This window comes from Sesamum indicum, linkage group LG5, assembly GCF_026168435.1.
Source record: "Sesamum indicum cultivar Baizhima isolate 11 linkage group LG5, ASM2616843v1, whole genome shotgun sequence".
In the NCBI taxonomy this organism is placed as follows: domain Eukaryota; kingdom Viridiplantae; phylum Streptophyta; class Magnoliopsida; order Lamiales; family Pedaliaceae; genus Sesamum; species Sesamum indicum.
The window spans coordinates 12,143,249-12,202,404 of NC_142661.1; the positions used below are offsets into that span (position 1 = coordinate 12,143,249).

Sequence of the window (59,156 nt, forward strand, 5' to 3'; positions counted from 1 at the left end):
TCAATGTAAATGATCTAAAAAAGATCTGTAAAAGATCCACTATGAACCTGTAAAAGGTCAATCCATTTATTGTATCTGTGAAAGATCAAGAATAATTGAGAATTTGTGAAATATTTTATCTTGTCGCGAATGATCTGTGAAAGATTTATTTGATCGCTTTGTATTTGTGAAAGATCGAGAATAATTGAGAATCTGTGAAAGATTTTATCTTGTTGCGAATGATCTGTGAAAGATTTATTTGATGGCATGCAGTTAAATCGGATCTGAGAAAGACCATCAAAGTCGCAGATCTAAAAAAGACATCACGATCAACAATTTTAGAAAGTCGCACATCTAATCCGCATACTATCAATCAAGATCACGGATTAAATCAGGCAAACTTAGACAAAATCGTCTATGAAGCAAAAAGTTGATGTTTATAAAGAAGTTCGATCTATCCATCAAAAGAAAAACAAGAAGCATCATTTGTCTTCTATTTCATCGAGAAGTGTTGCGAACTCATCTTTGACGGCTGCAGGAGCTTCTTCATCAGCAAACCGCTGAAGATTGGCATCAAGGCCAGGATCTAGCCATGATATATCGAAATCGGGTGCGAACCCGTTCAAAGTTGTCACCTAGGCCTTTCATCTGTCAAAACCCTGCATCAAGAAGTCCGCGGCTTTGATCTCTAAGGCCGATTCGAATGCGAGCGCTTTTAGGAAGTCGCGAGCACCTTGAAGACGGGTCTCTTGAATACGGGTCGCAATTTCTTCAAAGTTAAGAAACTCTTCTCGACCCTCAATGGCACCTGCGATCTTCCCTGCAGCGTGCCCCGCCTCGAACCTGATCTCTTTACCTGCGGCCATGGCCTTAGCCACTTTAGAAGCCATCTTTTCCTCTAACTCTTTGTTGCGGGCTTCCAGAGCTGCTTGCTGCTTTTCCAAATCTTCCTCCCGAGCAGAAATTTCTATAATCTTGCCTCGCAGATCACGATTTCTATGTTCAACCACAATTTGATTGCTTCGGAAGCCTGAATACTTGAGAGATAGACCTCGAACAAAATTGGCAGCCTGGGAAAATATTAGTCAATAGGGATGTCGGATCGAGATCGAACAAAGCATAAAAGGAATCTTACCTGTATTAAGGAGTGTGCACAGTGTTCCTCAATGCGAGTATACGAGGTCTGCAAGAGGGCAGCTTGGTCGCGAGGAAGACAACTTGCATTATATAGCTCCCATGAATCTTGCCCAGATTGAGTTTTGAAGACTGTGCTACTAGAAGATATCTTCCAATCAGGGATCAGCTTTTCACCCTCGAACTGAGCCGCTAGGTGATGCGGGTTACGGAGATCCTCGCGAGCCGACCTCCAGCATTCAGAGACCTCATTGAGGAGCTCCATGTTCCTCTCTTCTTCCACTTTGGCCTCTTCCGACTGTTGCTCGACCCCAGCAGATCGAGATCTAATCTGCTTGTCAGGCCTCAAGGGACTCTTGCTGCGATGCCTATGTTTCCTCAGCGATCCACTTGGGTTAGTTTCATCCTCTGGAGTATGGTCTTGAGACCTCGCAATGTTAGCATTTGGGGAAGGAGATCTACTTCTACGATCAATCTGACCCCGTGATCACGTGTCCTCACTCCCCACTTCGATCGGAACCAGTTCCCTAGGAATTCCTATCTCTGGTGTAGCTAAGGACACTGGCTCGAGTTAAGTAGATGCAACTGAAGGAGGAGGTGCGACCTAAGCCGCAGCCCTAGCCTGGGCATCCTTATGCATTGGGCAACGCGAGATTGAATGACCATATTATCTGCATGCAAACAACTAAGTTAGAGATGTTTGTTTACGATGATGAGATAAGGGTAAAAGAAAGAAAGATTCACCTAAAGAGCCCCTAACTTGGAGGGGTCTTGGAGTTAGATGCGCGAGCCATAAAATTTCCTCTACCAGAATTTTCTTCGAGTCATACCTGTAAGAAGTAAGGCTACTTATCTGATCTCCTTCCAAGCCCCCTCTCTCAATAACAAGCTCTAACTTATCTACACTCCAGTCACATTTAAAAGGTCATTCACGACCTGGAGGCAGTCGAATGAAAATATACTTTTCTTTACAAGGGCCAACATTGGATGTAAGGGGGTCGAGGAACCTATAATTTTTCGAGCCTACTGGTAGAAAAAACTCCTATCCCCTGATCTTTTAGAAGTTGTAAAGGAGTATAACGACCAAAAATTATCGAAATTGGGCTCGAAACGGTGGACCCTCATTATAATAACAAAAAGGATGATATGACGAATGGAATCAGGCGACAATTGAATAGGACACAGGTTCAATCGACTAAGAATTTGGGCTAGATAGGGAACTAAGGGCAAACGCAACCCAGCCTCAAAGTGATGAAGTGAAAAGAAACAGAAACCTTGAGGAGGTCGATGCATGCGATCAAACGACCTGGGAATAATAATCTCGTAGCTACTGGGAATGAAGTACTTCTCTTTTATGGACGGATTTGCTGTTTTACAATACGAGCTATGCCAGTCCAGGGACTATGTTCTAACATCGATTGAAACTTTGCATAAGTGGGGGTTTCATCAGGATCAGACTCTTCTACCTGGCGACTACGTCGCGACCTATTCTTAGAAGGACCCTCTAAGGGAGCAGGAGACACATCCATATGACAGGAGGAAGCAGAAGATGCAGAATTTGAACCAGAATTAGAAGATTTTGAGGAAGACATGGTACCTTGAAATGGGAAGGTCGAAGTCGGAGATGAAGACCAACATCGAGGGACTGAAGGCAACGACCACTGACAGATGAGGAAATCGGTAAATTTTTTTGAATGGGACTACTATATATATAGACAGGAGGTGGACATGTACTTCATGAGATAACCACCCATGAGGCTACGCGTGATAGTGCGCGAATCGAGATGACCGCTATCGGGCGACATGTGTCGTCACACAAATCGAGGCAATCGCCCCTGCAATTTGAAGTAGACCTTTCGACTTCTTCGATGTAATTAATAACATAAAGAAGTGGGGGAGTAATGATGAGGGATAAATTATTAAAAGACCAAAATACCCTTCATTAAGGGTAAAAAGGACATTCATGCCAATCCGCCTCTAGCCAAAATTACGCGGGAAAATGGAAATCCGCGTGCATGATCTACGAACAGGATCGCAGATTTCCACTCCCCACGCGATCCAAACGCTTGGTTAGTGACGAACCGTCTGATTGGAGGACTGCAGTCCTTGATTGCGACACGTGGCAGCTCCTCATAATCGACTCTAGTCCTATAAGTACACCGTGTCTAACCGGTTAAAGATAACTTCATTTTTATCAACATACCTAGCTTATTTTAACTCGCATTCATATATCTCGACCAGGAGCTGACTTGAGCGTCAGAGTGTTTTTGTCGGGGACGAATCCGACTAGCTTGACGTGTTTTCTGATCCTCAGGAATTATTAAGGATTTGGGACAACGACGTGGCACGACCGAGATCGCAGATCAAGGTCACATCATTCGAGCCCGATCACTGCCCTCAATCATGAAGATATACGAGGCGTCCCCTTCCTATGTTAGAAAAGAGCCTACGAGCAAATCTATCAAAGATTTGGGAGAATCTAATGAAATCTCAAATACGAGTCCCAAGATAGATAAGGTGCACTACAAGAGCTCCGAGAGTGATCCTTATATGTACTCAGTGGGCATCATAAATGAAGGGCAGGACAAAAAAAGGAAAATGAAAACTATTCAGCTTGAGTTACTAAATTCCCATCACATCACATATCATATTGATTTTGCTCTTATATGTTTGTCACAATTATATTCATCAGGTGAAATCGACTCGCATAATAGAGGATGTTTGGCTAAGCTTATGAGCTCTTCAAGATATCTTACAAGATGTTTGAGAGCTTATAAGCTCTAAATATTTGTTCGATAATTTTTTTTAAAAGAGCTTATAAGATCTCAAAATAAGATATTTTGAATCTTATAAGCTCTTTTAAAAAAACATTAACTTTTTCAAACTTTTTATAATATGTTCTACGTTATATAAAATTAAAATGTCATAAGACTATCCCCATTCGTACACTCTCTCTCTTTCTCTCTCTCTGTCTCTCTCTCTCTCTCTGTCTCTCTCTTCTAACACACACTTACACACTAGGATTTAAAGAACTTGTTTTGCTATTTAATTTTTCTAACATTTGAAACAAAGAAAATACTTCATTATTTAATAATAAATTATTATAGTTAAATAAAAATAAGATTGGTATTGAGATTATATCTACTGAAAATTTCAAGACATATAAATTATAAGACTAGAAATAATCATTGCATTAACAAAGAAAATACCAATTACGTATCTATATTAATATTTGTCTAGATTGAATGTATTTATATATATTATTTTTATTTAAAAGTTTAGGTGATAATTTGTCATTTCTCTTATTGTTAAAGAATTATCTATTAAATTTTTATATGGAATGAACTAATGTGTACTATCCATAAACGCATTTTAATTTTTTTCAAAACAAAATGTTTCAAGAAATAATAACTAATTTGATTCTAATGGTATCATGTCAATTTTAGTCATTTTAGCAATTAAAAACCTTATTATGTCAAACATCCTAATACCTTATAAGATGTTTTTACATCTTATTTTGTCCAAACACTTTAGGGTCTAAAACAATCCAACATAATTTAGAATAAGATCCAAAATCTTATTTTATCCAAACACCCTTAATTTATAAAATATTTTCAAAAACTTAGTCAAATACCCTATTAATCTGTGCCATATAATAAAATATTGAATAAGCAGGAAAGATCAATAAGATCTACTTAGGCCGTGTTTACTAGGTAGTATTAGCATGGATATCTAGCCTTATCTATACTAATGGTTTGTTTACAGAATTTTTGCATGGCCCGGTACTTTTACCAAAACCCGATACTATGCTGCAATATTTGCTGGATTAAAATCCGGCCTCCAAGGGTGGGATTTAATTATGCCATTCAGCTTGGAAGACTCCTTCATTCTTCTTTCCCTAATTTACCCCTTTAGTTGCGTCAAATAATATTCTCAATCGTGTTAAGCCCCACTTACACCTTCATCTCCACATCTTTCAAATATGGCTACTGCAATACTCAACCCCCTAACCCCACAACAGGCGTTGAGGATTTTCAATTCAGCTTCAAGAAATGTGAACCCTACGAAAACTTTAAAACTCCATTCAGCCATCGTTCATCTTTTAACCGAGGTGAAGTTGTATATGAAGGCCAGGTGTTTGATAGAAGGCCTGATCGAGATTTTGAGGAGAACCCAGAAGCCCCACAAAGTGTGTTCCTCGATTTTCAATGCGCTTAAGCATGTTCAGACATTGGGGTGTCGTCCAAACGTGTTTGGAGTGCTGATTGGTGCTTTGTGAAGGCGAGATTGTTCCTTGAAGAGATGATTGAGAGGGGATTAAAACCGACAGTCTGAGAAATTGGAGTTCTTAATGTTTGATATCGATCGTATATTGAGGGCTGGTGGATTGCTTTGGTTGGACAACTTCTATTGTTCGACCGATGACAAGAAAAGGGCTTTAACACGGTTAATTGAAAGGTTCAGATACAAGAAGCTGAAATGGGTGGTGGGAGAGAGAGTTAATGGTTCAGGAAAATCAGAAGTTTACCTGTCTGCTATTTCTCTTTGAATGCAGGGACAAAAGAGAGAGAGATAGGAGATTTTTTCTTCTTCTATTCCATTTTCTTGCATCATCATATACATACTTACATACAATCATTGTGAATGCAATACATGGTGTTGTACTCTGTCTTTCTTGATTATATATATATATATATGATCTAGTTCTTATCTTGTGCAATCTCGATCCTCGTTGCCATTAATTCATTCAATAACAACACATCATCTCCATTTTTTTATCTAGCTTTAGGATGAAAAGGAGATGCAATCTGTCAGTCGTCATACAAAAAACGAAAAGTTAATTGACTAAGGGGAGATCAAGAAACGTAATTAGATGCCTAGCTTATCTTCTCAAATGTATATCGTAATCTTGTATCATTATTGATTTTCTGTTTGCTTTGCTCATCACTGTGAGGCTCTCACTCTGGTGGGAGTAGTGACACAAGTCTCTGAGGGTAGGTAAGGTGAAATTTCAAATTTAAGGGTACAAGAAAGTAATTTCACAGTTAAATGATCCCAATTAATCCGAAATGTAAACACGTTTGGGCGGATAAATTATGGATTGTGTATGCCCTAGTAAACATATGTATAGTCTGTCCCATTTGGGACAATCCACTTTGTTGTCCCAAATCAATCTCACGTAGGTATATCCTATCCCATCAAGTAAACACTTCCTTACAAAACTTGATGAAGGATGTCGCTTTCATTTATGGGTCATCGTCAGTGGTGTATCCACCGAAGCTAGGATTTAATGAAGAAAACATTGACAAACATATTATTATCAAATTCAAGATTCAAATATAATTTAGAATTACTAAGATGCACACATAGCACAAGGGGTTTAGTCTAATTTATCTTTCATTATGTTATAAATGAACAATAATTTTTCTTATAAATATAATAATAATAATAATAATAATAATAATAAACTGCTTTCCTATCTTTTTTAAAATGGGCAAAGTGAAATTTACCCCCTACGTTATTTGAAAGTAGCAAAAAGCCCCCTTATGCAAGAAAAAAAATCTCAATTTATCCTCCTGTGTTTTAAAGAAAGAGCAAAATGCCTCCTTCACGCAAGTGGTATAATACACGAGATCATTCTCTTTTTTTAAAAAAAAAAAATTATTTATATTTTTATTTTACAACTGTTGGATCGTATCTAACACAAAATCAATAATTATATTTCATTCATAGTTTACGTAAATTAACGGTTGATATCTTAACTTTAAAATTCAATGGTCCAGATTCAATTTACATATGTAATTTATTAGAAATATTTTAAATATATTTTTAAAATATATGTAGGATATATATTTATGATATTATATATATATATATATATTTGTATGTATACCCCAATCCTTCCCCTCCCTGGATCCTAGCCGGTCGCCCCCATCCCATCATACTATTGTCACTACCCTCTCCCTTCCCTCCGCTTGTCGCCCCTTCTCTTCCCCCAAAAAACCGCTCCACCCCCCCCCCCCCCCCCCGCCCCCCGTGGATGTCGTCCCTCCCCTTTCCTTCCCCTAGCCCCCTTCCCTTCTCCATGGTTGCGCCTTCCCTCTCCCCTCCCTTACCCCATTGTCGTGGTCTGCCCCCTTCCCCCTCTATTTTTTTTATTAATATTATATGTATATATTACATATATATTTCTAGATATATAATTATAATTTTTTTTTGTAAAAAATTATTTTTATATTTTTATTTTTTTTACTATTTATGTACATATTGTATATATACTTTATAATTTATTTTTATAATTTGTGTAAATCTAAACCATCGATCTAATTGAAATAAATATGAACCATTGATCTAAATAAGAAAATATCTAAGTCATTGATTTGTTTATTAAATTTCAATCATTAATATATATATATATATATATATATATATATATATAATATGATTTAACGACTCACATTTGGGGATATAAGTACCATATTATAGGTAAAATTTAATCAAAATTGCACCTGTTGCACGGACGTCATGCTTTAATGGGGTATTTTGCTCTTTTTTAAAAGAAAAAAAAAACCAGAAAATGGTAAATTGAAAAAAAAAATTCCATATGAGAGTAAATTAACACTTTCAAATAACTTAGGGGCGGGATGCATTTTTTGCTCTTTTTAAAATAGAGCAATTTATTCTCTCATATGATTTCATGTACTTCACACAATTTTTTTTTACAAAAAATTTATTATTAAATTATTTTCATAACCTTATTTAAGAATATTGGATCTTATTTGAATTTAAAATCCAAATTTAATTAATAAATCAATGGTGTATATTTTATTTTTGGGATTTGCAATTCCAAGTAAGATCGGTACTAATTCACAGGACATCCCACTTCCTCATGCACCGCATCAACCTTCTATTAACAAGAACGTCTATGTTGATCGGGTTAAGCTTCAATGCCCTACTATTGTTGTAGATAAGTTTGCACAAAAATTTCACAAATCTACACTCTACATTATATTCCTCCAGAGAAACAAGGTGATGAGACCATAGTCACTCCTTCCAAATCTATGGTTCAAGCTGGATCACAACGTTGGGAGACAATGACAGTTGGTTATTTCCTTAGGAAACAACTTGATTTTCACCACTTGGAGGCTTTTGCACGTTTCACATGGCTTTCCGTTTGCTCTTTAAGGGGACAACTAGAATTTTTATTTCATTCAGTTTAAATCGATAACAACCATGGAAAAGGCCATCAAGGGTGAACCTTGGCTCTTCCAAAGCTAGCTTATTGTCATGCATGGATGGGAGCCTGGTATGTCCCTCAATGAACATGCTCACATGCAGGTTCTTATTTGGATAAAATTGAAGCACTTGGCAGTTGAATTATGGTCGGATGAAGGACTAAGTGTAGTGGTTAGCGGTGTCGGTAAGCTTTTGTACCAAAATACTATAACTCAAACGTGTGGTAGACTTGAATATGCTCACATTTGTGTTATGCTTGATTATAATTCAACATTGCCTAAGTGCTTGGTGGTAATAGCTCTGAATCTGCATCGAGAGGGTTCTACTCCTTATAGGATAGAGGTCAAATATGCGTGGATACCACACAAATGTACTCACTGTTGCTCTAATGGGCATGCTCAAGCAAAATGCCCTTCGCTTCAAGTCCCAACCAAGAAGCCAATATTGTTTTCTTGAGGAAAGCTATGTCCACTTCTCCTGTTAACCTTGTTGACGAATCAAATGTGGAGTCAACCCAAGCTACACCAGTTGAGGACTTACCTCCTGCTCAAGTCGTCGCTCCCAGACAATCTGACGCATCAGATGAAAGTCTCCTCAACCTTTGAGAATGTACTTAATGTGTATGTTCCGCCTAATATTTCTCTCAATCCCTCTTGCACTCATATGACTCATATCCTTCAAGAAACAGGCAAAGAACTTGTGTTGTTCAACCTTTTTCAGCACTTACCCTTGGAAGAAGAAAATTGTGAAGATAACCTCCAAATGGGCCCTATTAGCAACCCGCATTTTTATTGCCCATGATCAAAGCTGCTGTTTGGAATGTTTGGGGTCTGAACCTTAGGGACCATCAACCGGTGGTTAATAATCTTATGACTGAATTTCGACTTGTTTTTTGTGATATTCTGGAAACTCGAGTTGCTCTTGCTAATGCAACTTGCATCCAAAACTCTGTGAAACTAGGTTGGAAATGGTTCTGCGATTACACTACAGTAGGGGCCCAAATTTGGCTAGAATGATCTGAGGTGGATGTCGTGGTGGACTTTTTGGAAGTTTATGAACAACTAATTCACTATAGAGTCACCAACAAATTTATGCACATAACCCTTTTGATATATGTTGTGTATGGTGCTAAAAACAACATTGCACGGAGGGAGCTATGTAGTATTCTATATAGACTCTCGGAGGAAGTGAGGGACTCCAATTGGTTAATATTTGGGGACTTTAATGCCATGTTAGACTCTAGTGAAATCAGAGGTCTAAACTTAGATTCTGTCCTAGCCATGGAAGTGTTTCAAGAGGCTGTTAATGAAGCTTGGTTATTCACTTTGCCAATGACTGGTGCTTACTTCTCTTGGCACAATTGCAGTACTGGTACCGCCGCCTTTGGAAGCGGCTTGACAAGGTCATGGTCAATGAATCTTAGCTTGATACATGGCCTGATAGTCGGTATATATGTAGCACGCCATGAACCTCTGACCACTCCCCACTCATACTGGATGCTAGTGATTGTCACTTATGCCATAGATCAGTTTTTCGCTTTGACAACTACTTGACAACATCTCCTGGATTTTTTAACACAGTGGAAACAATATGGAAACACAGAATACATGGCTCTCCCATGTTTTCTGTGGCCAAGAAACTGAAGCCCCTCAAGTCTTCTTCCAAACGCTTTAGAAGGGAGAAAGGCGACCTTGCTAGTAACACCCTTTATGCTGCCAACTTCCTTGCCCAAGCGTAGCAATTGTTATCTCATAATCCACATTGCCCCTGTTTACTAATTTGGAAAGATGCTGTCATTTGGTGTATTATAAGGAAGTCAATCAAGAACGAAGCATGTTACAACAACGGGGCAAGATATCATGGCTTAAGGAAGGTGACCTTTGGACCAGGTTTTTTTTTTAGGAAAATTAAAGCTCGTCGTGCTGTTAATAGAGATGTCAAATCTCAACTGACAGTGGAGATAATTTGATTGATCAAGACTTGGTCATATAAGAATTTGTAACATATTTCAAGCAATTATTGGGAGGTGACCGGAGTAATAGGAGTATTAATCTATCTTGGTTATCAACCCATGCTTCACACATCATCACTTAAGAGGAGGGTACTCTCCTTACTGCTCCAGTCCTTGATTATGAAATAAAGGAGGCTATTTTCAGCATAGAAGCTTATAAGTCCCCAAGTCTAGATGGATACACGTTTGCTTTTCTTAAGGAGGCTCGAACATTGGTGCGCCAGAGGTATCTCTAGCCATTTAAGATTTATTTGTGCATGGCAAACTATTGAAGCAGTTTAATGTTACTCTCTTAATGCTTGTGCCTAAAGTTCAACAGCCCCAAAGAGTAAGTGATTTCTGACCTATTGCGTGGTGCAATGTCCTTTACAAGGCAATCAACAAGATCCTAGTTAACCACATGAAAGTTCTGATGCCTAATTTGGTATCAAATAAGCATAATGCTTTCGTCCCGACAGAAGAATTAGTACTAACATCCTACTTGCACAGGAACTTTTCCATGGTTACAATCAAAATGCAGTACCACCTAGATGTGGTCTTAAAATTGATCTCCACAAGGCTTTCGATTTGATGGTTTGGGATTTCTACATGCAACATTAAGACTACTCAACTTCCCTCCACAGTTTATTAATTGGATAATGGAATGTGTCACTTCCTTAACATACTCCATCAACCTCAATGGCGGGACTCATGGCTTCTTTATAGTTGCTAGAGTTCGGCACGGCAATCCGCTGTCGCCATATCTTTTTATCTTGCTTATGAAAATGCTACATCTTACTATCAACTTCAAAACTCATAATAATCTATCTTTCTCGTTTCACGGGAGGTGTAAGGAGCTCGCTATTACTGAACTGTACTTTGCCGACGATCTTCTACTATTCTATAAGGCCAAAGAGAGTTCTATCCGACTTTTCAAGGAAATACTGGAACATTTTGCTAGACTTTATGGATTGTAAATTAATCCCACCAAGAGTCACCTTATTGTGTCTAAGTCAGCCACCCCACTTAAATGAAGACTCTTGGACATAGAGGAGTATCAGGAAGGAGTTCTCCCAGTTAATTATCTTGGTCTTCCAATGGTTTTTTCGAGGCTCACAATAAATGATTGCAAGCCACTATTGTAGAGATAGACACACGGATTACTTCATGGAATTCATTCAACCTGTCTTATGCTAGATGCATCGAAATATTAAATCAGTACTTAGTGCTTAACAGGTGTATTGCGAAAGGGCTTCTTCTTCCCATCAGATCATGCACGTGCATAAAGAAATCGCACCAGTTGAGGTCCACGTTCATTAGATTTTCATTTGATCTCGGCTACTTAGATGATAACAGTCTTCCAACCAAAAACAAGAGGTGAGATTTTGAATCAGCCTCCCAAAGTCCATCAGGAACCATGACCCCCAACCCTCCCTCTCTGAGAGTATCAATTTCCTACCCAACCTTTGACATAAAGCCTCCATACCCCGATAGTAAATCGAAGCAGTCCCAAAGGGGACACAAGCACGACTGAGATGCAAACGAAAAGCTACGTCCAAAACCAAGCAGAACAACAAGACAGATGGAAGACCCTGCCATAAAAAACATACAAAGGATAACATAGATATAAGAGCAAGAAGCAGGAAAAGAAAAAAAGAAAAAAGAAGAGTAATGGAAACCAAAACACAAAAGGCGAGAATAATAAAATAGGAATAAACCCACGAAACCAACACACCAAAGCGTACTATGATCTGAATACCATTAATGCACTAACACCACTAATCAAACCTGCCACATCCCCAAGATAGACTTCAGTGCCGTCGTAATCACTGGGAAGGAACAGTTCAAACCTCACCAGAGCTAATATGATATGCCGATAGACACCAAAGTACTCTCAAAGATAGAGAGAACAAAAACTCCGAGTCGGGGAGAACTTTTTTGCTTATAATTTGTAGTCAATCCATTTTTAATATCTGAATGTATCAAATGATGTAATAAATTGTGTGTATAAAGGATAAAAAAAAACATCTATCTAAGCAGCTAGATATATTCTGTTTGCCTTTATAATAATAATAATAGTTAAAAAATAATAAATAAACCTATGATTTGAATTGTTTTGTTAAGAACAATTTTGAGATAATAATAATTGTTTGGGTTGTTTTGTTAAGAATAATTTAATTTGTACTTGAAAATTTATTTTTTTGACTTGAATACAAAATAAATAATTTTATTTGTAACTAATATGTTGAATTTCTTTTTCATATTTATAGGATAAATAAAATAATCGAGCCCACCGAATTAGATCTACCCGACGTGTTTTGTATCCGAGCAGGACGGGGCATAAAAAAATCAAAGCGGAGTAGGTCGCGAATCCATCCAACCCCACCTTGTTGCCACCCCTACCTCTTGGTATTGTTAAACAAAGCCTAGCGACAAGCAAAATTATGGATCATATGTTATATATTGTCTTTTTCGTATATATAAATTAATAATAATATTTTATTTAAAAATTCATATCATTTTATTCGGATCATACTACTAGTTATTTTTTTTATATTCATCATATTTTTATGGTATCAAATATTATATCTCCAACTATTATTATTATCCAATAAAAATGAAAAAGCGGAAAAAACTCTTCAAATAAACAGACACTAAATAAACAAAATTTGAACCAAAGAGGTCTTACTCAATTAATACAATTAAGTACGTGCATAGTGTCCTTCTTTAAAATTTTGTATAATTACATATAAGTTTTTTGTAATTTAAAAAATTACATCTAATACCCCTAGTATTTGTTTCTATTTAACAAATTGACCGAACCCCCCCGATTGTCAAAATTCATCGAATTTGTTGATATTCATAAAAAAGTTGAATGCAAATTTATGTTTACCCTAAATTGACTTATTACTAACCTATTAAACGCCAAATAAATCTTTTTCTAAGTAATATATTCTTATACATCTTCATACACTAATATATATGATGGGGTATCTATTTATTAGACAAAATAATGTTAGGGGTTTCAGATGTAATTTCTTAAGTCACAGGAAAGGGGAGAGCGGTGTTATTACCCTTAATCAAAATAATTTGTAATTCATTAATTTGAATTATCAGTATATTAAATTAATTTTTAAATTTGAATATATTGAATGATATGATAAATTGCATATTATAATAATAAAATAATAATAAACAAAATCCAAAATTAAATTTATGGTAACGTAAATATCACACTTTATATTCTCGTCATCACTTCTAACAGTTCAATGCTCTCGTCATCGGCTTCGTCAACTCACACACACAACCTCCGCCACCCCCCTAACACACTTAGAGACACACACACTTAGACACACACACACTCAGACACAGTCTAGCACCAGCGACAGAAGTCTTCGCCTATTCAGGGGGCCGAGACGTGCAGATCAACGATTCTTGGTGATTATAGATTGAGGTTTAATCTCTGAACTTGTTCTGTTTCCAGGTGTTTATGTCGCTGATTAATTTTGATTTGTTTTGTACATTGTATCTGTGTTTCTTGAGGTGACTGTGCGATTTTTTTGGCGAATTGAGGTTTCATGTTTAAGTTTTCTTGACGAATTTTCTGATCTGTTTGATTTATTTGTAAGATGCATCTCGCTCGGACAAAACCCACACTCATATAAACATTAAGTGATTAAATAATGAAACATGCATGTCTAGGATTATACGGTTCACAGGAGTTTTATGTTTTTCCAGTGGATTCAAATCATCGGTTTCAGTTGCATGTCATTAAATAATCAAAAAACAATGAATAAATAGATCAGTATATAATAAAGAAAAGAATAGATAAAAAATTAGGGGGAAAAGAGGAATATTGTTTTTTAGTGTCTTCAACATAAGAAACTTGCTGTGGGTTGAGATAGTTCAGAAATGAGTTATTTAATTTTGAATGCAAGTACTTTCCCTTTCCCTACATCTTTGTACATATGTTCACTCTGATTGCTCTCTCTGTGTAAGGAGGCAATTTCTATCTCATGCGCATATAGACAAGGTTTTATGTTGCATGTGATATACGTTTTACTTTTGAAATGTTGCGATTTGCGTTTCGCGGGCCTGCGATTGTGTGAATTTATGATGAAGATTGTATTAACAGGCATTTGAGTGTGAAACTATCTTGATAGGTTTAGATCAGGCTTAATTTTATCTTTAGAATAGGGCATGTTTTGGTCAATTTAGTTATCTACAGAAGGAGATGGAGGGGGAGGGTGGGAGGCAAACTAGGCATCTGCATATATGAAATCTAATATTTCACGATAGGTATATTGATCATAATAGTATGAAAAGTACCCAACGGTACGTTCCTACTTTGGGACTTTGAAGTGAACATATTTGCCGATTAAAACGAAAGCGAAAGAGGAAATCTCGATTTTATTTATGCATCTCATTCGTTTTATAACCCTCGTATGAATATTTTATTTTCTTTTTCATACTACATCGAACGCTCAAGAACACCAAGGATACACCCCTTGGTTCGACTAATTTATGTTTAATTTTTACACTATTTTATTATTTTCTCACTCCCCTCGGCTAGCGCTTTCCTAGGCCGATCTGCTTGTTCCCTTAAAATGGTATTAGAGCCCGGTTCGATGTGAAGGCTATTGGTTTTCATGTGTTCTTTATTTGATGAGCATAAAAATGTGATTTACAGTTTCTTTAAAGCATGATTTAATTGCTTTATATTAACTGTCTACAGATAGGGGACATCTACACAGATTAAGCGCTGAAGATAATGACTGCCTATATATATCACGTAACATGCAACAGTGCCTCTTGTTGCTGTGTCTAGTCAAGGATCTATGTCTATGTCCATTTGTTACATGATTAGTGTTTTGTTTAAGGTTCAGTTAGCACCAGCAGTACCAAGCTGCTGCTTTGCATTTTCTTTATGTATCTTGAACAAATAAGTGCTTTGTATTCAGTGTTGTTCACAAATTATGAAGTGTCATCTTCTAGTTCTCCAGGCGTTCAGTTTATACCGTTTCATGTGTCTTGACTTCGCTTTTATGCTTTGCAGTAAAGCATTTTGTATTTATGATTATGTCGATGTCTTGATCCTATTTCTGAGAAGTGTCCAGAATTGAAATAACTAGGTATCCTTTTGAATTACTTCGTTCTATTTATGTACCTAAGTTGGATTCAGAATATTCAGTTTAATCTGTTATAAAGTTTTGGTGTGCAATTTAATAGGAAAATTTTCTATTCTCTGCATTGTTGATATGTTGGTGTGTAATGACTTCCATTTTTTCTTTTCTGTTCTTGATGGAAATTGGTGTTTGTTGAAAATCAACTTAGAATTGTTACTTTGTCATGATTTTTTGTGGTGTGAGATTCTTTCTTGTGGGATTCTACATTAATTTAACTTTCTGTTTTAGATTTTAGTACAATGTTTGCTTCGAATTGATTGTTCTGGGCATATAGTTAGACAAAGTGCAAAAATATTAGTGGCATTAAGCAATGACTTCCAGTTGATAATCTCAGTTCTTTAGAGCAATGGAACAAGAACAAGCTATAGGAGCAAAAAGGGTCTGGGAATCTGTAAAGTTATATACTGTCAAGTGCGCCAAATGTTCAAAATGGAGGCTCATCCCAACAAAGGAAAAGTATGAGGAGATACGGGAAAGGATCGTAGAACGATCTTTCCTATGCGATACAGCACGTGCGTGGCGACCTAATGTCTCTTGCAATGAAGAATCAGATGTTAAGCAGGATGACAGTTTCCTTTGGGCTATGGACAAGCCGAGAATTCCCCAAACTCCTCCAGGCTGGCAACGTATTTTACGAATCAGAGCTGAAGGCGGCACAAAATTCGCTGATGTGTATGTAGCCTATCACATTTTACTTTCCCTTCTTTGAGAAAATGGGAGTAAAGATTTTGAGTGATGTTTGCCATGTGTCTTAACAGGTATTATGTCACCCCATCTAACAAAAGATTACGTTCTATGGTCGAACTTAGCAGGTAAATGTGCAGAATTCTGAGGAACGACTTAGCTTTTTTCTGCTTTGCACTTGAAATGCACAAAAAAATAACTATTAAGAGTATTGATATCTTGGAGTCTAGTGCTTCTTTTTTTTATAATAATTGCGGGCTGGGATATCTGGTGCTTTCTATTTCAGGTACATTAATGAGCATCCGCATCTATGCGAAGGTGTCAACATCTCGCAATTCTCGTTTCAGCCCCCAGTACCATTGGATGAGAAATACATTGCAAAGCGAGCCCGTTCTACCACCCATGACACAAGCAGTACTCCTGCAGCAGGTTTCATGATGCTTTCCCTTGGTTTCTTGAGGATTCATTCCAGATTAGGGTCATAATTTAGATGTTATACATGTGTTTTCTCTGCTGAAAATTTTATCATGACGGGTCATGATTAGGAAGTTAATATTTTCTAGATTTCTGAGTGGATTTATTATACCTTTTATTAAAAAAATTATGTGCAACTTCTCGATCTGTTTCCAGGGGCTTATCATGCATTACAGACTCAAAATGATAGCTCTGGGGTGCCGGAGAGTGCAACTACTGAGGCTAAAGCTCCTGCTCAAAGTTGAGGTATTCTATAAGTTTAGACATTATCATAGAACTGACTATGGTTTTAGTTTCTTCTCTGAAGGTTGATTAAATTAGTGACCAAGTTTAAGGAATATTATGGCTCATCTTGTGCAGTTGCATTACGTAATTTAAATTTCTACCAAATCTTCTACATCTATGATCTGCATCATGTCATGTAGTTTGAAATTTCTCTAGCCTGTGGCGTTGCATAACTATTTAGCTTGCAACAGCACTAAAATTTTCTTCTTTTGCCAAAAGTTCTGTGAAGACTGATTTGATTGAAGCTGGGCACATAAGACTGATGGGATCTCAAGTTTGATCTTTTCTACATGAACTTATTTTGGTTCAGTTCCCTCAGCTATTGATTGCACAAAGAAAAACCAACATCAGTGTTGGCAAGTCCTTACAGCAATTCACCATTTATGTTCATTCCTAGAGAAAATTATAAGCAATTAATCTGGCTTGGTTTATATTCATTTTAAATATATGTGCTCTATCCTTGCTGTTTTTGTGCTTTACAAGTATGTTTTATTTTGCAATACATATCATCTATCCTAGCTAAATTTAAGACGATATAGCTTTGAGATGTTAAATTATTCTGTACAACCCATCAAAGGGAAGGGTAAGGGCTCAAAAGCAAGAGTGAAACGGCAAGGACTTGGAGAATTATAATAAGTCCAATTCAAAAATGATTTTCTTGCTTGTGTGTTAGCATATGATACCTTTAGGTCTATCACTTTTTGTTTGAGGAACTGCATTTAAGATGTTTAAAATTTTCAAAAGTTTATGTTTTAGTTTTATACTAATTAGTTCGTATGTGCAAACTGCCTTCGTGTGAACAAGCCATGAGCTCGCCAGAGATAGAATAATTCTCCTACATTAGTACTTCTGATAAAATTACTGGTATCACTATTTCATATGGTTTAAAACGAGCACACTCTATCTTTTTTCTTTTCCTTATTTCCTGATAATGAATTTATGTACCATCATCAATTTCTAAGAAAGAACTTTGGAATGAAATCTCACAGGATATCGCTTCGCCCAGAATGCTTCCACCAAGAAGGAGATGGACAACATACACAAACCATAAGCTCAGACTTACAAAGTTCGTGTATTTGAAGTATACGAATGGGACCGTTGTCGAAATTGTGGGAGGTGTCAACTTGTTCATCATATTCATGGTGGAATTATGTTTGTAAAGTAGGTGGAATTACTCTTTCCAGAAACTTTTTGCAGTTTTGACTTCTGACTTGTGGAAATTGTGAATTTTTTTAAAAATGTATTGAAATGTAAATATAGAACTTATTAATATATTAAAAAGTGTCACGTGCATTTCATGTGCCAAAAAAAGATGAATGTAAAACTTATTAGTAATACATAACATAATCACTATTTATCCTTTTCCCATTTTGTTCACAAACTTGTCACACGATACAATTGATTGAATCTAAGTTTATTGTAGATAAATTAGTAATTTGTGGCACACACATAATTTTTTAAATTTATTTAAAATAAAATTTTTGCACAAGTTTTATTATTCAATAAAGTATATACGAAATAATTAGTTATATTCTCTCAAAAAGAAAATAAATTTTATACATATTAAATTTAGGAGAAATTATTGATAAAAAGAAGATATTAGGGAGAGGAAAGTTAACAAAAAACCATCAAAAATAATTACGCATCGATGATACTGCCTTTATTTTTCTATAGCACTCCAAAAGATAGGGTAAATTACAATGAATTCTCCTGATATTTGAGATAATTATGAATATTCTTTTATTATTTAAAAAATTATTAATAGGTCATAATGTTTGATTAAATTATATCATTCTAGGATGAAAGTTGGGAAGTTTTAAATCTGACCTTAGTTTATTTATTTTTAAAAAAATTATGAATAAAAATTGGAAAATGTGGATGAAAAATTGTGAAAAAAAGTATCCCCTTAATTTATAAAATTTTAAAAAATAAGTAAAATTATAATTCATATTTTTACAATGAAAATTTGGTTATTTACCACAAAAAGTATATGAAAATGTCATGGGAGCTAATAGATTCGGTTATTTATTGGACGGTCATTAAAATCAGAAAAATATTGATAATTTTTCAAACGAAAAAAGGTATTTATAATTATGGCAAACCTTATAGAATTTATATTTACCCCAAAAACATTTAGAAGGTGCGTTAGATTAAATATAGGAGTTTATTTATTACAAACCTGCACCAGTGGTCTAGTGGTAGAATAGTACCCTGCCACGGTACAGACCCGGGTTCGATTCCCGGCTGGTGCATTCAGAGAGGTGTGAAGATAACTATTCTGCGCTCGATGTGGCGATTGGGTTCTCCACTTCCTTCGCCTTCTCAACAGTGGCGACAATATAGCGCATCTGACCTCTCTCCTTCTTCTCTTTTTTTTTTCTTTTTTTTTTTCTACTGACTTATTTTCTTTAATTCATATTTTTGTTACAATATTTGGGTTAATTATGGTTAGACCCTATCTAAAAATAAAAAATTGTATCTGTTCAAAAGAAGTTTCAAAATTTCACTTATACCCCCTTCAAGAATTCATTTTTTACACTTAACTCCCGTTCATTAGGATTTAGAAGAAAAATATTAATACAAAAAAATTACATAGATTTTTAATTTCACTCATCATTTAATATTTTTCTATTTGATCAACGACTGTGGCCACAGATTCATAGAGCGTGAACGCATCTCCAAGTGCATAAGAAGTACCTCTGTCACATAATGACATGGGAACAGATCCTCTTCTTGGAGCTCACTGTTCTCGCTATATACTCCGACTACTCTGGACAAGACTTATTATGATCATATCTGCGACACAATCACCTCTCGCGTAAATCTAGGATACAGTCATTTTATGCATGTGATTATCGTGATTTCTCAAGTTTAAGGACTACTCCCGTACTATCAGAGCTGGGGATTCGAGTCACACCGACCAAACCTCTAAGACTTTCATATGACGATTCCGACGAGTCAGTTCAGTCAGTTGACAACTTTGTCAACTAACCTATTGAAATTGCATAGCATCCAACGTCTGTCGTCGATGAAACTCGGCACTCATCCAATGAATGCAATATTCAATGCAAGTCACACCTCTCGCGTAGATCTAGGATACAGTCATTTTATGCATGTGATTATCGTGATTCCTCAAGTTTAAAAACTACTCCCGTACTATCAGAGCTGGGGATTCGAATCACACCGACCAAACCTCCAAGGCTTTTATATGACGATTCCGGCGAGTCAGTTCAGTTAGTTGACCACTTTGTCAACTAACCTATTGAAATTGCATAGCGTCCAACGTCTGTCGTCGATGAAACGCGACACTCATCCAATGAATGCGATACTCAATGCAAGTCACACCTCTCGCGTAGATCTAGGATACAGTCATTTTATGCATGTGATTATCGTGATTCCTCAAGTTTAAGAACTACTCCCGTACTATCAGAGCTGGGGATTCGAGTCACACCGATCAAACCTCCAAGGCTTTCATATGACGATTCCGGCGAGTCAGTTCAGTCAGTTGACCACTTTGTTAACTAACCTACTGAAATTGCATAGCGTCCAATGTCTGTCGTCGATGAAACGCGGCACTCATCCAATGAATGCAATATTCAATGCAAGTCTCAGTAGGACTCTCGATATCCAGTCTTGAGGTTCTCGACTTGGAACATTTCAGATCAACCTTCAGAAGTTGGTTTCATAATCGCTATCCAGTGCGCAATCCAACTACATGGGTTATTAAGTGGTCTGTGAGCATATGTTGTGACGTCAAAGCAATATTTACGTAATTTGGTAAGCACAACAAACACGTGTATCAAAGATGGATACTTATCATATTTATCAGGATAATATTACTTTAATAAAAATTGCTTGAATGGTTATCAAAACATCCAATCTAATTGGCTTTCCGCCATCTATTCCAACATAATCAGTCCAAAAGCACTTCCTCAGACACCACCTTAGGAGAGTTTTCCCCAACTTTATTCGGTGCAATCAACAGGTGGTCGCAGCAACAATTAGAAGCAGATGACAGTGCTGGCTCTTGCCCACTCAGTCCCCGCTGTGGAAGCAGACATCCCTTAAGAAGGAGTAGAAGGAGTCCTACCGAAAGGAGACATTCCAGCATCTAGGACCCCACCCATTGAGAGACAAGGGCTCCTCCAACAGCTCCCCTAGAGGTCCTCAGATAATGGTTGGGGCACAATTGGAATGCCTCCAAAAGGTTCTCCAAGATGTACAACACCAGATAGCAGTGGCCTCTGAAGATAAGCAACAGGGTGTCCCCTTCACGGAAGCGGTGATGGTGGACGAACTCCCAACGAATTGCGGTACCCCCACTATTGCTGAGTATGATGGGATGACTGACCTTCAAGAGCATCTCTCATGTTTTGAGATGCGGCTCTTTTACATAGGTATAGGGATGGAATCAAGTGTCGCATTTTTGTCACCACCTTCTCTAGGGCCGCACAGTAATGGTTCAACCAATTGTCGAATGGAGTTTTAGGAAGTTTTCAAGAATTTCAGTTTCTTTTCTTGCACCAATTCACTAGCAGCCGGGAGCTTTGAAAGAAGGAGCTCCGCCTTTTTGCCATACGCCAAAAGGACAATGAACCATTGAGGGAGTAATCTGCAGGATTCAACACGGCAGTCTTGGAGGTATCCTCTGCAACTCAAGAGTTGAAGGGTAGTGCTTTCTCACAAGGACTCCTAGATGGGGATTTCTTCAATCCCTGGTTAAAAAACGTGTGTCCAAGTTCAACACCCTCCTAGCCCATGCAACCAAGTATATCAATGCGGAGGACGCCCAAGCTAAAAAGAAGGAGAGTCATGGGGAGAAGAGGCAAGAAGTTCAGGAAGCCCGCTTCAAGAAGCCTCAGACTAATTTTCGGGACAAAAAGGCTCCAAAAGGATAATGCCTTCTACACGCCCTTGACGGTACCAATCACCCAAGCCCTCATGGCAGTCGAAGAAAAAGGCTTTCTATGCCCTGGTCATAGAGAGAGCAATCCCAACGTCCTAAATCCAAAAAATTCTGCCGTTTTCATACTGATTACGACCACACTACTGAAGAGTGCCGACATCTAAAGAATGATATTGAGGGGCTCATCCAAAACAGATATCTGCAGGAGTACGTCTGCTGGGAAAAAGCCAGAGAAAAAGAACCATACCGTAAACAAGAAATAAACAAAGGGAAGGAAGCAAATATTTCCAGTCTTGAGTCTTTACCAAATGAAGAAGACAGAAATACCTCTGGGGGAAAAACTGAAATTAATGAACCTCCCCGTAAATGAGTTATATGAATGATTTTAGGTGGGCTAAATGGAGGCGACTAGCATCATGCTAGAAAAGTCCAGGTTAGAGAAGCACACAACATAACTATAGAGGAGATATGGGATGTTGGGGCGATGGAGGATGCCCTCCTTATCCAGTTCGGAAGAGTAGAAAGATCAGGTCTTAAGAGCTCTCATAAAGACGCACTGGTCATCACGACTCTGCTAGCCAACTACAAAGTAGGACGTATATTTCTAGATTCGGTAACTTCTACAGACATATTGTTCAGAAAAGCCTACGATCAGATGCAGTTAGGGGACACCCCTTGGAGAAAGTGAACACTTTCCTGTACGGATTCGTGGGGAGGTTGTCCATCCTAGGGGCATGATTTCACTCCCCTTGACCCTAGGTACTAGCGCCATTCGAAAGACTTTCCTGTTGAAATTCTTAGTGGTAGATACCCCATCAGCATACAACGTTAATTTGGGGAGGCTCACCCTCAACGCTTTTCAAACCATGATCTCCATTTATCACATGAAAATCAAGTTCCCTACACTTGGAGGTGTAGGAGAAGTACAACAAGACCCCCTCAAATCTTGCAAGTGTTACATGGAGGTTTTACGCAAAGGACAAAAGAGAAATAGGGACGAAATACCCAAGGAGGCGCCCCCCAAGCAAGCGAGAGAAGGGGGTCACTGAAAGATAAAGAAAACAAGGGGTATCCCCCAAGGTTCAGCTGACGGAAGAACTAATGAATGTTGAACTTGTACCTGGAGATCCAGAAAACTTTACACGCATTGATTCTCATATGGAGGATGCGACATGCAAAGAAATAATTCAATGCTTACTTCACAACGCAAACATCTTTGCATGGACCCCCAAGATTTAGAAGGAATCAACCCTAATGTCATAACTCACCATCTCAATACAGATCCCAACATCAAGCCGGCGAAATAAAAGAAGAGACACTTTGGACTGAAAAAAGATAAAATTATCCAAGCTGAAGTTGATTTATTGGCGGCGGGTCGCATCAAAGAAATACGATTTTCCTAGTGGTTATCTAACGTTGTGTTAATACCCAAGCTAGGAGAAAAATGGAGAATGTGCATTGACTTCAGGGATCTCAATGAGGCGTTCCCTAAAGATTTTTATCCTCTACCTCGAATCGATCAACTAGTGGACTCCACATTTAAATGTGGATTGTTAAGCATGATGGACACATCTCAAGAATATTATCAAATAATGCTAGCTCCAGAAGACCACAAAAGAGACAGTTTCATCACATTTGCTGGAATATTTTGTTATGTGGCCATGCCATTTGGCCTAAAGAATGCTGGAGCCACCTACCAATGTTTGGTAGACAAATATTCCGCCCACAGATTGTAAGGAATGTCGATGTGCACGTAGATGATATGCTAGTGAAAAGTAGGAAGACCAAGGACCATGTTGCGAACTTGGAAGAGACATTCTCCGTTTTGAGAAACTATCAACTAAAGCTCAATCCTAGAAAGTACGCCTTTGGAGTGAAAAGGGGATGCTTTCAAGGATTCATGGTCACCAAAGATGAATCAAGGTGAACTCCCTCAAGATGAAGGCCATCTTGGGCATGATGGCACCCTCCAATATTAATGAAGTACAAAAGCTAACTAGGAGCGTGGCAGCACTTAGCTATTTTATCTCCAAGTTGGCCAAAAAAAAAAGCCTACCCCTTTTCAAAGTCCTTCGAAAGGCGAAACATTTCGACTAGAACAATTCATGTCAACAAACTTTTGAAGAGCTCAAGCGATGGGGGACTCTCTCTACTGGTGAAGCCATCTCCAGGGGATACCTTCTATGTGTATCTATCAGCCACCCCAAGCGGTCAGCTCCGTCCTCATTCATGAAGATAATGGGAAACAAATGCCGATCTATTATGTCAGCAAAGTTCTTAATGGAGCGGAAGGGCGATACACCCCTAAAGAAAAAATATCACCACTGCTAGAAGGCTACGTCCATATTTCCTTTCGCATCCCATTGAAAAAAAACTAACCCGCCTCTGAAACAAACACTGGGTAAGCCAGATACATCAGAACGATTAGTAAAATGGGTGGTAGAATTGAGCGAGTACCATCACGGCGTAAGCTTTAGCCGACTTCGTCTCTGAAACAACAGGGACATCTGAAAAAAGGCACCCCTCAAACCGAAAAATGGCTATTGCATGTAGATGGATCATCCACGATTCAAGGCAGTGGTACAGACATAGTCATCACTTCACCCAAGGAAAAGATCTAGAATTCACTGTCAAGTTCGGATTTAGGGCCTCCAACAATGAGGCCGAATACGAAGCACTCATAATGGGGCTCAGAATGATGCATGAAGTAGGAACGAGACACTTAATAGCGTATTCAGATTCATGGCTAATAGTCAAACAAGTGGAGGGTTCATACGAAGACAAAGAAGAAATCAGATCCAATATCTACAATAGATAGCATAATTGAAGACGGGGTTTGAAAGTTTTCAAATTGTCCAAATTCCAATGGAAGAAAACGTCAAAGCTGACTGTCTCTCCAAATTGGCTAGCGCTCTAGAAAATTGTAGGACGAGGCAAATTACCATACAGTACCTCCCCAAGCTAAGAGCTCTGATTCATATTCAAGCTATATCCTCCTTGGGAGATTGGAGGACCCCTGTTATCCGATGGCTTGAAGAGGGGCACCTCCCAAACAATAGATGGGATGCCGCAAGACTTAGGACTCGGGCTGCCCGCTTCCTACTGCAAGAAGGGGTCCTTTACAAGAAATCTTTTATACATCCTCTACTCCGGTGCCTGTCCCAACTAGAAGGGTTGCATATTCTTAAAGAAATACATAGCGGCTGTTGGGAGCGCATTCGGGGGAACTTGGATTCTCGTCAACAAAACATTGCTGGCGGGATATTTCTGGCCTTCCATGAAACAAGATCCGAGACAGCTGGTGAGCAAATGTGATAAATTTCAGAAATACTCCTCCCTCATACATCAACCTGCGGGCCCCTCACAATCATGCTATCGTCATGTTCTTTCGCACAATGTGGGATAGATATTGGGGGATCCTTCCCCTTAGTCATGGCCAAAGAAAATTCCTTTTAGTAGCCATTGACTACTTTACCAAGTGGGTGGAAGTTGAGCTACTCGCTCGTATCACAAAAACGAAGGTGATAAAGTTTATATGGAAGAATATCATCTATCGCTTCGGGCTCCCACGAGAAATAATCTCAAACAATGGTCTGCAGTTCCAAGGCCATAAAATACAAGACTGGTGTAAAGGATTGCGTATCGAACAAAGATTCACATCAGTAGCACACCCCCAGGCCAATGGGTAATGGAGGTCACCAACCGAATCCTCATTCAAGGAATTGAGAGACGATTAGAATGAGTTAGTGGAAACTGGACAAAAGAATTAACTAGTGTCCTATAGGCATATGGCACGAATCCCCGAGGATCTACAGGAGAAAGTCTCTTCACCATGGTTTATGGACTCGAAGCAATCATTTCAGTTGAATTGGGGGTACCCTCCCACAAAATTTTGCATTTCTCTAAAGAAAACAATATGGAGTTGTTAAAATAAAATCTAGATTTTATTGAAGAATTGAGAGAAAAAGGTTTCATTCACATGCGGAGATACAAGAACACTATGATTAATGCCCACAACAGAGGAGTAAAAATATGGAGTTTCCAAGTAGGGGATCTAGTTTAAGAAGGGTGGACACATTGAAACCAGTGGAAAAATTAGACCCCACTTGGGAAGGACCCTTCAAAGTCATAGAGGTAATAGAACGAGGAGCATATGAGCTAAAAGATCTTGAGGGACGCCCACTATCACGTCCCTGGAGCATACACAATCTCAAAAAATATTACGCATGAAAAAGGGTGTCCGCTTCGCGTTCAAAGAACCTTCCAGCAAGTCCTCTTGAAGGACTCCCTCTAAAATATCCTCCTGAAGGACATCCTCTAATAAGTCCCCCTGAAGGGCTCCTTCTAAAAATGTCCTCCTGAAGGACATCTTCCATTAAGTCCTCTTGAAGGACTCCCTCTAAAAAGTCTACACCTACAGAAATCAAAAGTCAAATCATCACTTCCCTATTGATGGCACCCCTTTGAAAGGTACGGTTTATTACATTTCTCGAGGCAAGGAAAAAAAACAACATAGAGTATGCCTTGCCAAAATTCATGCAGGCCTCCATTATCAAGGGAACCTCCGGGGACTCTCATTTTAAGCTCTCATACGCCTCTCATTCATTTCTTTTCACATAAATATATTTCATGATATGATATGGGTAGTAACACCCATGTTTAGTACACATATACAGGAAAGGTAAATGAGGCATCTCTGAAGAAAGAAATCGGCAAGATCCAAGGACATTGAACCCGTGATAAAATCCCACGCATCACTTATAAAGAGTAAATGTGTAATATATATATATATATATATATGTATATATATGCATTAAGGTTAACATCATTCCAACTATTCTCTTATAAGTAAAACATTATTATCATGGGTTCTTGACATGAATTATTGTTGACATAAATCCTTGAAAGCATTCCCTTTTCACTCCAAAGGCGCACTTTCTAGGATTGAACTTTAGTCGATAGTTTCTCAAAACGAAGAATATCTCTTCCAAGTTCGCAACATGGTCCTTGGTCTTCCTACTTTTCACTAGCATATCATCTACGTACACCTCGACATTCCTTACAATCTGTGGACGAAATATTTATCTACCAAACGTTGGTAGGTGCCTCCAGCATTCTTTAGGCCAAATGGCAAGGCCACATAACAAAGTATTCCAGCAAATGTGATGAAACTGACTATTTTGTGGTCTTCTGGAGCTAGTATTATTTGATAATATCCTTGAGATGTGTCCATCATGCTTAACAATCCACATTCAGATGTGGAGTCCAACAGTTGATCGATTCGAGGTAGAGGATAAAAATCCTTAGGGCACGCCTTGTTGAGATCCCTGAAGTCAATGCACATTCTCCATTTTTCTCCTAGCTTGGGTACTAACACAATGTTAGATAACCATTGGGGAAATTGTATTTCTTCGATGTGACCCGCCACCAATAAATCAACTTCAACTTGGATAATTTTATCCTTTTTCAGCCCAAAGTGTCTCTTCTTTTGTTTCACAGGCTTGATGATGGGATCTGTATTGAGATGGTGAGTTATGACATTAGGGTCTATCCCTTCTAAGTCTTGGGGGTTCATGCAAAGATGTTTGCGTTGTGAAGTAAGCATTGAATTATTTCTTTGCATGTCGCATCCTCCATATGAGAATCAATGCGTGTAAATTTTTCTGGATCTCCAGGTACAAGTTCAACATTCATTAGTTCTTCCGTCAGCTGAACCTTGGGGGATACCCCTTGTTTTCTTTATCTTTCAGCGACCCCCTTCTCTCGCTTGCTTGGGGGGCGCCTCCTTGGGTATTTTGTCTCTATTTCTCTTTTGTCCTTTGCGTAAAACCTCCATGTAACACTTGCAAGATTGGAGGGGGTCTTGTTGTACTTCTCCTACACCTCCAAGTGTAGGGAACTTGATTTTCATGTGATAAATGGAGATCATGGTTTGAAAAGCGTTGAGGGTGAGCCTCCCCAAATTAACGTTATATGCTGATGGGGTATCTACCACTAAGAATTTCAACAGGAAAGTCTTTCGAATGGCGCTAGTACCTAGGGTCAAGGGGAGTGAAATCATGCCCCTAGGATGGACAACCTCCCCACGAATCCGTACAGGAAAGTGTTCACTTTCTCCAAGGGGTGTCCCCTAACTGCATCTGATCGTAGGCTTTTCTGAACAATATGTCTGTAGAAGTTACCGAATCTAGAAATATACGTCCTACTTTGTAGTTGGCTAGCAGAGTCGTGATGACCAGTGCGTCTTTATGAGAGCTCTTAAGACCTGATCTTTCTACTCTTCCGAACTGGATAAGGAGGGCATCCTCCATCGCCCCAACATCCCATATCTCCTCTATAGTTATGTTGTGTGCTTCTCTAACCTGGACTTTTCTAGCATGATGCTAGTCGCCTCCATTTAGCCCACCTAAAATCATTCATATAACTCATTTACGGGGAGGTTCATTAATTTCAGTTTTTCCCCCAGAGGTATTTCTGTCTTCTTCATTTGGTAAAGACTCAAGACTGGAAATATTTGCTTCCTTCCCTTTGTTTATTTCTTGTTTACGGTATGGTTCTTTTTCTCTGGCTTTTTCCCAGCAGACGTACTCCTGCAGATATCTGTTTTGGATGAGCCCCTCAATATCATTCTTTAGATGTCGGCACTCTTCAGTAGTGTGGTCGTAATCAGTATGAAAACGGCAGAATTTTTTGGATTTAGGACGTTGGGATTGCTCTCTCTATGACCAGGGCATAGAAAGCCTTTTTCTTCGACTGCCATGAGGGCTTGGGTGATTGGTACCGTCAAGGGCGTGTAGAAGGCATTATCCTTTTGGAGCCTTTTTGTCCCGAAAATTAGTTTGAGGCTTCTTGAAGCGGGCTTCCTGAACTTCTTGCCTCTTCTCCCCATGACTCTCCTTCTTTTTAGCTTGGGCGTCCTCCGCATTGATATACTTGGTTGCATGGGCTAGGAGGGTGTTGAACTTGGACACACGTTTTTTAACCAGGGATTGAAGAAATCACCATTTAGGAGTCCTTGTGAGAAAGCACTACCCTTCAACTCTTGAGTTGCAGAGGATACCTCCAAGACTGCCGTGTTGAATCCTGCAGATTACTCCCTCAATGGTTCATTGTCCTTTTGGCGTATGGCAAAAAGGCGGAGCTCCTTCTTTCAAAGCTCCCGGCTGCTAGTGAATTGGTGCAAGAAAAGAAACTGAAATTCTTGAAAACTTCCTAAAACTCCATTCGACAATTGGTTGAACCATTACTGTGCGGCCCTAGAGAAGGTGGTGACAAAAATGCGACACTTGATTCCATCCCTATACCTATGTAAAAGAGCCGCATCTCAAAACATGAGAGATGCTCTTGAAGGTCAGTCATCCCATCATACTCAGCAATAGTGGGGGTACCGCAATTCGTTGGGAGTTCGTCCACCATCACCGCTTCCGTGAAGGGGACACCCTGTTGCTTATCTTCAGAGGCCACTGCTATCTGGTGTTGTACATCTTGGAGAACCTTTTGGAGGCATTCCAATTGTGCCCCAACCATTATCTGAGGACCTCTAGGGGAGCTGTTGGAGGAGCCCTTGTCTCTCAATGGGTGGGGTCCTAGATGCTGGAATGTCTCCTTTCGGTAGGACTCCTTCTACTCCTTCTTAAGGGATGTCTGCTTCCACAGCGGGGACTGAGTGGGCAAGAGCCAGCACTGTCATCTGCTTCTAATTGTTGCTGCGACCACCTGTTGATTGCACCGAATAAAGTTGGGGAAAACTCTCCTAAGGTGGTGTCTGAGGAAGTGCTTTTGGACTGATTATGTTGGAATAGATGGCGGAAAGCCAATTAGATTGGATGTTTTGATAACCATTCAAGCAATTTTTATTAAAGTAATATTATCCTGATAAATATGATAAGTATCCATCTTTGATACACGTGTTTGTTGTGCTTACCAAATTACGTAAATATTGCTTTGACGTCACAACATATGCTCACAGACCACTTAATAACCCATGTAGTTGGATTGCGCACTGGATAGCGATTATGAAACCAACTTCTGAAGGTTGATCTGAAATGTTCCAAGTCGAGAACCTCAAGACTGGATATCGAGAGTCCTACTGAGACTTGCATTGAATATTGCATTCATTGGATGAGTGCCGCGTTTCATCGACGACAGACATTGGACGCTATGCAATTTCAGTAGGTTAGTTAACAAAGTGGTCAACTGACTGAACTGACTCGCCGGAATCGTCATATGAAAGCCTTGGAGGTTTGATCGGTGTGACTCGAATCCCCAGCTCTGATAGTACGGGAGTAGTTCTTAAACTTGAGGAATCACGATAATCACATGCATAAAATGACTGTATCCTAGATCTACGCGAGAGGTGTGACTTGCATTGAGTATCGCATTCATTGGATGAGTGTCGCGTTTCATCGACGACAGACGTTGGACGCTATGCAATTTCAATAGGTTAGTTGACAAAGTGGTCAACTAACTGAACTGACTCGCCGGAATCGTCATATAAAAGCCTTGGAGGTTTGGTCGGTGTGATTCGAATCCCCAGCTCTGATAGTACGGGAGTAGTTTTTAAACTTGAGGAATCACGATAATCACATGCATAAAATGACTGTATCCTAGATCTACGCGAGAGGTGTGACTTGCATTGAGTATTGCATTCATTGGATGAGTGCCGAGTTTCATCGACGACAGACGTTGGATGCTATGCAATTTCAATAGGTTAGTTGACAAAGTTGTCAACTGACTGAACTGACTCGTCGGAATCGTCATATGAAAGTCTTAGAGGTTTGGTCGGTGTGACTCGAATCCCCAGCTCTGATAGTACGGGAGTAGTCCTTAAACTTGAGAAATCACGATAATCACATGCATAAAATGACTGTATCCTAGATTTACGCGAGAGGTGATTGTGTCGCAGATATGATCATAATAAGTCTTGTCCAGAGTAGTCGGAGTATATAGCGAGAACAGTGAGCTCCAAGAAGAGGATCTGTTCCCATGTCATTATGTGACAGAGGTACTTCTTATGCACTTGGAGATGCGTTCACGCTCTATGAATCTGTGGCCACAGTCGTTGATCAAATAGAAAAATATTAAATGATGAGTGAAATTAAAAATCTATGTAATTTTTTTGTATTAATATTTTTCTTCTAAATCCTAATGAACGGGAGTTAAGTGTAAAAAATGAATTCTTGAAGGGGGTATAAGTGAAATTTTGAAACTTCTTTTGAACAGATACAATTTTTTATTTTTAGATAGGGTCTAACCATAATTAACCCAAATATTGTAACAAAAATATGAATTAAAGAAAATAAGTCAGTAGAAAAAAAAAAAGAAAAAAAAAAGAGAAGAAGGAGAGAGGTCAGATGCGCTATATTGTCGCCACTGTTGAGAAGGCGAAGGAAGTGGAGAACCCAATCGCCACATCGAGCGCAGAATAGTTATCTTCACACCTCTCTGAATGCACCAGCCGGGAATCGAACCCGGGTCTGTACCGTGGCAGGGTACTATTCTACCACTAGACCACTGGTGCAGGTTTGTAATAAATAAACTCCTATATCTAATCTAACGCACCTTCTAAATGTTTTTGGGGTAAATATAAATTCTATAAGGTTTGCCATAATTATAAATACCTTTTTTCGTTTGAAAAATTATCAATATTTTTCTGATTTTAATGACCGTCCAATAAATAACCGAATCTATTAGCTCCCATGACATTTTCATATACTTTTTGTGGTAAATAACCAAATTTTCATTGTAAAAATATGAATTATAATTTTACTTATTTTTTAAAATTTTATAAATTAAGGGGATACTTTTTTTCACAATTTTTCATCCACATTTTCCAATTTTTATTCATAATTTTTTTAAAAATAAATAAACTAAGGTCAGATTTAAAACTTCCCAACTTTCATCCTAGAATGATATAATTTAATCAAACATTATGACCTATTAATAATTTTTTAAATAATAAAAGAATATTCATAATTATCTCAAATATCAGGAGAATTCATTGTAATTTACCCTATCTTTTGGAGTGCTATAGAAAAATAAAGGCAGTATCATCGATGCGTAATTATTTTTGATGGTTTTTTGTTAACTTTCCTCTCCCTAATATCTTCTTTTTATCAATAATTTCTCCTAAATTTAATATGTATAAAATTTATTTTCTTTTTGAGAGAATATAACTAATTATTTCGTATATACTTTATTGAATAATAAAACTTGTGCAAAAATTTTATTTTAAATAAATTTAAAAAATTATGTGTGTGCCACAAATTACTAATTTATCTACAATAAACTTAGATTCAATCAATTGTATCGTGTGACAAGTTTGTGAACAAAATGGGAAAAGGATAAATAGTGATTATGTTATGTATTACTAATAAGTTTTACATTCATCTTTTTTTGGCACATGAAATGCACGTGACACTTTTTAATATATTAATAAGTTCTATATTTACATTTCAATACATTTTTAAAAAAATTCACAATTTCCACAAGTCAGAAGTCAAAACTGCAAAAAGTTTCTGGAAAGAGTAATTCCACCTACTTTACAAACATAATTCCACCATGAATATGATGAACAAGTTGACACCTCCCACAATTTCGACAACGGTCCCATTCGTATACTTCAAATACACGAACTTTGTAAGTCTGAGCTTATGGTTTGTGTATGTTGTCCATCTCCTTCTTGGTGGAAGCATTCTGGGCGAAGCGATATCCTGTGAGATTTCATTCCAAAGTTCTTTCTTAGAAATTGATGATGGTACATAAATTCATTATCAGGAAATAAGGAAAAGAAAAAAGATAGAGTGTGCTCGTTTTAAACCATATGAAATAGTGATACCAGTAATTTTATCAGAAGTACTAATGTAGGAGAATTATTCTATCTCTGGCGAGCTCATGGCTTGTTCACACGAAGGCAGTTTGCACATACGAACTAATTAGTATAAAACTAAAACATAAACTTTTGAAAATTTTAAACATCTTAAATGCAGTTCCTCAAACAAAAAGTGATAGACCTAAAGGTATCATATGCTAACACACAAGCAAGAAAATCATTTTTGAATTGGACTTATTATAATTCTCCAAGTCCTTGCCGTTTCACTCTTGCTTTTGAGCCCTTACCCTTCCCTTTGATGGGTTGTACAGAATAATTTAACATCTCAAAGCTATATCGTCTTAAATTTAGCTAGGATAGATGATATGTATTGCAAAATAAAACATACTTGTAAAGCACAAAAACAGCAAGGATAGAGCACATATATTTAAAATGAATATAAACCAAGCCAGATTAATTGCTTATAATTTTCTCTAGGAATGAACATAAATGGTGAATTGCTGTAAGGACTTGCCAACACTGATGTTGGTTTTTCTTTGTGCAATCAATAGCTGAGGGAACTGAACCAAAATAAGTTCATGTAGAAAAGATCAAACTTGAGATCCCATCAGTCTTATGTGCCCAGCTTCAATCAAATCAGTCTTCACAGAACTTTTGGCAAAAGAAGAAAATTTTAGTGCTGTTGCAAGCTAAATAGTTATGCAACGCCACAGGCTAGAGAAATTTCAAACTACATGACATGATGCAGATCATAGATGTAGAAGATTTGGTAGAAATTTAAATTACGTAATGCAACTGCACAAGATGAGCCATAATATTCCTTAAACTTGGTCACTAATTTAATCAACCTTCAGAGAAGAAACTAAAACCATAGTCAGTTCTATGATAATGTCTAAACTTATAGAATACCTCAACTTTGAGCAGGAGCTTTAGCCTCAGTAGTTGCACTCTCCGGCACCCCAGAGCTATCATTTTGAGTCTGTAATGCATGATAAGCCCCTGGAAACAGATCGAGAAGTTGCACATAATTTTTTTAATAAAAAGTATAATAAGTCCACTCAGAAATCTAGAAAATATTAACTTCCTAATCATGATCCGTCATGATAAAATTTTCAGCAGAGAAAACACATGTATAACATCTAAATTATGACCCTAATCTGGAATGAATCCTCAAGAAACCAAGGGAAAGCATCATGAAACCTGCTGCAGGAGTACTGCTTGTGTCATGGGTGGTAGAACGGGCTCGCTTTGCAATGTATTTCTCATCCAATGGTACTGGGGGCTGAAACGAGAATTGCGAGATGTTGACGCCTTCGCATAGATGCGGATGCTCATTAATGTACCTGAAATAGAAAGCACCAGATATCCCAGCCCGCAATTATTATAAAAAAAAGAAGCACTAGACTCCAAGATATCAATACTCTTAATAGTTATTGTTTTGTGCATTTCAAGTGCAAAGCAGAAAAAAGCTAAGTCGTTCCTCAGAATTCTGCACATTTACCTGCTAAGTTCGACCATAGAACGTAATCTTTTGTTAGATGGGGTGACATAATACCTGTTAAGACACATGGCAAACATCACTCAAAATCTTTGCTCCCATTTTCTCAAAGAAGGGAAAGTAAAATGTGATAGGCTACATACACATCAGCGAATTTTGTGCCGCCTTCAGCTCTGATTCGTAAAATACGTTGCCAGCCTGGAGGAGTTTGGGGAATTCTCGGCTTGTCCATAGCCCAAAGGAAACTGTCATCCTGCTTAACATCTGATTCTTCATTGCAAGAGACACTAGGTCGCCACGCACGTGCTGTATCGCATAGGAAAGATCGTTCTACGATCCTTTCCCGTATCTCCTCATACTTTTCCTTTGTTGGGATGAGCCTCCATTTTGAACATTTGGCGCACTTGACAGTATATAACTTTACAGATTCCCAGACCCTTTTTGCTCCTATAGCTTGTTCTTGTTCCATTGCTCTAAAGAACTGAGATTATCAACTGGAAGTCATTGCTTAATGCCACTAATATTTTTGCACTTTGTCTAACTATATGCCCAGAACAATCAATTCGAAGCAAACATTGTACTAAAATCTAAAACAGAAAGTTAAATTAATGTAGAATCCCACAAGAAAGAATCTCACACCACAAAAAATCATGACAAAGTAACAATTCTAAGTTGATTTTCAACAAACACCAATTTCCATCAAGAACAGAAAAGAAAAAATGGAAGTCATTACACACCAACATATCAACAATGCAGAGAATAGAAAATTTTCCTATTAAATTGCACACCAAAACTTTATAACAGATTAAACTGAATATTCTGAATCCAACTTAGGTACATAAATAGAACGAAGTAATTCAAAAGGGTACCTAGTTATTTCAATTCTGGACACTTTTCAGAAATAGGATCAAGACATCGACGTAATCATAATTACAAAATGCGGTACCGCAAGGCATAAAAGCGAAGTCAAGACACATGAAATGGTATAAACTGAACACCTGGAGAACTAGAAGATGACACTTCATAATTTGTGAACAACACTGAATACAAAGCACTTATTTGTTCAAGATACATAAAGAAAATGCAAAGCAGCAGCTTGGTACTGCTGGTGCTAACTGAACCTTAAACAAAACACTAATCATGTAACAAATTGACATACACATAGATCCTTGACTAGACACAGCAACAAGAGGCCTGTTGTATGTTACGTGATATATATAAGATGCATTCGCTTCAGGGCTTAATCTGTGTCGATGTCCCCCTATCTGTAGACAGTTAACATAAAGCAATTAAATCATGTTTAAGAAACCGTAAATCATGTTTTTATGCTCTCAAATAAAGAACACATGAAAACCAATAGCCTTTACATCGAACCGGGCTCTGATACCACTTTAAGGGAACAAGCAGATCGGCCTAGGAACGCGCTAGCCGAGGGGAGTGAGAAAATAATAAAATAGTGTAAAAATTAAACATAAATTAGTCGAACCAAGGGGTGTATCCTTGGTGTTCCTGAGCGTTCGATGTAGTATGAAAAAGAAAATAAAATATTCATACGAGGGTTATAAAACGAATGAGATGCATAAATAAAATCGAGATTACCTCTTTCGCTTTCGTTTTAATCGGCATATATGTTCACTTCAAAATCCCAACGTAGGAATGTACCATTGGGTACTTTTCATACTAATTATGATCAATATACCTATCGTGAAATATTAGAATTCATTTATGCAGATGCCTAGTTTGCCTCCCACCCTCCCCCCCATCTCCTTCTGTAGATAACTAAATTGACCAAAACATGCCCTATTCTAGAGATAAAATTAAGCCTGATCTAAACCTATCAAGATAGTTTCACACTCAAATGCCTGTTAATACAATCTTCATCATAAATTCACACAATTGCAGGCCCGCGAAAAGCAAATCGCAACATTTCAAAATTAAAACGTATATCACATGCAACGTAAAACCTTGTCTATATGCGCATGAGATAGAAATTGCCTCCTTACACAGAGAGAGCAATCAGAGTGAACATATGTACAAAGATGTAGGGAAAGGGAAAGTACTTGCATTCAAAATTAAATAACTCATTTCTGAACTATCTCAACCCACAGCAAGTTTCTTATGTTGAAGACACTAAAAAACAATATTCCTCTTTTCCCCCTAATTTTTTTTTATCTATTCTTTTCTTTATTATATACTGATCTATTTATTCATTGTTTTTTGATTATTTAATGACATGCAACTGAAACCGATGATTTGAATCCACTGGAAAAACATGAAACTCCTGTGAACCGCATAATCCTAGACATGCATGTTTCATTATTTAATCACTATAAGGTTTATATCAGTGTGGGTTTTGTCCGAGCGAGATGCATCTTACAAACAAATCAAACAGATCAAGAAAATTCGTCCAGAAAACTTAAACATGAAACCTCAATTCACCGAAAAAATCGCACAGTCACCTCAGGAAACACAGATACAATGTACAAAACATATCAAAATTAATCAGCGACATAAACACCTGGAAACAGAACAAGTTCAGAGATTAAACCTCAATCTATAATCACCAAGAATCGTTGATCTGCACGTCTGGGCCCCCTAAATAGGCGAAGACTTCTGGCGCTGGTGCTAGACTGTGTGTGAGTGAGTGTGTGTCTTAAGTGTGTTTGGGGGGTGGCGGAGGTTGTGTGTGCGAGTTGACGAAGCCGATGACGAGAACATTGAATTGTTACAAGTGATGACGAGAATATAAAATGTGATATTTACGTTACCATAAATTTAATTTTGGATTTTGTTTATTATTATTATTATTTTGATTTTTATTATTATAATATACAATCATCATACCATTCAATATATTCAAACTTAAAAATTAATTTAATACATCGATAACTCAAATTAATGAATACATTACATAAAAAAAAAAAACAAACAAACATATATCCACATTCATGGAAATATTTTGATTAAGGGTAATTACACCGCTCTCCCATAAGGTTTGATATAATTATAGGTATAAATTCCTGTGATTTAATAAATTATATCTAGAACCCCTCACATTTATTTTGTCTAACAAATAGATACTCCATCATTTATATTAGTGTATGAAGATGTATAAGAATATATTGCTTAGAAAAAGATTTATTTGATGTTTAATAGGTTAGTAATAAGTCAATTTATGGTAAATATAAATTTGCATTCAATTTTTTTGCGATTATCAACAAATTCGATGAATTTTGACTATCGTGGGGGCTCGGTCAATTTGTTAAACAGAAACAAATACTAGGGATATTAGATGTAATTTTTTAAATTACAAAAAACTTATATGTAATTCTACTAAATTTTAGAGAAGGATACTATGCACGTACTTAATTTTATTAATTGAGTAAGACCTCTTTGGTTCAAATTTGTTTTATTTAGTGGCTGTTTATTTGAAGGGTTTTTTTGGCTTTTTCATTTTTATTGGATAAGAATAATAGTTGGAGATATAATATTTGATACCATAAAAATATGATGAATTTTTAAAAAAAAAGTAACTGGTAGTATGATTCGAATAAAATGATATGAATTTTTAAATAAAATATTATTATTAATTTGCATATACGAAAAAGACAACATATAACATATGCTAAAAGACATCCGTAATTTTGCTTGTTACTAGGCTTTGTTTAACAATACCGAGAGATAAGGGTAGCAACGAGGTGGGTTGGATGGATTTGCAACCTACTCCGCTTTGATTTTTTTATGCCCCGTCCTATCCGGCTACAAAACACATCGGGTAGATCTAATTCGGTGGACTCGATTATTTTATTTGTTCTATAAATTTGAATAAAAATTCAACATATTAGTTACAAATAAAATTGTTTATTTAGTATTCAAGTCAAAAAAAAAATAAATTTTCAAGTACAAATGAAATTGTTCTTAACAAAACAACCCAAACAATTATTATCATCTAAAATTGTTCTTAACAAAACAATTCAAATCATAGGTATATTTATTATTTTTTAACTATTATTATTATTATTATTATGATAAAGGCAAATAGAATATATTTGGCTGCTTAGATAGATGTTTTTTTTTTAATTCTTTATACACACAATTAATTACATCATCTGATACATTCAGATATTAAAAATGGATTAACTATAAATTATATGCAAAAAAGTTCTCTGCCACTGGGAGTTTTTGTTCTCTCTATCTTTGAGAGTCCTTTGGTTGTCTGTTTCTTTCCTTTCTTTCTTTCAACATATCCTGTTAGCTCTGGTGAGGTTTGAACTGTTTCTTCCCAGTGATTACGGCGGCACTGAAGTCTATCTTGGGGTTGTGGCAGGTTTGATTACTGGTGCTGGTGCGTTAATGGTATTGAGATCGTAATACGCTTTGGTGTGTTGGTTTCGTGGCCCTGTTCCTGTTTTATTATTCTCGCCTTTTGTGTTTTGGTTCCCATTGTTCTTTTTTTTTTTTTTGTTCTGCTTCTTGCTCTTATGTCTATGTTATTCTTTGTATGTTTTTTAGTGGCAGGGTCTTACATTTGTCTTGTTGTTCTGCTCGGTTTTGGACGCGGCTTTTCGTTCATCTCAGTCGTGCTCGTGTCACCTTTGGGGCTGCTTCGATTTACTATCGGGGTATGGAGGCTTTCTGTCAAAGGTTGCGTAGGAAATTGATAATCTCAGAGAGGGAGGGTTGGGTCATGGTTCCTGATAGACTTTGGTAGGCGGATTCAAAATTTCACCTCTTGCTTTTGGTTGAAAGACTGTTATCTTCTAAGCAGCCGAGGTTCGAGACCTTGGTTTCCTCTGTGCAGAGCGTGTTGAACCCAGTTAAAGGGATGGAAACTCGGTGATGCACGTTTCCTGATACGTTTCAATCATGTTATCAATCGGTATAGGGCACTAGTGGGATGCCCATGAAGTTTCGAGAAGAATACTTTAATTTTCAGTGGGGTGGGATCGAATGAGAATCCAATGAACGTGGACCTCAACTGGTGAGATTTCTTTATGCACGTGCATGATCTGATGGGAAGAAGAAGGCGCTTTTCGCGATACACTTGGTGTGTCTATCTTCTACAATAATGGCTTGCAACCATTAATTGTGAGCCTCGAAAAAACCATTGGAACACCAAGATAATTAATTGGGAGAACTCCTTCTTGATACTCCTCTATGTCCAAGAGTCTTCGTTTAAGTGGTGGCTGACTTAGACACAATACGGTGATTCTTGGTGGGGTTAAATTACAATCCATAAAGTCCAATAAAATGTTCAAGTATTTCCTTGAAAAGTCGGATAGAACTCTCTTTTGCCTTATAGAATAGTAGAAGATCGTCGGCAAAGTATAGTTCAGTAATAGCAAGCTTCTTACGCCTCCCGTGAAACGAGAAGAGATTATTATGAGTTTTGAAGTTGATAGTAAGATGTCGCATTTTCATAGCCAAGATAAAAAGATATGGCAACAGCGGATCGCCTTGTCAAACTCTAGCAACTATAAAGAAGTCATGAATCCCGCCATTAAGGTTGATGGAGTATGTTAAGGAAGTGACACATTCCATTATCCAATTAATAAATTGTGGAGGAAAGTTGAGTAGTCTTAATGTTGCATGTAGAAATCCCAATCCACCGAAGCGAAAGCCTTGTGGAGATCAATTTTAAGAGCACATCTAGGTGGACAATTTTATACCTCCATCCAATAATAAAAAATAAGGTTAAATACATTTTACACCTCTGAACCATGCATAAAATACATTTACACTCCTAAACTATAAAACGGAACAAAATAGCTCCTCATGATAGCCCTAATGTTTCTATAACCAAAATACCCTTAATTATTTACACCCCTAAAACATCTCTATTACAATCATTCTCCTAAATATAATTTAAATTATTATAAATTTTTTATTTAAAGAAAACAATATACTGAGTATAAAATCTACATAAACTTCATAAATTTATAATTTTTATATTTTTAATACAACTGGTAAAAAATTTACATAATTTTTGCTTGTGTTGTTATATATATATATATATTGAACTTTTCTTAAAAATAAATTATCAGTAAAAATTTAAAGCATTACATCAAACATGTATATACTGTAAAATAAGAAAACTTATAATATAATTAATATATAATATTCTATAATTCTTTTAAGTGATACATTTTTATTTTATGGACATGTAGTTGAATAAAATTTATAAGGTATATAACATACTTTTTTTTATAATATTATATGGATTATATATTGACACATATTTACATGTACTTTTTAACATAATTTATTTACTTTGTGAAATATATTTGCATATATAGAGCTTATAAAATATTTTTTGTATTTTATAATTTATAAAAAAGTATATATTATAAATATTATTTTTAAAATAAAATGTGAGTAAAATTTAAAATCACTAAAAATAATTTGGGAGAGATATTTTAATAAAACATATTATAGGAAGTAGAATAAAAAAGTGAAAGGACATTTTAATTTTAAAAATACCAAATTATTTTGTCAGAGGTGTTTTTTTTACGTTTCATATTTTAAGAGTGTAAATGAGACAAAATGCATAGTTTAGGGATACGAAGTGTATTTAATCCTAAAAAATAATAAGATAGGGACAATTTCGTCAACCTAAAGATGATAAAAGCTAAAAAGACATCAAAAAAATTATCCCATTAACATGTCTAACACGTGTAGACAACTCTCAGTATAATTTGACAAAGAGGGTCTTTTTTATATAATTATGATTACAAGGGATTTTTTAAATAATTTAATTAACACAAGTATTTAGCAGTTTTTCCATTTGATAGAGGGCAATATGCAATTTTCCCTTAATTAAATATATTCACTGATAGGAACTTACAGGTTGATAAAGACTTGATAAATATGAAAATAATGGAAGAAATAAACTTAAAAAACATATATTATCCTTATCTATCTTAAATAGAGACCTTTGATTAAATTTTATAAATATTATATTAAAATATTGTAAAAAAAAAATATTAAGTACAATGAGCTCTCCAATATATATATATTTTTAATGATCAAATTTAGTGCTAACTGATCCACACAATCTTAGACATGATACATCACAAGGTACAATTTTACTGTTCGAGCTACAACTCGAGTTCGAATCTTACCTGATGAGTTCGAGCTTGAGCTAAATTTATTGTTATTATTATTATTATTATTATTAAATTATGAGAATCACCAAAATTTTACATAAATTTATAAATAATAAAATATGTTACATAATGCATACTATGTTATAAATATACCAAAATATAGTATGATAAATTGTACTAATTAGTTTAGTAGTAATATAATTAGTAAAATATACCAAAAAAAATCATAATGAACAATTTAAAATTATAGAAAAGTATCCCATTATCTAAAAAAATGGGGACTGAAATACATTCTATCAAAAATTGGGGGATCAGAATTTTTCAGTTTTTTAAGTATAAGCCTAGACCCTGGATTAAAATTTCGGACAATTTCATAGTAATCCCACAACAATTCGTATTGCTTTGCATCATCCCCCTAATTCTCTCTAAAGTTTTTTTTGTTTTTTGCTCTCATCACCTTAAATCTATTCACATCCACATTGCATTTGAGCGAATTCTTTTTCAGTTGCTGAACCGGAATTGTTGGTTTATCTCTTATTGCATTTTCAATTCTTTTTGCAAGATAGGATGCATTGACAAGCCTATTTTCACATGTTCTTGCACATGTATGCTTGCCCTTCATTGTTTTAATTTGGAATGTAGGTCCACCTTGTATTGGTGAGGCATGGATCCTCCATTCACAACCATCCACTTTACATTTTGCAGTCACTTTTGCAGCTTCATTTCTTAAAAATTCAATATTTACCCCATTCCGTATGCACCAGTCCCTCAAAGCCACCCTAAACTATGCAGCATTTTTTGAAATTTCATCCAAACTACCAGATTTATATTTTTCATTGAATCAGATTCTTTAAAAACAGGGTGCTTTTTTCATTTTCATTATCATCACTACCTTCTAAGCTAACCAAATCATCCTCATTTCCATCATCACTAGTCCATTCATTTTCTCCAATTTCAGTTTCAACTCTTTCAGATAATTTTTTTATATTTTTGCCTTTTATCACTCTTTTCAATTTTTTCATCAAGTCTTTTTTTGTTGGATCTTTTGACAGGAAAATGTTATCATCATATTCACATTCAATATCTTCTAAAACCACACTAGGGCCTCACTATCACTTTCCTCACTACCTTGCACATAGTCGTCATCAAATGAATTATCAAATTCCGATGAGGACTCATTCAAAAATCTTTCACCCTTTTTAGTCATCTTTTCATAATTGTTTTGAAATGGAATTTCAGTAAAATTACTAGTTGGATTTTCAACATTTTCAGTTATTTGGAACATCAGTGAAATTTGGTTTATTTTCAGGTGGATTTAGTTCTTTTTCAGTTATTGGAACATCATCCCCTAATGCCACACCCCCCTGCCCCTCACAGTCAACACTCTCAAACTCAACCCCATCCAATCCCTGACCCTCTATACCCTGCCCCTCACAGTCCTTCCTCCCATCACATACTCTCATTCCCATCCTCATCCAATTCATTAAAATATGTTCCATCTAACAAGTATCTAATTTCTTCTTCTTGCTCCTTTTCAACTGGTTACCCTGACTATCTACGACTTGAATAGGTTCAACATCCCCTCCATCTACATAAATATTTACTAGAACATCCAAGTTTTTATGACAATTTTGGAGGTCAACCAAATAAATATCAGAACATTCTTCTTTAATTTGTCTTATGCTCCATTCTAATGGTAGAGTGAGATCTTTATAATAAAATTTAAGCACTGACTTTTTCCCCCCGCACTGTTCATACATTTCTCCTAATTCATGTAAACCCAAATAATTCAAATCTAATTTCTCAAATACTTTCTTATGCCCTCCTACATAACTAAGTTTAGGATGTTTTACAAATTCCCAACACACCAAAAATTATGTCATGTGTTTGAAACATCTACACATAAATAAAATAAACCACAAAAAAATAATGCTTCAGCAAGAAGCAAAACCATAACACAGGGGGTACAAATGCACATAACTATAAAGCATAGTAACTTCCCAACGAAAAAAAAAAGAACAATCATTAATACTTCAACAAGAAGCAAAACCCTTATACAGGGTGCTTTTCATGCACATAACAATAAAAGTATAGCATTATTTAATCAAAGCATAGATTGACTAAAAACATAGACCGAATATACTTGGGACCACAAATCAGTAAACATTTTCATACACCCAACACAGTTGGGACAACATGACAAAATCTACAATCCCCCAAAAATGGAATAAAATATACCAAACCCTAATCCAACCAAACGAATAAAAAAGCAGTATATTATAGAAAGACCTATCTTAACTGCTTCAAAATCTGATGCTTGCTCAGCTTTTTCCCTCAGAAAAAGCCTCCATTAAACACAAAAAACAAAATAGTTAGCAATAATTGATCACGATAAAAAAAAATATTATATTTTTGTAGTAACCAATGGTTCATATATTTTGAATTCATGAACTAATATATAATTGGAAGTAAAATCTTTCTATGGTTACTAGTCCAAGAATATCTTTTAACCCTTGAGACAATTCCCACACGTTTGCTACAAGATTTGTGCAATCTTAAATCTCTTTATCATGTTGGATCTAATATTTAATTAATTGGTATATATGATGCAAACTTTTAATTAATTAATATAGTAATCCAAATTTGTGGTCCCTGATCACTGATTCAATACCCAACAAAATTACAATAGATTTTAACCAAAATGGCAGTACAGTTTAACTAAAATTAATAAAGTAAATCCCTTGAAACACTTGAGAGCAGATTACTTTTCAACTTTGAGGATTCTATAATTACTAATCAATTACTTTTTAAGAAATCTTGGTGGTATTCATATGAGAATTGAGATCCACCGAATATAATGATGATTATTTAAGAAGAAGTGGAAATTGAAAATCGGAGCTTGAAATATGAAGTTGTGTAGATCGAGATTGATTGTGTCCGGTGTCGCAGCCGCGGGCGACGGCGTTTGGCGGGGGATGAAGGGAAAGGGAAAGAGTTCGCCGATGGAAGTCAGAGCTCGAAATAGCGGAAATCGGTGTCGCAACCGCGGGCGACGGCATTTGAGTGGATTTCACCGGCGGCGGTAGTGGATTTTCAAGGATTTGAGTGGATTTCGTGTTTAGGTTTCCTCACAGCCGCCTCTCTTCCTCTCTCTCCAGAAACAAAATCAATAGATGAAAATCCTAAGTTTGACTAGCAGTCAGCTTTTTCAAATATAAGGAGGGGTATTTTCGTCTTTCACACTTCTCACCAACGTTTAATTCATGTAGGGAGGTAGTGTGCTACAATGTTTAATTGACACAGGGGTATTTTGCATTTTTTTTCAACACAGGGGGGTAATTTGCTCATTATCAATAACACACGGAGGTATTTTGCTTTTAACCCTATATATATATATATATATATATATATATATATTTAAATTTAGTATAAATCGGTGCCCGAATTTTAAGATATCGTAATTGTTGATTAAATTTTTTGATCTCATTATATATAATAAAATAATAATAAAAATAAAAATTGTTCAACCAACATCATTATTATTATTATCATTATTTTTAGATTAATTCATAAAAATCACTAAATTTCGACATAAATTTATAAGTAATAAAATAGATTGCATAATGCGTAGTATGTATTTTGATATAAATATAAAACTGAGGAATAGATAAAAAAAAATCGTAAGTGAATTACTTGTCAATTTAAAAATATAACATAAAGTTTATACGTGTCATATTGAATAATTATTTTATAAAAAATATTATACTTTACTAAGTTGTTGAATAAATTTATTTTTATATAAAAAAGATTAATGTATAAATAAAGTACCATAATTTATTATTATCTAAAATAAAATATATGATATTGATTAATAATTATAATATATGGTCAATTTTAAGTATAAAATTAATAAAGTATTGAATATGAAATTAAATATATATATAAAAAAAAGAGGAAAAAGTTCGCGAGCTGATGAAGAGAGAGAATTGAGGTCTAGCTCGAGCTCACGAGCCGACTCGACTCTTATGCCACCCCTACTCTCAAACACATGCCTAAGCATCCTGTAATCTCTTTCCGGGGCTTTCATCATCCCTGTCCTTCCTCTGCCCCTGCATCAACAACATCCGCAGCAACAACGACAGAAACAAACGACCACCGCAAGAACCATGGCGGAGATGATGTATGGGAGAGCAACGTGGAGGCAATGGTGGATCTTGTCGCCCCTTGTCTCCAGCAAAAAGACTGTCAACCAAAGCCTCACCACCTAGGTTTTCTAAGGCCAGCAGAGTTGCTTTCAGCTTCTCCACCACCAACATCATCACTTCCTCTACTTTCACTCTGTGTGTGAGCTCTCCTAAGATGTGATATAATTACAAATACCTTTTAATATTTTAAAAATTGTCAATACTCCATAATTATAACAATGTCCAATAAATTAGTGAGTGTGTTTGGTTGGGGAGAAAGATGGAATGTATAAACTACCAATATTTGGTTAGAGGGAAGAAATAAAAGTGAAGTAAATTACGATGTATATGAAACTCCGGAGTCCAATTGTATTTCCATCCAAAATTGAACAAAAAAGTGGAAGTATAATGCAAATAAGATAAAAAAATAAATTTTTATTTTTCTTTACTCTATTACCCATATATATCTATATAAATATTTTTTCTCAAAAATTTTTTTCTTCCCTCTGATAATACCATACATAATTGTCAGAGAAAAAATAAAAAAAATTACTGAAAAACTACCGCATCAATGTCAACAATTAGGTAAACAATATTTATTTAAACTATATAGTTTAGAATAAATGAACAATACTCATTTTGATGAATATTTTTATTAATAAAAATTATTCTTATTCTTATTTGATAAATATTTTTATTAGTAAGATTTTTAAATTATTGATATGCTAAAATTATATTAGTATAATATTAATTTATTTATTTTCTAATACAAAATGAAGATAAGGGTTATTTAGTATAATTACAAAATTTCTTAATCTATTTTCCTCGTATCAAATAAGAGAAAGTATTTGAGGTTTACACCCATTCCAATCATACCAAATAACTTGAAGGAAAATTATTATTCTTTCTCGTATTTTCATCACGTAAAGGACTACGTCAAATCTATTTGGCCATTGTTAGCAGAAGTCACGGCCACGACAAATGGATTTTTCTTCTTCCGATTCAAAACTATAGTGGCAATGGAAGAAGTTATAGAGGGCGGACCATGGTTGTTCCAAGGACAACCAATCGTGTTGCAAAAATGGGAGCCGGGCATGGTCCTACGTAAGCTGAAACATACCCAAGTCCCAGTTTGGGTTAAACTTCGACACTTGCCAGTTGAATTGTGGACTAATGATGGCTTGAGTACAGTGGCAAGTGGCATTGGACGACCTCTTTATCCGGATGCGATCACACGCGCATGCATGAGACTGGATTTCGCTCGTGTATGTGTCATGCTTGACATCAATGCCAAACTTCCGAAGCATTTGGTTATTATGTCGCCAACAGAGGAAGGTGGAGAAATTGCATGCAAGGTTGACGTAGAATACGAGTGGCTGCCCCCTAAATGCACCACTTGCATGAGCCTCAGACATGCCACGGAGGATTGCCCTTCCATGAAAGTACCGAACCGCTAGTCAATGTTTATGTGCCGAAGGCACGAGTGCAGTCGCCCATAGCTGAATCAGGTAAGGCTGTGGAGGAAGACAAGAATAACTCATGTGGAGATATTAATCAACAGCCTATAATAGCTGAGACTCCGAGTACCCCTGTCACACAAGGAGTCAATAAAGGAAGGTACAAGGGTAAGGAGTTAGTCATCTTTAACACTTTTGATACACTTAATTTCCTTGATGATGCAAATGATACCATTTGGGGTCCTAACATAAGCAGCCCCGCCACGGGTGATCCATGTTAAACGCTGCTGTGTGAAACGTGCGTGGCTTGAACAAAAGGGACCATCAGCTGGCACTAAAAGACGTAGTAGCTGAGTTCAGGTTATAATTTATTGTCCTTCTTGGAATGCATGTACGAATTACTAATATTGCTTGTATACAATCTTTCTTACTGCCTCAATGGAAGTGGTTTGTTGATCCTGTGTCGGTTGGGAATCGTATATGGATCGCATGGGATGACACTATTCTTGATGTTAATGTGATTGAGTTAGGTGATCAATTTGCACATTATCGTGTAACTGTTAGAACACTGCATACGAATGTGATTATTACTATTGTGTATGGTGCCACTGAAATTGCTGAGCGGCGTGAGTTGTGGCGATCACTAGGGTGCTTGCGGGTCAATGTGTGGATGACCTGTGGATAGTAGGAGGAGATTTTAATGCTGTTCGTGACCGCAGTGAGGTGTGTGGTAATTTTGGTGAATCAGATTGTCGATGGATGAATTTAATGCATGCATACAGGATACGAGATTGCTATAAATGCCAATGCAGGGTGAATGATACACATGGCATAATCGAAGTTCGAATTCGCGAAGTTTATGGAAGCTTTTGGATCGGATGCTCATAAATGACATATGGCTTGAGCGTTTCCCTAACTCATACTATTCAAGCCTCACCCACGCACCTCAGATCATTCACCACTAGTGCTTTGTGGGGATCGACAACAACAATTGGGTGGTATGTTCAAATTTGATAATTACCTTACTCTTTCACCAGATTTTATTCCTAGTGTGTAGAATGTATGGAAACACGACATTATTGGAGTGCCTATGTACGCGATTACGCGGAAACTAAAAGCTTTAAAGCCAGTATTCCGACAGCAAAAGCGCAATAAAGGAGATCTTTCGGAGAATGTACGACTGGTTAAAGGATTCCTTGAGAAAGCACAGATCTTGGTTAGCTCGGATAGACAAAACGACCTCTTTCTACTCCTGGAATATTGTTGTCGTTTGGTATACGCCAAGACGGTAAAAATGGAACAAACCATGTTACAACAGCGAACAAAGATGCAATGGATGAAGGATGGAGATCAATGCTCACGAGCTTTCTTTTGCAAGATAGCTCAGCGACGTGCCACTCGGAGAATCTTGCAAATAAATGATGAACATGGGACCACCTACTCAGAACCAGGAGCGGTTATTCATGAGTTTGTCTCCTTCTATCAGGCTCTGTTAGGTAGAGAAAGACGGAAGCAGGTGATAGATATCTGGTATTTGAGGCCATGGGCTAGACATGTCCTCAATGAGGAGGAAGGGCTTCAGCTCCTTACACCCGTCACTGCAGTTGACGTCAAACAGGCAGTGTTTGACATTGCTGAAGATAAAGCACCTGAACCGGATGGGTTCTCATCTAGGTTTTATAAAGCTGCCTGGCCAATCATGGGTCCGGAGGTTATGAAGGCAATCTTGGAGTTCTTTACCACGGGAAAACTGCTGAAGCAAATCAACACCACACTTCTGGCACTTATCCCTATGGTACATGCCCCTATGATGGTCACAGATTTTCGCCCTATTTCGTGTTGTAATGTTTTATATAAGATTATTGCCAAACTTATTGTGCAAAAGTTGAGTAGGGTGTTGGATAAGTTGATAAGCCCTTGTCAGGCTGCCTTTATTCCTGGTCGTAGTATTGGAGACAATATACTGTTAGCACAAAAACTATTTATAGGTTACAATCAGGCGCGCCTACCTCGTAGATGTGCAGTAAAAGTGGATATCCGAAAAGCTTATGACACGGTAGAATGGGATTTTCTACTTGTAGTGTTACACCTGTTTGGATTCCCGACTACGTTCATTAGGTGGATAGAGGAGTGTGTCACGACACCCTCATTTTCCATCGGGCTGAATGGAAAACCTCATGGTTTCTTTACTGGATCGAGATGGCTACGGCAAGGGACCCTTTATCTCCATATCTGTTCGTTCTCGTAATGGAGGTTCTGTATTTGATTCTTATCCAGATGATTGATCAGGACATGCATTTTTCTTTTCATTGGAAATGTGAGCCTTCTCGATTATTTCAGCTTGGATTTGCAGATGATCTGTTGCTATTCTGCAAAGCTGATATAGACTCTATAGGGGTCTTTAAGCAGGGGTTGGACCTATTCGCCTCCTGGTCAGGTCTCTGGCTAAATGTGCATAAGAGTCATCTTATCATCTCTCGATCTGCACAAGAGATACGGGAGCAACTGTTAGAGATGCTCGGCTTCCACGAAGGGCATCTTCCGATGAGGTACTTGGGACTTCCTCTACTTTCTTCTAGATTATCTTTAACAGACTGCCAGCCTCTATTATTGAAAATTGATCAACGCATTAAAGGTTGGGAAGGAATGAGATTATCGTATGCTGGGAGGGTACAGATTATTAAATCTGTTCTTATGGCGTTAAGTATATATTGGGCTTCTGCATTTATCCTACCTAAAGGTATTTTAAGGGAGATTGAGAAGCGTCTGAGAGCTTTTCTGTGGAAGGGCATAGGTACCAGTGGATATGCCAAAGTAGCATGGAGGGATGTCTGTAGGCCCGCGTCGGAGGAGGGTCAGGGCCTACGGGACATCGCTACTTTAAATCGTGCCTTGATGAGCAAGAAGCTGTGTGATGTTATTCGATGTGATAGAACATCAATCTGGGTAGAATGGTTATATAACGGGTGGCTACGTGATAAATCTGTATGGACGATCACTGACAATTGTGGCTCATGGGGCTGGAGGGATTGGTGATGGAAATTCATTTTATCTGTGGCATGATCCATGGCATCACCTTGGTCCCCTTATTGAGAGATTCCCACAAGGTCCACGTATGCTTGGGCTTCGGACGACGAACAAGCTCAGCAGTGTTATTATAGAGGGGCAATGGCATTAGCCTCTCATTATGGACATTGAGTGCTTGGAGATTTTGCATTCATTGCTAATAATTCATGGCGAGACAGATCGCATTATTTGACGATTTGAGATGGGACGACCTACAGTTGCATCTCTTTACAGGCTATTGGACCCACCGAGACCCAAGGTAGGTTGGTCTTCACTACTCTCGGATTCTCTGAAGATCCCCAGGTATAATTTCATCTTATGGCTTGCGATTTTGGGGAAACTATCTACAGCTGATAAACCATGGCTATCATACTTAGGCGCCTGTATATTATGTGATGAGGGCGCAATGGAGACACATACTCATCTATTCTTTCGATGTCGTTATGTCAGAAGTTGCCTGACAGCGATTCGACGGATTGTTCGGTTTGAATGGCCTAATAGAGAGTGGTCACTGAACGTTGAGTGGGCTGCAAGAAAATGGAGAGGAAAACATATGATTAACTTGGCTTATCGTGCACTTCTGGCTGCTTGCATTTACCACATTTGGAGGGAACGAAATTTGAGACGCTTTGAGCATACGGAGCGATTACCTAATATAATAGCTACCATTATTATGGAAGATATTAGACAGAGGATTATCAGTGTTAATTTATCTCGTTCTGTTAGTTCATGTGCGTTATATAGATTATGACATATCCCTTGGCCTGTTGAGGGATAAACCACCAGTTGAGCACTGCTGTACTGTACGATCTTGTTTTATTAATGAAACTTACATTTATCCAAGAAAAAAAAGAAATTATTATTCTTTCTGCCCGATGTGCCTTCTACTTCCCTTTTCCCTTGTCCTCTCACTTGAACCAAATCGAACCCTTAATTTTTGTTAGATTTTCATTCATTTTTTATGATGAACTAACCAAAATGCCTTTTATGAACATTGTACTATCTATCTATCTAATTTACAAACGATGGTTAATAATATCATTGTACTAATTTTTTATGAGGTTAAAAATGTCATTTAATCAATAAAATAACTAATTTATTTAACTTTCCAAATTTTACATTAACAATAAATTAGTATTTTTTTCTTTCTCTCTTTTTTTTATCTTTTAATGTAATGTATTGATTTGTATATTTTATTTTTATTTATAATACTATTTTTAGTATATTTTAAAGTATGTAAAAATCTATTCATTATATGCACGCAAAAATGGCGTGCCACAACGGCTAGTACTATTATAAAGAAAAGAGGGTTTATAGACTCAAAATGGTAGTTTTGATACCACTATACTAAATTATTATAACGCCAATGCCCTTCAATTTCTCAACTCATGTCAAATAAACTACCTTTAGAAAATTAATTCAATGCACTTACATGTACTAAAAAATTAAATTTATTTCCATTTTGTTATTAATTAAAATTAAAATGACATATTAGTATTTATTTTATATGTATACATTAATAATCACTATCACTATAACATATATTCTATATAGTGTCCATTTTTAAATTATGCTTTGATAATTATTGCATAAAAAAGTTACCAAATAATTTGTGTATGTTGCTGTAAGACAATAACAATTAATATAAAAGAACAAATTATAAACTTTCATCAAATAAAAGTATTATTAAAAATTGTGCAAGCAGTATTGCGTGTCACTATATTTAATAGACTTTAAAAGGTCTCGAATCTGTGCACACAACATTCCAATCATATCGACTCGATTTAAATTTAAGTGTGTCCAAATTCACTACAACCATTTGATCATAATTACATTAATAATTCACTTAAATTATACAATTGGACCATATTTATAAATTGGAAGCCTCATTATTTGTTGGAAATATTTTAGCCGACACATATTTTACTTTGTTTACATCCTAATCTCAGAAGGTTTTTTATTTAAATATTTTTTCTCTATTTCTTTTTTAATTTTTCTAATTTATTATTAAGTGTTTGAAAAATTCAAGAAATTCATTATGAATAATAATTATGTTTATATATTATTAATAAAATAATTATCTAAATAATCGCCCAAAGATAATTTTTCTTCCAATTAAAATGGCTATAATTTTTAAAATATAATTGTGAGGAACTAAATTATAATAAAAATGAAAACTGAGTACTCAAATAATTTTCTATAGAAAATGTATATCGGAAATGCAACTGTAAGGGTTAATTTAAAGTTAATTGAAAAGAGGAGGACTATTTTGAAAATAAATTAAACTATGGGGGATTGAAATGAATTGTGCTCGTAGTAGAGGGGTAGAATTTGCTAATAATTAAAATTAAAGAGGCGCGAGCTAAAATAGAAAACTTTAAGGGACGTGGATGCAAATTCGATGTCAGGTCGTCTTCTTCTTCTTCTTTTTCTAATATAGTTGACCAGTAAGTCAAGACATGAATATAAAACTCGTCGGTCTAAGAACTGCCAGTTAATGTTCAGCGGTTGCACGTGGTTACACGCGCCGCCTTATCGCTGTGCAATCTCCTCTTGGCCGCTTTACAGACTCCGCTGCTGTAAAGTTCCTATGGTTAACTCCGTCCGAATCGCCATCGTCGGCGACGTCGTAATCTCTATCTTCCTTAATCTCTTTATCACACACGGTTACAGTTGCTGACATTTTTGGGTGAATGTTAATTTTGCTTTGTTTTTTGTTGCTAGCATGATGATTGGAGTTTAGAAGAAGATACCAAGGCTCTGCAACTGTTAAAGGTTTCTCTTGTTTACTATATTTCATGATACTTCATTTTTGTTTGAGAAATTTCTAGTTCTGGTGCATATTATTTAGAGAAACGGTATAATATTCAGTCATTGCTGACTTGTTTATCGAATGAAGTAAAATTAGTATCAGTTAGTTGGGGCAAATTTTACATTCTGTGTGTATTAGCAGTTTCAATTGGAAACAAGAAATTTGATTATTATAAGCTTGGCAAACAACCTCTTATACTGTTTACCAATTGCCGTATTACAAGTTAGCAAGCACATCAAAGACCTGCTTTCAGAGTGTTCGCTGTTAAGTGCCAAGAAAATGTGGTAATTTGATGTTTAATTAAGTGGGAAAATTGTCCTCTTGTTTTCCCATGAAAGTCTAGCCAGGGATTTGGAAGATAGATACATTATTTTGACTTAAGAGAAACATTTCTAGCAGATAACTTGTCTATGATCCCCAACTAAATCCCGACCTTCATTTACTAATGCAGGTTGACATGTGTGTAGTTCATACCATATGCAGTTTGCCTACGAACTTGGGATTCTCTTATGTCTTATCTGTCATTTGTGAAAATGGAACACTAGAAGTGTAGTCTGGTAATGTCCCTCATCGTGTTAGTGTGTGTGGCTCCTTATGCTTCTTTCTTTCTAATGTGGTTTTTTGGTAAATGCAGCCGGATCTGGTGATGTTTACAGGCAGGTGCTCTGTTCCGCACCTTCTATGTTGTTTATTTACCTGTTAACAGGTCAGTTTTTTAGTCATACTATTTCCAGCATTTATATAGACTAATGTCAATTCCATGGGGAGTTTGCTCCAGGTGATTTTGGTAATGAGAATGTAGATCTGGTTGAAAGTATTTCAAAACTTGATTTTTCAAAAGCAATTATTTTGGGGAACCATGATGCCTGGAATACCCAGAAGTTCTCAGCAAGGTAATATTTTATGGTTTTTATTATTTCAAGTAAATGAAAGTGTTACTGGGTGTAGACAATGGGAAACTTAAGCTTCCTCTGATTTCAATTTAGTTTCATTCAAGATTTAACTTACATATATCACGTCTTTGTGCTGCTTGATTTCCATCTTCCCTCTGTACTCTTCCCACGTAGTAAAGAGAAAGATCCAACACCATTTTTGCCTCCATTTGAGTATAATGTGTTGTCAGTAGCAACTTATTCGTGCTATCCACTGTGCTTCACTTTTATTATCGGTGTCCATATTTGCAATTTACTTGTTGTGACTGTTGCAGCATTTGTATGTAGGGAAAAGGATGCTGTTCAACTCCAGCTTGAATTGTGAGTTTCTATCAGTTATATTTTCTTAAAAGTTGAAGTTTTTACTCTGTTTCTTTTGGATCTTAGCTTGTGTTTAAGTTGTGTATGATTGACTTTCATATTTATGACTTTACATTTTCTCCAAACTTTATGTATGATACTTGTCAGAGTTAATTTATCACGATTTGATTTTGAGCTATATTTTCCTTCAAATATGCACGCAATTGATATGCATCTTTGACCAAGGAACATTATACATTGAATGAATATTATATACATATATAACCGGAAGATGTATATAGTTTGCCGTCCCCTTCCCCCAAGAATGCACACGATATATCTTCCCTCCCTTATATGTGCGTATTTCTTTTATTCAGGTTCTAAAACCAAATAATACACTCAAAAACTTATTTTCGGATATATAAGAGCCAACATAATTTGTTTTCTTTAGAAATGGATTGCGTGGACGACCAGAAAATGTAAAGGGTGCAAGAAAAAGGAACACGGAGTTGATATCAATGACACCTTTAAAATGGAAAAAACACCTATTCTAGATATTAGTATGTGCTAAAACAATAATGTAGAAGTGATAAAACATGCTTGGACGTGAAAGAGGGAAAACTATGAATGATAAACCTGAATAGAGCGAAGAGATTTTATCTTGAGTTATTTCCACAATTGGCTTTGAGAATTTTCATTTTCTACTTTATGATAATAATTCATTCACGATACTTTATTGATGAAAGGAACTACTAGAACATTATTGCTATTCACATCTTCTATGGTGACTACGATGTTTTCAACCGATAAGATGTCCACTTGATAAATCCATCGTTGCATTAGAGCAACTATTGTAGTCTTGCAGTTAACTCCATTAAAAATTTAATCTCACTGTAAGTACTCTAGTAGTAGTCCTATATGTATTCTGTCGTTGATTAGTATCACTATTATATACAAGGTAACATCCACCGAAGATCTTCTCAGCTTATAAGCTCTTTTAAATTGACTAATGTAGAGTTTTGGAGCTCTTTAAATTGATACAATGTCAAAAAAGCGTACAAGATATTGGCCAAAAGTTAGGACCCCATCTTATGAGCTGGAATAATGTGAACTCCTCTAATTTGACAGGGTATATTTGCATCTTGGCTTACAAGTTAACCAAAAAACTGAAAAACATCTTATTGTGTCTTACATAGCCTGTTTTATCCTACTACTTAAATACTTATATCCTAAACACGATCTTACATCTTTAAGCTCTGAAGATGCGATAAGTTATTAATTATTGCAACTCCTTTCCTTGTCTTAGTAATCACTCTCTTATTTTGTTGCACTAATTTGCCTGTCCAATGGTATGGGTATTTTTGGCAATTGTCATAACATTTATCGTGACTGTAAATTCCTTGTCCAATAGACATTTGAGGTGGGAGCTTCCACTCCTGCCAGTTGTTAGATCTTCAATTGCAAAGTCTATTGTGGTGGCTAATTATTGAGGTTTAGAGCTGTAGCTGTGCCATAACATGTTTGGTTTACTTTTTCTGTCTAATTTAAATTTGGAAAAGTTCTGGATTAAAATTATTTAGATGTTTGCAAGTAGACTACACACGGGAATATGAATAATGCATGTGGGATGCAATTTAACTTTGAATTTGATCCTCTTCTAGAAAAGTGCTTCTTGTATGTTGCCCCAGCATTTAGGAAAGTACCACCCGTGACCTTACTTAGCTCACACTCACTTTTTGCCAGAATTGTCTGCTTGCTAACTAAAATTGACAAAAGATAACAATGATTATGGAAGACAAATGGGTGAAAACAGCCATGAGCAATGCTTTGAATCTGCTGTGTGAATGTGCCATCAGAAAGGGATGTGTTTTGTCCTAAGGATTGATTGCGTCGCCATCATCCCCAACCTGATTCAGAGTACATGAATGAGAAGGCTAAATTATTGGAGTGCTGGAAACATGTTTCTAGGATGTCTGTAAAATAGTAATTAATGCTTGCTGGTTAGCTTTCAGCCTTGTCAGCTCAGTTCATATATCCTATTCTCGAGTTTGAGATCTGCAATAGGTAGTAGCTAAGCTAACTTTTGTCTGGGACCTGCCCTTGTCACTGAAATTACCCAGTAAAAGGGTGGGTTGATTTGCTAACTAGTTAAAACTTAGTGGGGTTAAGCTTCTCTTGTTCTATTTTGCTTTTACTGGTTAATTAGGTTGCATCTTGGTAGTTGAACATTTTACAGCAGTTGTCGAATGTAAGTTATGTATGTTTTGGATAAGAGTATTAGGCGTTTGATCTCTTTCCAGCTGCTGCCACTTTCGCATGTTATTTGTGGTTAGTCATTTGGTACTTATTTCTTTCATTTATATGATGGAAAGATTGTCATTTGTGTGTTTTTATGGATGAAGTCAAGAGAAGACAATTGGCATTTTGCTGTGTTCTAAAACTGAAATGCAAATGTCCATCAAGTTATCTGCCTTCATTGCCGAAATTTTGTGTAGTGAGAACTATAAGGTGTACAGCCTTCAATGCTAAAAATTTGTGTAATGTGTACCTTGCTGAAAGAACTATAAGATCTTTCTGGCGCTTGTATGTCTACGGCATATGATATGAGCTGCTGAAACCAAAGTCGCTGCTAATATTTGGATCAACTCAAACTTTATGATACTCAGCCTTGGTGATGAGCATGTTGGTTATGGACGAATTGATTTCCCAAATCTGAAGTTAAGTATTGTTGGTGGACGGCCTTTTTCTTGTGGCGGTGAGCATTTATTCCGGAAAAAACTTCTTACTGCCAGGTTAGTAGGCTATAAATGCTTATTTCAATTTACAATCTCCTGTGCAACCTGTTCGATCTCATTTGCATCATCCTGGAAGTCACTTGAAAATGTTTATTATTTTTCTTAAAAACAGAAAAAACATTCAAATATACGATGGATTAGGGAGTTGCCTTAGACTCTTCCAGCACGAGTTTTTTTGAGGTCTGGGACTCTTCCAGATCTTTTTTAAGCATAAGGTTCTGTGAACTTCTCCGTCTAACGGAAAACAAAAAGACAAATATAATGTCTTCATGAGTAAGCAAGATTAAAAACTAGTGGAGCTTTGTATCATTTCTTTTCCTTAAATGTTGAATCATATATGGAATCACATTTTCTTATAAATGAGTAGTAGTTCAGAATGTTATAATTCTTGGAAAATTGATATGCAGAAGAATCTTACAATTAGAATGATAGCGACAGGCACGGACATTTCTTTTATCAGAGAAATTGTTTCCTATATGTGGTTTGTGAATGTCTAATTAAGAGGTGTTTGGCGAAACATAAGCTTATAAGACGTTTAAGAGCTTACAAGCTCTTGAAACCGTTTGAAAGTTTTTCTTGAAGAGTTTATAAGATCCTAAAATAAGATATTTTGGATCTTATAAGCTCTTCAAGAAAGGATTAACTTCAACCAACTTTTTTTAAAACGTTTTATAAGCTCTTTAATTTCAATATTGAATAAACAAAAACACGCTCATAATATTTTACTTTTACCTTTCATATAATTGAATTTTTTCCCCAAAGCAAAATTATCAATTTACATAAATATAAATTCTCATAGTTTGATGGATTTTTGGGTCATTATTACAGTACGAAAAGTTTATTACGCCAAACAGTCTAACATTTTTTAAGCTGTGGCATCTTGTAATAATTTCCCTAGATATGGCGTCCACGACATGGATGAAAGTGCAAAGAAGATTTACGAAGCTGCTTTAGGAACTCCTGCAGATCATTCTATTATATTTCTTGCTCATAATGGGCCCTCAGGTATATGAATTTCTGAAGCAAACCTATGTGTTGACAGTGGTTGAAAGATGCTTTTTGTTAATCAGAAGGTTAACTCATGCAGGTCTAGGTTCCAACGTGGATGATATCTGTGGAAGGGATTGGATTCCTGGAGCCGGAGACCATGGGGATCCTGGTAATAGTTTTGAAGTTTAAAATCTCTTCTAAGTTATTCCGTGCCCCGTTGTGACCATATGCACTTGTATATATGCAAATGTAATCGTGATTCTTGCAATGTCATATTTGATCTATGACAATCGAATGCGTGGACTTATGGTACAGATTTAGCGCATGCAATATCTCAATTGAAAGAGGACACCAAATTGCAAATCAAGTTGGTGGTGTTTGGTCACATGCATAAAAACTTGGCATATGGACAAGGACTTCGGAAAATGATAGCCATTGCGGATGACAACACTATATACGTTAATGGGGCTGTTGTTCCGAGGGTCAAAACAATGGGCAAAGAACAAGTAAACTATGCAACGAGCTCTAACCCTGAGAAAACCTCAGCCATGACATCAGATCTGGGAGGCACCAAACGAGCCTTCACCATAGCTGACATATTTGATGGCAATTTGGAGAAAGTTGCTGAAACTTGGGTTTCAGTCACTGGAGAACAGGTTAAAATAGAAGACGAGCTCATTATATTTAGCAAAGCAGCTGAGAGCTCCAAGCACTCTTCATGTTCGGTTTTATAGATTGACTGAGCACGACCGTCAGTATTGTGTATGAGGCTTTGTATATTCCTATGATACTTCCAACTATCTATTTCAGGTTTTAGCAACCCTATACCGGCCAAAGTTATGTATCATTAAGACCTTGATCTGCTCGGAAATGAATGCTTATTCCTGCAAACCTTGAGCTTAGCAGAGATTAGATTCGCTGTTCGTTGAAGTTAATTAATGTCCGAGGAATAATGTTGCTTGATTGAATCTGTTATTTTTGCCGGGGTTTCGTCATTTTATTTAAGTTGGTGTAGAACATGTGTCAATGATCACATTCGTGCAGATGCTAGAGAGCTTGAAGTTCGTGGAAATCCAATGCAAGTACAGCTCCAACAATGCTACCGCGTATTGTGAGATGCATACAGGAGTCGCATACACTTGGTGGATTTTCATTTTTAATTTTTATTATATATTTCATTTAATTATATACACATTAATATATAAAATCTTTCATTGAATGATAATAAATTACAAAATCATTGTACATAAAGTGTTCATATATTAAATGAAATAAAAGATCTAATAGAAGTTGGAATAAAAAATTCGATTG

The 59,156-nt window shown here is 36.5% G+C and overlaps 4 protein-coding genes and 2 non-coding genes across 9 annotated transcripts; 4 read left to right on the forward strand and 2 right to left on the reverse strand.

The window, feature by feature from the left end:
• The first annotated feature begins 13,603 nt into the window (after window positions 1-13,603).
• Window positions 13,604-18,261, forward strand: LOC105162295 (methyl-CpG-binding domain-containing protein 2). The gene is made up of 6 exons (XM_011080299.3): window positions 13,604-13,793; window positions 15,860-16,197; window positions 16,284-16,337; window positions 16,496-16,638; window positions 16,840-16,929; window positions 17,958-18,261. The coding sequence occupies exons 2-5, from the start codon at window positions 15,872-15,874 to the stop codon at window positions 16,926-16,928; spliced, it is 612 nt and encodes a 203-aa protein (XP_011078601.2). The 5' UTR covers window positions 13,604-13,793; window positions 15,860-15,871; the 3' UTR covers window position 16,929; window positions 17,958-18,261.
• An 888-nt stretch (window positions 18,262-19,149) lies between these two features.
• Window positions 19,150-19,220, forward strand: TRNAG-GCC (transfer RNA glycine (anticodon GCC)). The gene has a single exon. It is a non-coding gene; the product is annotated as a tRNA-Gly (tRNA).
• A 12,103-nt stretch (window positions 19,221-31,323) lies between these two features.
• On the reverse strand, window positions 31,324-31,394 carry TRNAG-GCC (transfer RNA glycine (anticodon GCC)). The gene has a single exon. It is a non-coding gene; the product is annotated as a tRNA-Gly (tRNA).
• An 888-nt stretch (window positions 31,395-32,282) lies between these two features.
• Window positions 32,283-36,929, reverse strand: LOC105162294 (methyl-CpG-binding domain-containing protein 2-like). 2 transcript variants are annotated; one of them, XM_088880384.1, is made up of 7 exons: window positions 36,752-36,929; window positions 35,363-35,468; window positions 34,347-34,684; window positions 34,207-34,260; window positions 33,906-34,048; window positions 33,615-33,704; window positions 32,283-32,586 (listed from the first exon to the last, which is right to left on the reverse strand). In XM_088880384.1, exons 3-6 carry the CDS (start codon window positions 34,670-34,672, stop codon window positions 33,616-33,618), a joined length of 612 nt encoding a protein of 203 aa, XP_088736510.1. In that variant the 5' UTR covers window positions 34,673-34,684; window positions 35,363-35,468; window positions 36,752-36,929; the 3' UTR covers window positions 32,283-32,586; window position 33,615. The 2 variants fall into 2 exon arrangements, with proteins under 2 accessions (XP_088736510.1, XP_011078600.2); XM_011080298.3 differs by lacking the exon at window positions 35,363-35,468.
• Window positions 36,930-46,512: 9,583 nt separating this feature from the next.
• LOC148788129 (uncharacterized) lies at window positions 46,513-47,231 on the forward strand. Its single transcript, XM_088880365.1, has 2 exons — window positions 46,513-46,848; window positions 46,971-47,231. The coding sequence occupies exons 1-2, from the start codon at window positions 46,513-46,515 to the stop codon at window positions 47,229-47,231; spliced, it is 597 nt and encodes a 198-aa protein (XP_088736491.1).
• A 5,234-nt stretch (window positions 47,232-52,465) lies between these two features.
• Window positions 52,466-58,813, forward strand: LOC105162335 (Calcineurin-like metallo-phosphoesterase superfamily protein). Of its 3 annotated transcripts, none has more exons than XM_088880618.1 (10): window positions 52,466-52,645; window positions 52,741-52,791; window positions 53,280-53,385; window positions 53,463-53,484; window positions 53,607-53,721; window positions 54,049-54,081; window positions 56,727-56,852; window positions 57,754-57,860; window positions 57,943-58,014; window positions 58,161-58,813. In XM_088880618.1, exons 4-10 carry the CDS (start codon window positions 53,475-53,477, stop codon window positions 58,577-58,579), a joined length of 882 nt encoding a protein of 293 aa, XP_088736744.1. In that variant the 5' UTR covers window positions 52,466-52,645; window positions 52,741-52,791; window positions 53,280-53,385; window positions 53,463-53,474; the 3' UTR covers window positions 58,580-58,813. The 3 variants fall into 3 exon arrangements, with proteins under 3 accessions (XP_088736744.1, XP_088736742.1, XP_088736743.1); XM_088880617.1 differs by having other exon boundaries at window positions 52,558-52,645; window positions 53,463-53,534; XM_088880616.1 differs by lacking the exon at window positions 53,280-53,385 and having other exon boundaries at window positions 52,468-52,645.
• Window positions 58,814-59,156: the final 343 nt, after the last annotated feature.

What these genes read in the sequence shown, in the direction of transcription:
- LOC105162295 (XM_011080299.3), top strand. Translation starts at nt 15,872, where the DNA reads ATGGAACAAGAACAAGCTATAGGAGCAAAAAGGGTCTGGGAATCTGTA. An exon ending in GGCACAAAATTCGCTGATGT is followed by an intron (nt 16,198 to 16,283) that starts GTATGTAGCCTA and finishes GTGTCTTAACAG; the next exon opens with GTATTATGTCACCCCATCTA. An exon ending in AAGCAGTACTCCTGCAGCAG is followed by an intron (nt 16,639 to 16,839) that starts GTTTCATGATGC and finishes ATCTGTTTCCAG; the next exon opens with GGGCTTATCATGCATTACAG.
- LOC105162294 (XM_011080298.3), bottom strand. Translation starts at nt 34,672, where the DNA reads ATGGAACAAGAACAAGCTATAGGAGCAAAAAGGGTCTGGGAATCTGTA. An exon ending in GGCACAAAATTCGCTGATGT is followed by an intron (nt 34,261 to 34,346) that starts GTATGTAGCCTA and finishes GTGTCTTAACAG; the next exon opens with GTATTATGTCACCCCATCTA. An exon ending in TCTATGGTCGAACTTAGCAG is followed by an intron (nt 34,049 to 34,206) that starts GTAAATGTGCAG and finishes TTTCTATTTCAG; the next exon opens with GTACATTAATGAGCATCCGC.
- LOC148788129 (XM_088880365.1), top strand. Translation starts at nt 46,513, where the DNA reads ATGGAAGAAGTTATAGAGGGCGGACCATGGTTGTTCCAAGGACAACCA. An exon ending in GTGGAGAAATTGCATGCAAG is followed by an intron (nt 46,849 to 46,970) that starts GTTGACGTAGAA and finishes TATGTGCCGAAG; the next exon opens with GCACGAGTGCAGTCGCCCAT.
- LOC105162335 (XM_088880616.1), top strand. Translation starts at nt 52,514, where the DNA reads ATGTTCAGCGGTTGCACGTGGTTACACGCGCCGCCTTATCGCTGTGCA. An exon ending in AGGCTCTGCAACTGTTAAAG is followed by an intron (nt 52,792 to 53,462) that starts GTTTCTCTTGTT and finishes TGGTAAATGCAG; the next exon opens with CCGGATCTGGTGATGTTTAC. An exon ending in GTTCAACTCCAGCTTGAATT is followed by an intron (nt 54,082 to 56,726) that starts GTGAGTTTCTAT and finishes TATGATACTCAG; the next exon opens with CCTTGGTGATGAGCATGTTG.